Below are 72,089 nucleotides of genomic sequence, written 5' to 3'. Positions count from 1 at the left end.
GACCTCGTCCCTCGTGGGTGTGACGTTTCTTTTTGTCAAATCAAGTTTAATTGGATTTCCTGTGAGTTTACACCCAATTGACTAATAATATAGGAGTCGCCATTCATTTTTTAACGACAATGAGAAAAACTAACAAAACCCGGTTATCGTGACATAAAGGGAGTGCAATTATGTTTGACCACGACGGCCATAGCTTCCCTTGTGATCCCTGGTGTGGGGATCTCTCAACATACACCCGCAAGGTAGAGATTGAGGGTTCGGGGGACTGTAAGTACCGAGAGGAGTACTCGCTCTTCGATAACTCCAGAGGCAGGATATCCTTACTAGCTCAACATAAATAATTGAAGGGACATGCGTTAACTATTAAACTAATCTGAGTCGATTTTAACAATATGCAACATATAATACTAGATCGATCGCGATTATCTGATTTAGATTGTTTTAAGGGACCTAGCATGATAATCCAATTTCCCAAAATATTATCTTTATTATTCGTGATAGAACAATTAGATTTAATTAGTTCAACAGTTTATAAAAGAAGCGAGGAAAGCAATTAAATCATGCGAAGGGACACATTACGATGCACCCTTGAGAGGTGCGTCACGGTTCTCAGAAAACTAACCACTTTGTCTTTGCTATTTCTCCTTTTATTTAACGAACCTCAAGTTACTGGACAGAATACGTTCTGTTCGATTTTTGGATCGATTGCGACAGAACGCGTGATCAATTTCGCAGCGTGAGGCTTAGGCTTAGGGGTTGGAGTCAATACTCAGAATATGAATTGTGTGTGTTCCACGTCGAATTTGGGGCTATATTTATAGAAAAGAGTTCGTGGAAAGATAGAATTTTAGAGCTCTAATCCACGAAGAATTAGGAAAGAACACGTCCCAGGTAATTTCAGCGCCCAGAGCCAGGCGTTGAAAATAGGGTCTGGGCCGCTTTCTTTGTTAGATTTGGACTCTTAGAATCCGGAGTGTTTGAGACTTATTCGAGTCTTTTAGCGCGTATTAACTTTATGACGGAATGCGTATAAACTTTTTCGAGTCAGTCTAGGCTCGTTTTAACTTATTCGAGTCAGTCTAGGCTCGTTAGGATTTTAATTAATACGTAACTCTTATTTTCGAATCATATTAGGAATAGGATTCCTCTTGTAATTTCTATCTCATTTAGGATTTATGTTGGAGTGCAACACCTAATTCTGACAGGTTTCTATCTTTTATGACTTGCCACTTTTAACAACTACCCATTACGGCAGTTACTATTTTTAGCAGGTTTCCATAAATAGCAGGTTTCTATAAATAGCAGGTTTCGGGTGAAATGAAAAGGGTGATTGAGATTCGTTATTTTATAGGAGATGCGTTGCCAAGTGGAGATTTATGTTCTCATCATCGAACCTTCCCTTTCGGGAATGGGGACAAAAGTAGGTGTCTACAATCCCGGGAGTTTTTCTATCCGTTATAGCATTCAAAAGCTCAAATTTGATAATTCTCTTTGTGATTTGGGGGCGAGTGTGAGCATCTTGCCATATAAGACCTATGAGAAGCTCAAGCTAGGTGGTTTCTCTCCTACCGCTATGTCATTGCAACTAGTCGATCGATCGGTTATGTTGCCATTGGGTAGGGTTGAGGATGCTCCCCTCGTTGTTGGCAAGCTTACTTTCCTTGTTGATTTTGTCGTCTTGGACATCGATGAGGATGCCCATACCCTAATTATCTTGGGGAGGCCATTCTTAGCTACGGCGGGTGCTCTCATCGATGTTCAAGGTGGCCTTATCACTTTGAAGGCGGGAGACGCCAAGGCTAGTTTCAAGCTTGCAATTGATGAACATTGTTGCTCTAAGATGAAAAGTTGTATGAAAGTTGACAATCTTGCTTGTGTTGAGCACAATCATTCTTGTGCTATTGCTTCTAACAATCCTAGTGTTCTTAAGTGTGATTTTGAGATTGATAGGAAGGTGAAGAAGGATATGCACGAGAGCTCCTTTGTGCTAGGCGATCCCTATGATGACGTCATCACCATTCCCGACACATTCGGGATGGATCTTGATGATGTAAGGTCACTCACTCCGGCATGTAATGGTAAGAGGTGTATGAGCAAGAAGTCTAGGCAAGGCGACCCTACGCCTAGGAAGACTTGGTTTGGTCCCCACTCAATAAGTGGTGGTCTGGGTAAGTTGTTTGTGCCCAAGGAGGCCAAGAAAGGTTTGCTGACTAGTGATGACCCAAGGTTGGTTGTGTTCGACCCCCCTTGACTTTTGGGGGGTCCGTCAAGCTAATGACGTTAAACGAGCGCTACCGGGAGGCAACCCATATATTCATTTCCTATCTTTTCCCCCCATGAGCTTTGGGGGGATTCGTCAAGCTAATGACGTTAAACAAGCGCTACCCGGGAGACAACCCGGTTGTCTAACTCCTAGTTTTAGTTTTTATTTGATTTTATGCATTATTTTCCATTAATTAACTTCGATTTAAAGGGGAAGCTTGTGAATAATTTGCAAAATCATGTTTTGTGCGATCGAACAGGTTTCCTCGTTCGATCGTACAAAACTGGTTTATGAGGCAGAATGGCCAGTTTTGGGAAAACGATCGCACATAATTTAAAAATTCGATCGCACAGCTCTGTGCGATCGAACGACTTTTTCTGTTCGGTCGCACAGACAGGCGGGGCTGCCTCTGAACTCTTTTATTCGAAAAATCGCGACTCCCCCTCCCATTTTTCTTCATTTGCTCGACACTCCTCTCATACTCTCCTCTCCATTGCTCTCTTCTCTCACTTACTACTACTACTCCTCATCAATCTCCCTTACTTCCCTTCACAAATTTCACTACCCATTCATCAAACACACTCAATCTCATTCATCCCAACCCCCAAAATCCCCAAAATTTCAGACTTTTGCAAAATCCCCAATTTCTAGGGTTTTTGTGAATTTGGTCATAATTGTGTTTGTGGGGAATTAGAACTCTAGAGGCTACTTGGGATCGATCCTAGACCACTTCCTTTGCTTGTGGTGATGATTTCTTTCCCTTAATTCTTATATTTCATTCCAATTTTCCATGTTCATATTGTTTGAATTTTCTGAAATTTTTGAATTTTGGGTGTTTGTTGATGCATGTTTGTATTGTGATTAATCTTTAATTGTCTAGATGAGCTATGCATGTTTGATTCCTTGTTCCATTTAAGCTCTAGACTTTTTGAGATTATTTTGTGAGATTTTGGGCTACCTTGATTATACTTGTTTGTGGAAGTGTTGGTTGATTGATTGTGGTTGTTAGTGTAGAGTAATGTGGTTAGTTCATACTTGTTGAGAAGTTGGTGTAATTTTTGGAGCTTGTTGAAAAATGGATGGAGATAGTTTACCCTTAGCTCTTGTAGTTGTTTGTTTGTCCTAGATTGTGAACTAACTTCGTTTACTCTTCTTTGTGTGTCTTGGTTTGTTTCTCTTTGTTTTGTGGATTTTTGCTTAGCTTCAACTCATCTCAATGGCACCAAAACGCTAAGAGAAGAACCCCACCGCGACCGCGACCGCGACCACCTCTACACCAAAGAGGAAGGCACCAACCCCCCTGGGCGTGGAAACCTACGGAATTGAGTTCGCCGAGCAACGATCTTGGAATTTCTTTGAGCTCCTTTCCAAGAGGACCATTAAGCCCACCAAGTTCTTCCATCGGGAGAGCGTTCGTCGCTTGGGGGTCGAGGCCGAGGTTGACAAGTTGATCAAGGGCCTCGGGTGGGAAGAGTTCGCAAAGATGAGTGCCCCAACCTACTAAAGGAAATAATGCCCTTGGTCCAAGTATGCATTTAATGTTCAGTCTAATAAATGCGGTTCAGTATTAATTAACAAGTTAATAATTCAGTGAGATCAAGTGAGCGGAATGCCTAGCTAGAGGCTAAAGGAAATAATGCCCTTGGTCCAAGTATGCATTCAATGTTAAGTCTAATAAATGTGGTTCAGTATTAATTAACAAGTTAATAATTCAGTGAGATCAAGTGAGCTGAATGCCTAGCTAGAGGCCGCTTCAGTTCAAGTGGAATTAATGATATTAATCCACAGCTTACTCTTGACTGAACCCGTAGGGTCACACAAATAGTACGTAAACGGATCAAGTATTTAATGGCATTAAATACTCCATCTATGGATATTCGGAATCGACGGATCTTGGTTTCAGTGGGAGCTGAGATCGTCACAGGCAAGAAATGAATACTCCGGAAACGATGATATTGCCGGAAACGGAAATATGGATCGTATCGGAAATATAAATATTATCCAAGTCGTAGATGTTGCTGGAAACGGAAACATGGTACGTATCGGGAAATATTATCGGAAATAGAAATATTGCCGGAATCGGAAATATTGCCTGAAACGGAAATATTGTCTGAATCGGAAATATTATCGGAATCGGAAAATAATTCCGGAAACGGAAATATTAAATATTTGTTCGAAACGGAAATAAATTCCGGAATCGGAAATGTTAAATATTGTTCGTATCGGAAATGAATTCCGGAATCGGAAAATTAATCGGAAGCGAGTCGTACGAATTAGCATCGGACGAGCTTGCTAGACGAAGGCCCAGCACGAAGCCAGGCCCACGTCCAGCAAGGGAAACGCGCGCCACAACACGCCAGCCCAAGGCTGCGCCAGGCCCACCGCAAGGCAGGCCCAGCGCGCGCCCAAGGCTGCGGCAGTCGTGGGCTGCGAAGCTCGGGCTGTGCGCGCGCGCGTATGGCGCCCCTCGTGGGCTGCTGTGCGTGCGTGGGTGTTTGTGTTCACATACGAAACCTAAAACGTACAGGATTCGTTTAATGATTAAATTCCTAATTCTATTTGATAAATTAATTGAATAAGAGTTTCATTAGGATTCTAATTTAATTAATTCGTATCCTAATAGGATTCTAATTCTCTTTCCATACCCCTATAAATATGTGGCCTGGGTTCACAATTTATAACAAGTTTTTCAAGTATTCAAAGTGAGTTTTTGAGAGAAAATTCAGTCACATTCCTTGCCTAAAAGTGCCGAAAATTATTAGTACCTTAAGGGCGATTCTAGTTGGTCAATCTTAAGGCGGATCCGGACGTGCTGTGGACTATCTACGGAGGGACGACACTTGGAGTCCTAAAGACTTGTTCTTGTTCGGTTCGGGCGCAGCTAGGGAAGGCACGCAACAAAGAGTATGCATCTAAACTATGCAATATGATTATGTGTAAATAATATGTATTCCTGGCTAAATGGTTTTTCCGCATGATTTATGAATTGTCATATGTATCATAATCTAACAGAGGCCGCTTCAGTTCAAGTGGAATTAATGATATTAATCCACAACTTACTCTTGACTTAATCCGTAGGGTCACACAAATAGTACGTAAATGGATCAAGTACTTAATGGAATTAAATACTCCATCTATTGATATTCGGAATCGACGGATCTTGGTTTCAGTGGGAGCTGAGATCGTCAAAGGCAAGAAATGAATACTCCGGAAACGATGATATTGCCGGAAACGGAAATATGGATCGTATCGGAAATATAAATATTATCCAAGTCGTAGATGTTGCCGGAAACGGAAACATGGTACGTATCGGAAAATACTATCGGAAATGGAAATATTACGGGAATCGGAAATATTGCCGGAAACGGAAATATTGTCAGAATCGGAAATATTATCGGAATCGGAAAATAATTCTGGAAACGGAAATATTAAATATGTGTTCGAAACGGAAATTAATTCCGGAATCGGACATGTTAAATATTGTTCGTATCGAAAATGAATTCCGGAATCGGGAATTTAATTGGAGGCGTATTGTACGAATTAGCATCGAACGAGACTTGCTAGACGAAGGCCCAACACAAAGCCAGGCCCTCGCCCAACAAGCCACACGCTTCAACACACACGCCAAAGCCTCGCCAGGCCCAGCGCAAGGCCAGGCCCAGCAAGGCATGGCGTGCGCAGGAACAAGTGGGCTGCGACGGACATGGGCAGCGAGCAAGAGCAGCTCGCGTGGGCCGCAAGGCTTACGCGGGCTGTGCTCGTGCTCGTCCTCGTGTGCGGTTGTGTGCAATACGAATCCTAAAGCTATTAGAATTCGTTGTATGATTAAATCCTAATCCTAGTAGATAGAATTTATTTAATAGAGTCCTTAGAGGATTCTAATTAAACTAAATTGGTATTCTAATAGGATTCTAAGTCCTTTTCCATAATCCTATAAATATGTGCCTAGGGTCACAAATTTATATACAAGTTTCAAGTATTCAAAACTAGGATTTTTAAGCAGAAAAATCAGCCATATTACTTGCCCTATTAGCCGAAAATTTATAGAATCTTAAGGGCGATTCTATTTGGTCAATCTTAAGGCGGATCCGGACGTGTTGTGGACTATCTACCGATGGATGACACTTGGAGTCCTAAAGACTTGTTCTTGTTCAATTCGCGCGCATCTAGGGAGGGCACGCTACAAAGTGTATGCATCTAAATTATGCTATATGATTATGTGCAATTAATATGTATCCTGGCATCTAGGTTTTTCCGCATGATTTATGTTTTTCATATGTATCATAACCTAACACCTACAATAGGTTGACATTGGAGTTCCTCTCCTCGGCTCGGAAGAACTTTGTAGAAGATGAGGATGGTGATACAAGTTGAATCACAATCAAACCAATGCCCAAGGTCCGAATGTGCTAACAACTATGATGAAAATAGTTGGTGGAGGGAGCTCACCGGAGACGAAAAGGATTTCTCCTCCGCCTCGGCCAAATCTTCTTCATTCCATCATCCGGTCATCCGCATCATGAGCCCCCTCCTCATCTATGCCCTTTTCTTCAAGGGTGCTACCGGCGCCTTGTCGGGCACGGAACTTGGTGGTTTGTGGTTGGCCACACAAGAGAATCAAGGGGTACTTGATTTTGGGCAATTGCTCATTTCTCGGATCATCGAGGTTCGGGATAGCCACTTGAATAAATCCGACATCCTCCTTGGAGGCATGCTCACTCTTCTTGTTCAGCTTCTACCGAACAACCCTCATGCCAAGGAGATGGCGGCTTTACCTCCCGTGGCTGGTGGTGAGTTCTTAAACATCCTGGCGATGTACCATGCCACTTGGCTCCACTACACCACCAATAAGGCACAATGGATTTGGCTTGTGAGGAAGGCCGATTGGTACTTTCTTCCGCACCCGCTCATCACTTCGTGGTCCCCTAATGTCCGTTTCTTGCTTCCGCGACATCAGAAGTTTGTCAAGGCCGCCGCAGCCACCGCCACTACCGAGCCTACCGGTACCTCTACTTATGCTCCTCCTCGGTCTCCTAGTCCTCCTCCCCCAAATGCGGGTAATATACCTCTCTCCTCTCCTTTTGATATGACGGGTTTGCAATCCACCCTTGCGACTATCTTGCAAGGGCAAGAGGACCAAGCTCGTGTCTTGGCTTCTCTTGCTCCTCAAGGGAGCCGCACGGGGGATTCATTTCCCGATTTTGACTCGTCTTGCTACGGTAGGCGGGTGTACGACTACCATGTTGACAAAGGGGACTTTGCCCCCTATGTCAACTACCCTTACCACCCTCCCCAACAAGGGCCCATCCCTAGTTGAAATGAAGAGCGTACACCCACTTACCCGTATTCGATGGGCCCCTCCCATCCCGGTGTCACTCCCCCCTCCTTTCCTCCCTATGACTATACTATGATGGGAGGGAGTGACTACCGTGGTGATCCAATGTATCCCACTCCCCCACCGGTTGATCGGCCCGATGGTTGGCCCGAGGATTTCACCGGGTGGCCTAAGGATTATGTTGGAGGTTGGGATGGGCCCCGAGGAGAGCCTCCTCAAGGAAACTACCCCCTTATGCCCGAGTATGCTTGGCCCCCATATACCGACGCTTCGGGTCCCGATGTGGACCCCACCTACAATTTCATCCCTTTTACGGACGAAGAGGCGCAAGCTCATCGTCTTAAAATGGATGAATAATTTAGGATTTATGATCTTGAGCATCGTGGGGAGGGCTCAAGCACCTCTTAGGGTTCCCTCCACTTCTCCCCCATCTTATTGTGATGGTATGATTTTATTTCGCTTGGGGGGAGATGTGTGACGTGGGGTTTGCTATGAGGAGTTTTTGATGTTTGTTGGTGTGATCTTCTTGCCACTTCATGTGGGTGTATATATGATGATGAGTTTTTACTTGTTTTGAGTTTGTTTTGGCCATTTGGCCTTGTCTACTAACATTATTCTTGATTGTTTTTTAGTGTTCTTTGTGGTTTGGTTTCTTTGATGTGGGTTCCCACTTTCCACCTATGCCTTGTTCGTCGATATTTTGGCGAGTTTGTTCGGTTTTTACTGGTTCTTTGCGGGACTTTCTCCCACGATATTTCCGGTAATATCCTTCTATCTCACATGCATTCTTTGGGACGGGCATCTTGCATATGGGGCATTTGGTTGGATGGGTAGTTGTGCCCCTCCTTGTTTAGTTTTAGGCCTTGGGGATATGGCCTAATTCTAGCTTGGGGGGATTTTTGTTGTGTAGTTGCCTATTTCTGATGCTCATGTCTTGGAAACCATACCATTATGTGCACTTGTATATGTTAGTTTCTTTGTTTTTAGTTTGATTTTAGTTTGATTTTAGTTTCTTTTCTTTCCGTTTGTTTTGTTTGTTTCTTTTTGTTTTCCTTTTTGGTGTGTTTTCTTATTTTCTTTCTTTTTCTTCTTTCTCCTTTCCTTTTGTCAAGCCATGTTTTTCTAGGTTTTCTTAGGCAATATTCTTGATTTGGGCAAATAAAATTGGAACTTGTAGACTAGAATGCTTTTATTCCCAATTGGTAGATGTTTACACGGTTTTTAATGTCTTGGGTCGAATTTAGGATTTGGTGTTAAGGAAGTTGGTTAGAACTTTCGGTAGCATGCGTCTTGAACCCTTGGCTTGTGGTAAGATGTGTTCGATCTCTCTAGTGACTTGAAACCGGAGAGAGTGGTATTTGCTCCCATGTGAGGTTCATGTTCAAATTAGCCCAAACACATATACATATATATTGAGTGGCATGGATCCTTGGCATTGACTTTCTTACTTCCCGAATTTGACTACTTCCTTCCCGAGACCGCGACCGAACTACTTTTGGGGACGATAGAGGCATTTCTTTCGGTGACTATTTTTCTTTTTAGTTTAGGACTTTATTTTCTATTTTTCTCATATGTTTTTGTTTGCATTTGCCCCCTTTGCTAGCCATTTGAGCCTTTCCCCTTCATTTCTTATGAGCACATTACAAGCCTAATAGCCTTTGTTTTATTTTCACCCTTAGAAGTGATAGTGAAGCTTTGTGTGATGATGCTTGATTGTTTTGAATGATTATGCATATTTGAGGAATGATGTTTATTGGTATGAATGGCAAAGTTTGGGAAATGTGTTGTATATAGTAAATAAATGATGTAAAAGAAAAAAAATGAGAAATAAAAGTTTTGAAAAAGCCAAAATTAGAGAAAAACAAGGCATGAGAAAAGTTTCAATTGAAACACAAAAAAAAAAGAGAAAATCAAATCAAGAAAAGTGCAAAAAGAGTTGTAGTTTAGAATTGTTGTTGAATAATCTTGGGGGTACCCCAAATAAGTGGTACGAGTTTTTTTTTGGTTCAATATGCTTGAGGTTAGTCTTATCATTGCGCTTCACTTTAGGTATGAGCACCAAATTACCAAATTTGTTCCGCACCTTACCCCTAGCCTACGTTACACCCTAAAAAGTCCTCTTGACCCTTTAGAGTTGAGTCATTGTCGGTGGAGGGAGGATTTGGTCAAGTTTATGGAATGGGATTGTCATGCTAAGATGTCGGGTAGCCTATCTTATTTTCTCTGGCGCCTTCACAGTGTCTCGAGACGCTACTCTCAAGGGTGGAAAAGATCTAGAGATTTGAGATGGTATGCTCGGTTGAAGGGGAATTGATTAGTGTTCACCCTTAGTTCGCTTTTCTTGGCACTTGAATCTTTCACTCGATTTAGGACATTAGTTAGCGTGTACTCATTTATTTGATTGGTAATATTAGTGTTCTTTTATACTCGTTCCATAATAAAGGCCCTATCTTGGATTTTGTAGTTTAATTTTGCTTTCTTCTCTTTTCTTTTCTTCTTTTTTTCTTTCTTTCTTTTCTTGGTTTGTTTTTAATTTCTTTTAGGTCTTACCTTGATTAGATTTGCTGGATTTTTGTTTTTGTCAGTTTTTAGGATTCTAATAGTTGCTCATTCTTCCCTAATTGAGTTTAGCTTGCTAGACACTAGCAAACGCTTAGCTTGGGGGAGTTTGATGATTAAATCCTAAAGCGATGTCTCGCGTGCAAAGCGATGGCTCGCTTGCAGCGAGCGATGCCTCGCGAGGGAGAGCTGTTGCGATGCAATGCGGACGAGCTGGCTGCGCGCAAGCGTGGCTTGGCTTGCTGCGTTTGCGCGTGGCTGCTGCTACTCGTGGCTTGTGCAACGGTCAGTCGAGGGGCGATGCGGCCTCGTGGCTCGAAGGGGCTTGGGCGCAAGCCTAAGTGCCTCGTCTTGCGACGATTGACACGTTTTGCTTTTAATATGGATTTTCAGTTTGGAAATAATTTTAATTAACTTTAAAATTAATAATTTAAATTGTTTTCTCGGAATTTAATTTTGATTATTATAATTATTATAAATTTTAATTTATACTAATTATTTTACTAAAATTAAACCTTGAATTAATATAAATTCTTTTAATTCAACTGAAAATAAATTAATGGATTCGATTATAATTTTATATGAGCTTTAAATTTTAATTAAACTTGTATGTTTCCGGTTAGACTAGAAATACATTTTTATGTTTAAAATTAGTAAAGCATATAAAGTTATTGGTTTAAGTGGGAGCCTTTAGTCATAAACTCTTGATTAGGTCTACAAATCCTTTCAGGTTAAACAACTTGATTAGAATTAATAAGGACTGAATAATTGGTAAATTATTGGTGCCCTTGATTAATTTCTGCAAATATTTATGTGATGCATAACAATGTGTTTTACTAACCAGCTATGTGGGCCATTCATGATAATGAATGGGTGAATGGTATATATTGTATATGTACTGTTTTGCAGGTTATGAAGTGACTAGTATGGCCCAAATAGGATAGAAAATATGGTCTACGTACCATTAATTTGAATATAATTGGTCTAATGCACCAAAGTTTGTTTTTCAATTCAAATATGGTATGCGTACCATCAAATAGTTGTAATTAGTTTAATTATAGCTTATCCTATTTGAAGAAAATGGCGCCTCCCATGGTGAAATTCAAGACGGAGTTTCCAATCGTTTTTCAAGACGGACTTTGAAGTTGAGGCTTCAAGATGAAGTCGGGCCATACTAGATCACATTTATATCTTATGCATGTTTAAGTTATTTATTGCTTTTAAATATGTCTTAATTATGCATGAGATTATGGCTTGATTATGTTGCATGATTAAGGATTTTAGTTCACTTAAAATCTAACCAACATAGTAAGAGCCTTAAGTTCCAAACTTAAAAAAATTGAGTTAAAAGGAGCCATGCCAAAATAACACTTACTTGGATAACCTTTACATCAATCTTAGTAATACTTTTCCGCCATAGCGAGGTGTTACTTATTGATTCTAAAGGGGTAAGGTACACAAATAATTGTGAGTACATGTTAGTTTTGGTGAAACTCAACGATATAAGTAAGGAGTCCTTTTATGTCGTGGCAAATTTTCCAAGCTGAAATTGAAAAGGAGAAGATGGGTAATCCTAACCTAACTAATTGGTTTTTAATCCCATATAATCAAGAGTAAGTGTGTTATATAAGTTTCATATATAATATTAATTATTGTTGTTATTAAATATTTACTATATCATTTATAAATTATACAGAAATCATTGGAATTTATACGTGATGGACCTACATAGAGGTTATGTATATATTTTCGATTCTGCTAGAGATCCACGTCGAACAGATTATGCATGGGGAATCTTGAGTTTGTAAGTTCTTTTGCTTACAAATTACATTAGTCTTTAAGAAACCTAAGCCAAAATCATATTCATGAGTACCCGTGTTTCGTTAATTTTCTAGGGCATACCAAGTGTACAAGTGCAATGGTGGGAATTGTCCGAATAAAACGAGTTTTAAGTCGTGTAAACCCATTCATATAGAGGTATAACATGTTTCTTAATTAGCTTTTTGCTTTGTTTTTATTAACTATTGGCCTTGCAAGATAAAGTATTATGTTTCTTAATCAGTGTGCTCAACAAATCGGCGGAACTGAGTGTGGCTATTACGTTATGAAGTTCATGTTAGAGATAGTCACGTTACAACTTGACTATGAAGGCCGGCTAGATGAGGTAAGTAACTAATTGATTCGTATTCTAGACTATTAATACATTGTCATTAGTTGCTTGAATGTTAAAATGCGACATTTCATTTGCATTTAATCGATCTAATGCTCCATCAAATTTTTGTTTTTGTAAGGTCTATACTCCGAGGACTGCGACTTATGCTAGTGAGGAAATTGAGGTGATTCGTGAGCAATGGGCGAAGTTTTTTACCACCAAGTATTTATTATTGACCTAAGGGCGCTTGATCGAGTTGGTTTAGATGTTATAGAACAATCTTTTATGTTAAAATGTATGCGTACGTTGAAATTGGAACGTAAATATATTTAAATGTATCGGTATGTGCACTTTTGGTTTTGGGATATGTACAAAACTCCAGTTGTTGTTTTTATATTTGTTATACAGGTTGCGTTATTCTATTATTGTTTTGACAGGTTTCTATATTTGGTGCAAGTCACTCTAGGTATCCCTAAACAAAATTAGAATTTTCCCGCCAAAAGTGCTTTGTTGCAGCGTACATATATATTGTACGCTGCACCAAGGGAAAAAAATTTCGCAAAATTCCAGACTTGTTACAGCGTACAAATAAATGTACGCTACAAAAAGTTGAGTCTTTTCCAACGTACATATGTATGTACGCTGCAACAAGTCCAAATTTTTGCCAATTTTTTGACACTTGTTGTAGCGTACATACATATGTACGCTGCAAAAAACCACTTTTTGCAGCGAACATTGTACGCTCCAACAAGTTCAGACTTGTTGCAGGCCCCCCTTTTGCAGCATACGATGTACGCTGCAACAGGGGTCTAAAAGCCCGTTGCAATAAGGGTTTTTTCTACTAGTGGACGTACCTATCAACCAAGAGTAGTTTCTAGACTATTAGCAAAAGGCTTTTGCTTACCTAAAATATTTTAGAATTGAGTCAGAATACATAATGTTCTTAATTCTTCAATGGTTTTAGGGTCTTGGAATCATTTTATTCACACCTGCCGGAACAATAAATTCGAATAAAATGCCAATAACTTGTTTACATTGCATGATTGCTTTAATTTTCAAGGTATTACTGATGATAAATGTTTAGACTTTGCATGCTTCAATGTATGTTTTAATTATTGTTTATAATTAAATATCTTGCACTGGAGTAAATCCTTTTAGAAAGGTAACAGTAAATTTCCTCGATTGGTAGTGAATCGAAGAATGATTCACGGAAATGAGAGAAAATGAGCAATTTAAAATGTACGTTTCTTTTAGCGACTTTTATGGTTGTTTTCGAGTATCAAAATAGAATGGAAAACCGATTGGTGCTTGTGAATTCAAATTGCAATTTAGTTTTGAGATCATAAAGAATTGCGTTTAAACACTCAGCTTTACCAATGGTTAACAACCCAATATCTTTGACCATTTAATTCTCGAATGAGTCTAGTCCCTAGACATTCGAATGGATCGATGCTTAGAGAACTTTAGAAGCTTAAGGTAAGATCATCTAGTTGAAGAAAAATATTCAACATAAAATGGTAAGAACTTTGTTGAAGTGACATTGGACATGTCTAAACAAAGTATAAAAGTCAACACTAGAGAATTCAATTCTTAAGGCTATAAGAAAGGGTACAAGAAATAGGAAAACAAGGAACAAATGAAAGGAGTTTACGATTCCGTTTCTACCTATAAGTTTATGTTTAAAGATAAGTGACCTAGCAATCAAACTTCCTTGGTGTCATATACCGCTTGAGGTTCTTACTTCGGTAATAACTCAAACAATGGAAGCTAGGCTACACTAATGACCTACAAGTGGGAAATGAAGCATGGCAATGCTACATTAGTTGTAGGGTCATCTGGTTTGTTTTAAGTCCTTTCAAAGGCTGGAACTTAATGGCTATTTTGTTCCATAATCAGCATACCTAAATTTCTGTTTTCAAACACAGAAAGACTCACATTCAAGAAAAAAAAACAATGTTTGTTTGTTTATTTGAATGAAATGGTCAATTACGGGTTGAATCAATATGCTTGATTAAAAAAAACAACTCTTTAACAATAAAAACTTTACTCGGTTCAAATCAATCTCTTGATTTGAGTTCCACTAATCTTTGGCATTGTTGCTTAGACCATATCAACAAGGTAACATTCACAAGCTCTATTTCTATGGACTTTTGAAAGTTGATTGATTTCTAGATCATTCAAGACAAGCTACTCTTACTTATTGAAAGTAACAAAAGATATGAACTATTGTTAGAACGCCTAGACAATAGAGTTCAAAGCTAAAGAGAGATTTTATGACTTTATTATTTCACCTGGATTTGAGTTAATATGGATTTATTTACTCAAAATGATATGAATTTGAATCTGTTTGGCTAATTCAAAGATTCAGAAGTATAAAATCACCACTTGGCAAGAAATCATAATGATCTAGATTAGATCAAGTTGATGATTACTTTAAGACCAAATATGATCATCTATGATTGTGTGTAGTAATTTTCACGATATATCTAGCTCCATAAGATATGGCATATCAAAGTTGGAATGATCGAAGTCAATAGTACTTGATTCGATTAATGATGATTCATAAAGACTTTTCCTATAATTTCTAAACAAAATGCTCAACTACCACTAAACTAAACCAAATTCATCAAAGCTATTGAAAAGTAATTTCAGAATATCTTTTCGATAATATATATCTAGAGAGTTGCCAAACTCAGTGGGAGCTTAGTGTTTGTTATTCGACAAACTAAGGCCCAAGTATAGATATATGTTTCATTGTGATTTATTCAAATGAGACACAAAGGTATTGTTTCTACCACAAATTCTTAGAACATAATGTTTGTTTGCTCGAAATAATGTGCTTTTGGAGATTCGTTTCCAAAATGACAAGTGGGAGAAAATAGACATCGAAAGTCTTCGAGGCGAACAACAAACAAAAACGGACATTCCGGAGGCTTTTTGAAGTGCTTCAGAAAATCCGAACTTATTCTTTAAGGACTTTAGAAGTGGCTTTAAAGAATAGACATCTCTTAGAAGACTTTACAAGTGCTTCAAGGAGAACAGAATATTCAAAGGACTTTCAAGTGGCTATTGATATTCTATTGTTTGATGTTCTATACCCAAGTAGGCATAGAGTTCAAGTCACTCAAACTATGAGATTCTTCTATTAGATAGTGAAGAAACATCGAGTTCATGTCACTGAAGCTATGCGATTCTTCTATTAGATAGTGAAGAAACCTACAACTTGCAGTCAAACTATTATCATGTAGATTAATGAGTTTGTGACTTGTAAGAAAGCTATGACGAAACCTAGATTCCCTAAAATGGTAGAGGCCATATATAGACTTAATGTTTAATTGGTTAAAGGCCATAAAAACATACTCAATGTTCTGATGACAAAATTGAAATTTTGTTGATTTGCAAGAATGATTTATATCTATTGGTTGCAAATTGGCTTTAAGGATAAAAACCATCAAACATCGAATTGTGTTCACAACACTAAGCTAGATTAGTTGCTAAAGGTTACAAGCAAATTCATGGCAGTGATTTTGTTGAAACCTCATGCATAATCGTAATGCTCACGTCTATAATTCAAGCAATGATTGCATATTGGTACATATGGCAATTGGATGACAAAACATCTTCCTCAGTCAAATATTGGAAGAAACTATGTACATGGCATGTCATAGGATTTTTGGGTCCAAATAAATGCTTGAAAAGGAAAGCTAGCTTATGAAATCTAAGTACAGATTTAAGCAAGAAATTGGGAATTGGAACTGTATTTTAGTGAAGCTAATAAGCATTTTAGTTTCATAAAATGTATATGATTCTTATAGATGTATAAGAAGTTTAGTGGGAGTACGTAAAACTTAATTGGTCCTATTTGTATCACACACATATCTCTCTATTGTGAAATAACATTCAAATGCTAATGACTTAGATTTGAAATTATTCATCAATGATGGACCATGGCGAAACTTAGTACATACTGGGTATTAAGATCTATTTACAAAGATCTTATATTATTGTTTTGGATTAAGTAATGGAATTTACTAAATCAAACACAAAAGACTCCATTGGAGACATTCGACCCATATGAATAAATCTAAGTAAAGGATGTTTGAACTATGTATAAGCATTTACTAAGTTAAACATCAAAGGATCTAAGTGAGATTCTTAACCTATATTATATGTCAATGAATTTAGCTGGATTTAGTATCTATTGAAACTAGATAAGCTAAAGTTACATGAATATAATTCAATTGGGAATTATTCTGCAAAAGAATTTATCATGTATGATATAATATAAGGATCGCCAAAAACGTATCGTATACTTTAGGCATGACGAACATATACCAGTCTCTAATTGATCTAAGTGAAGATCAACTAGATTGAGATCAAAAAAAAAAAACTTATGGTACTTGAAAAGGTACATAAGAAAAGTTCTTGATTCAAGGAAATAAAGATATGCTAAATATTGATGCTACACGCATAAACACTGGCAAAGGATCAAGCAAGATTCCCTTGGAGTTAACCATTGGCAAGAACGAGCTATATGCATTGTGTTTTGAAATGGTAACATGGATCGGAGACCATGAGTTGTTGCGTGGGAAATTAAATATTAATTTCTGTGTTCTAAGATACAGCTGGAAAGTCTTCCCCATATCTGTGAACTGCTTGGATAAGTAAATCCAAATAAAGCATCACTAGAAACCTAAACAGATGAAGTAAAAGTACTTATTGCCTAAGAAGCAATAAAACAGGATTGTTTATGTTAAAGAGTTCTTCACTAAACTTGGGTAGATCACATGTCTGCTGACTTGATGGTTCTTCATTGGAAATTGCGTAGAACCACTCTTGTAGCTAGAAAGAATAGATTGCAAAATAAATATACTCAAAAGATCTTATCATCTTATCTCGAAGAACATTCGATGAAAAGGATATTAAGATTGGAAAAGCATGATAACTAAACCTATGCAACAAGTGAGAAGCAACACTCACATTGTAGCACTGGAAATAAAGCATAGCTTTGAATTCCATTAATTGTTTTAAAGATGGGTTTGAGGCCCATGGTTGTAAAACATTGGGGTTGAACATTTATCATATATGAAATGTATTTTCATATTCCATTTAATCTTGGTTTAGTATTAAATGATGAGTCCCTTCAATTTGACTATATATTCAAGATAGACTGTCAGGACCAGTCCTGTGACTAAGAAATGTCTATCAAGTGAACTTGAATGTCAAAGGTTGAAAATGGTCCCTAATCGGAGTTTTCTATAAAATTGGACGCATAGAAAACGTTAGACGATTAGAATGCAAGATGACTAGTAGTTATGTTTCTTGAACTATGTGGACATGGCAATTTCGTAATCATTTGCATAGATACTTACTTTGGGAAGACTAGTATCGGACAGACCTATGAAACTTTACTGTAAGAGATGAAAATCTGTCATAAGTAAATTTCATTAAAATTATTAGACACTAATCCTCAATACCTTAGTGATTTGAGATTACTTGTTTGAGAACTGGTTACTTTGACGTTGTCAACCGTCGCACCGTAAAAGGAGGCCATAAAGGCAACGCTCAGGTAATCACCTATCAAACGAAGTCTAATCTCAAGATCGCAAGATTGGGATTGTCCTCCCATAAATCGGGATGAGATACTAAAAGTTGTACAAGGCCACTCGGAGAGCTAGAAACTGTAAAATGCATGGCCGTGCTCAGGTGAATCATAGGCTATGATTATCTGTTTATTTGATCAGTTGAACTCTGAAACCGAGAAACACCTCCGGACATAATAAGGATGACAACTCTTACCTTATGTTCAAGAGCAAGCATCGAGCGATAAAGGAATTAGGAATTGCACACTTGTCCCTAAGGACAGGTGGGAGACTAAAGGAAATAATTCCCTTGGTCCAAGTATGCATTTAATGTTAAGTCTAATAAATGCGGTTCAGTATTAATTAACAAGTTAATAATTCAGTGTGATCAAGTGAGCTGAATGCCTAGCTAGGGGCCGCTTCAGTTCAAGTGGAACTAATGATATTAATCCACAGCTTACTCTTGACTGAACCCGTAGGGTCACACAAATAGTACGTAAACGGATCAAGTATTTAATGGCATTAAATACTCCATCTATTGATATTCAGAATCGACGGATCTTGGTGTCAGTGGGAGCTGAGATCGTCAAAGGCAAGAAATGAATCCTCCGGAAACGATGATATTGCCGGAAACGGAAATATGGATCGTATCGGAAATATAAATATTATCCAAGTCGTAGATGTTGCCGGAAACGGAAACATGGTACGTATCGGAAAATATTATCGGAAATGGAAATATTACCGGAATCGGAAATATTGCCGGAAACGGAAATATTGTCAGAATCGGAAATATTATCGGAATCGGAAAATAATTCCGGAAACGGAAATATTAAATATTTGTTCGAAACGGAAATTAATTCCGAAATCGGAAATATTAAATATTGTTCGTATTGGAAATGAATTCCGGAATCGGGAATTTAATCGGAAGCATATCGTACAAATTAGCATCGGACGAGACTTGCTTCAACACACACGCCAAATCCTCGCCTGGCCCAGCGCAAGGCTAGGCCCAGCAAGGCATGGCGCGCGCAGGAACAAGTGGGCTGCGACGGACATGGGCTGCGAGGACGAACAGCTCGCGTGGGCCGCGAGGCTTGCGCGGGCTGTGCTCGTGCTCGTGCTCGTGTGCGGTTGTGTGCAATACGAATCCTAAAGCTATTAGAATTCGTTCTATGATTAAATCCTAATCCTAGTAGATAGAGTTTATTTAATAGAGTCCTAACAGGATTTTAATTAAACGAAATTGGCATTCTAATAGGATTCTAAGTCCTTTTCCATAATCCTATAAATATGTGCCTAGGGTCACAAATTTATATACAAGTTTTAAGTATTCAAAACAAGGATTTTTAAGCAGAAAAATCAGCCATATTACTTGCCCTATTAGCCGAAAATTTATAGAACCTTATGGGCGATTCTAGTTGGTCAATCTTAAGGCGGATCCGGACGTGCTGTGGACTATCTACAGAGGGATGACACTTGGAGTCGTAAAGACTTGTTCTTGTTCGGTTCGGGCGCAGCTAGGGAGGGCACGCTACAAAGTGTATGCATCTAAATTATGCTATATGAGTATGTGCAATTAATATGTATCCTGGCATCTAGGTTTTTCCGCATGATTTATGTTTTTCATATGTATCATAACCTAACACCTACAATAGGTTGACATTGGAGTTCCTCTCCTTGGCTCGGAAGAACTTTGTAGAAGATGAGGATGGTGGTAGTGTGGTGGAATTGAGCTTCCAAGTCTTCGGTCGCCAATACAAGTTGAATCATAATCAAATCAATGCCCTCTTCTCCATCGACTCGGAGCACGGTGTCGTCATGAACCCAAGGTCCGAATGTGCTAACAACTATGATCATAATAGTTGGTAAAGTGAGCTCACCGGAGACGACGGGGATTTCTTCTCCGCCTCGGCCAAATCTTCTTCATTCCATCATCCGGCCATCCGCATCACGAGCCGCCTCCTCATCTATACCCTTTTCTCTAAGGGTGCTACCGGTGCCTTGTCGGGCACGGAACTTGGTGGTTTAGGGTTGGCCACACAAGAGAATTAAGGGGTACTGGATTTCGGGCAATTTCTCATTTCCCGGATCATCGAGGTTCGGGATAGCCACTTGAATAAATCGGACATCCTCCTTGGCGGCATGCTCACTCTTCTTGTTCAGCTTCTATCGAACAACCCTCATGCCAAGGAGCTGGCGGCTTTACCTCCCGTGGCCGGTGGTGAGTTCTTATACATCCGGGCGATGTACCATGCCACTTGGCTCCACTACACCACCAATGAGGCACAATGGATTTGGCTTGTGAGGAAGGTCGATTGGTGCTTTCTTCCGCACCCTCTCATCATTTCGTGGTCCCCTAATGTCCGTTTCTTGCTTCCGGTACCGCCACTACCGAGCCTACCGGTACCTCTACTCAACTCCTCCTCGGTCTCCTAGTCCTCCTCCCCCGAATGCGGGTAATATACCTCTCTCCTCTCCTTTTGATATGACGGGTTTGCAATCCACCCTTGCGACTATCTTGCAAGGGCAAGAGGACCAAGCTCGTGTCTTGGTTTCTCTTGCTCCTCAAGGGAGCCGCACGGGGGATTCATTTCCCGATTTTGACTCGTCCTACTACGGTAGGCGGGTATACGACTATCATGTTGACAAAGGGGACTTTGCCCCCTATGTCAACTACTCTTACCACCCTCCCCAACAAGGGCCCATCCCTAGTTGGAATGAAGAGCGTACACCCACTTACCCGTATTGGACGGACCCCTACCAACCCGGTGTCACTCCCCCCTCCTTTCTTCCCTATGACTATACTATGATGGGAGGGAGTGACTACCGTGGTGATCCAATGTATCCCACTCCCCCCTCCTTTCTTCCCTATGACTATACTTCATGTGGGTGTATATATGATGATGAGTTTTTTCTTGTTTTGAGTTTGTTTTGGCCATTTGGCCTTGTCTACTAACATTTTTTTTGATTGTTTTTTAGTGTTCTTTGTGGTTTGGTTTCGTTGATGTGGGTTCCCACTTTCCACCTGTAGACTCCTACTTTTGTCTCCATTCCCGAAAGGGAAGGTTCGATGATGAGAAAATAAATCTCCACTTGGAAACGCATCTCCTATAAAATAACGAATCTCGATCACCCTTTTCATTTCAGCCAAACCTGCTATTTATAGAAACCTACTAAAAATGGTAATTGCTGTAAGAAGTAGTTGTTAAAAATGGCAAGACATAAAAGATAGAGATCTGTTAGAATTAGGTGTTGCACTCCAACATAAGTCCTAAAAGAGATAGAATTGGAAAAGGGAATTCTATTCCTGTTATAATTCGAAAATAAGAGTTACGTATTAATTAAATTCCTAACGAACCTAGAGTTCGTAACGGGCCCAGACACATTCCCTCATAAGTTGATACGCACTAAGAAACTTTGATAAGTCTCAAAAGCTCCGTGATTAAGAGTCCAAATCTGACAAAAGGCTCGGCTCAGACCCTATTTTCAACGCCTAGGTCTGGGCGCCGAAATCATCGGCGCCCAGCCCTGGGCGCTGAAAATACGTGGGGTCGTGTCGTCTCCGAATTCTCTTTGGGTTCGGATTCTAAAGATCTATCTTTCCACAAACTCTTTCCCTATAAATACAGCCTCAAAACCTACGTGAACACAACACACAATTCATAATCTGAGTATTGACTCCAACCCTAAGGCTAAGCCTCACGCTGCGAAATTGATTCCGCGTTCTGTCGCAATTGACCCGAAAGTCGAACAGAACGTATCCTGTCCCCTCTAGCTGATGAATTAAGCCTAAATACTGGAACAATGCTCAGAAACCCGAGATTCGTTGAATAAAAGGAGAAATAGCAAAGCCAAATGGTTAGTTTTCTGAGAACCGTGACGCACCTCTCAAGGGTGCGTTGTAATGTGTCCCTTCGCATGATTTAATCGCTTTCATCACCCTTTTATAAAATTGTGAAACTATTAATATGATTAATCTATCACGCCTAATAAGATAATACCGTGGAACAATTGAATTATCATGCTAGGTACCTTAAATCAATCTAAATAAGATAATCACGATCGATTTAGTATTATGTTGCATATTGCTAAAATCAATTCAGAGTACTTTAATAGTTTAAACGCATGTCCCTTCAATTATTTATGCTGAGCTAGTAAGGATAACCTGCCTCTGGAGTTATCGATGAGAACTCCTCTCGGTAGTTACAGTCCCCCGAACTCTCAATCTCTGCCCTGTGGGTGTACGTTGAGCGATCCCCACACCAGGGATAACAAGGGAACCTATGGCCGTCGCGGTCGAACATAATTGCACTCCCTTTATGTCACGATAACCGGGTTTTGTCAGTTTTTCTCATTGTCGTTAAAAACTGAATGGCGACTCCTATATTACTAGTCGATTGGGTGTAAACTCACAGGAAATCTAATTACACTTGATGTAACGACGTCACACCCACGAGGGACGAGGTCATGCATTAGCCTCGTGCTTTTTCGACCCCCTCACAGTGGCGACTCCACTGGGGAACGTTAATGAAATACTCGTGCTCGTAGGTAATCAAAATAGCTGAAGGGTGAAACGATCCTACTCCGCGTTTATTTCCTAATCAAGTTGCGACGACCTGAAAATCAGCATATTAATGTGAACGGACAGAACCACATAACGAATCTCTGCTCCCTTGGCATGTTTCATCTCGGGAGTTGGGACTAAGGATACCCATCGCCAACCGGGGGGGGCATACGCTTCGAATGTTGTCCACTCGGCACTTTTCGCTAGTAGTACACCCGTGCCAAACCCAATCGCTCGCCCACTAAGGTCCCTCTCATTGGTGCATGCCCCCTTGGCTTACATCGTGATTGGCCTCTTGGGACGAAATTCGTCTGTTGAATGCACTACCTCGACCGGGGCATGTGTTGGATCTACGATAGAAGCGGTACCAAGTCGGCGTAAATATTACCCATAGAAGCCTATCATAAACTACGTGACATATTATTTTTTGCTTCATGTTGTAATGCTAGTTATGTGTAGCAAATTATTTGATTGTGTTGTGATTGTGTGTGGCAAATAACGCTAGAAAACCAACGACCCTAAAAATTGCCCAAACATTCATAAACACCAATGGCCAAAGAGTTATACCTAAATACGTGTCCCGCGGTCCCGGGCGATCGCCACAAAAATAAGCGATGCCCAGGACGTCCTGTAACGGATCCCACAACGCTGCATAACGCGCAAATGACGTTATTAGGCAAGCACGCAAAATTATGTCGTATATACAAAAAAAAATAGACGAACTGAATACGAGTACCAGTCAGGGACGCATTTTCAGCGCCCCTGGCTGGGCGCCAATTATTTCAATGCCCCTGCTGGGCGCTGAAGTTGCTGCTTGGCCTTTTGGCCAGGACCGCAACCTCGGTGCCCGCGCACAAAATATAAGTAGCAATAAAAAATTCGTAACAAATTTTCTACGAGGACGTATGAAAAAGGCACTCAATTCTAAGAACGACTTATAAAATAAATAACTCCTTGCGTCGTCATTAGGCCTCCTATGACGACAATGTTCGGCACCAAAACCGAGCATGCAAATTAAATGACCTTGAATGTCACATGGGCAAAGTATTCAAAAAATGATGTTCAAATAAAGTTTTCAAGGAAAAATAATTTTCGAATAAAAAATAATGTCTAGACTAGGCTATGCCAAGGTACAATCTAAATCCTAAGTCTTACTTGTCTTATACATAGAATCGATCCTAATGCTTGATGTCGTTCTGCAAGTTAAAAGGTTAAAACATATTGAGTCTCCCTTCCTAACATTTAAAAGAAATCAATAAGCACCCATATGTAATTGTCATCCCTTGCTAAGAATCTACGGCCTCAATACTCTCTCTCACCAATAAAAAGAATATATTATAGTATTTGCAAAATGGAAACAGTCAAATTCTGAAAATCATTCCTCCATAGTCGCACAACCCCCAAAGTGAACCTAAGGTGTTAATACCATTGGCAAAAAAATTAATGGCCTCATGGCTTATGATCACATTGGGTCACGACTATCATAGTCCTCTCGAGCCACTCGCTCCTTGAAATACCCCTAAGTACGGACTAAAAGATTTTCCATGAATGCAACATGACCAACCATGAAAATACCCAGATTGGCATGCCATAAGGCTACCGTAGGGGTAAAGCAATACACACTAAGAGGGAAGCCGCACTAATGATTCAAGTCTTGCAAAAATGAAAAATCGATCTCCCCAACTAACTACCTTGCCAACATTAAGCAAAATGGCGCATGACAAATGAACACCCAAGTGTCAACCAACGAAAGTTATGGTCCAATTAGCCTAAGTCTGAGAGTCGCTTGGTCAGTATTATGGGCTTACGCCACGTCATTATTTTGAGTCTAGGCCACCTCCTTGTATTCATACACGGGTTATAATCAGAAAAGTTAATGAAGGTTCGAGTCTAAATCATAATTTCCAATTAAATACCGGAAACTGGAATCTGAAAAGAAGCAAAAATCATTTTCGATGTAATTCTTTCGTTAAATTTCAATAAAGTAAAAACAACATTTTGAATCGACTCTATTTGCACATTTTAAGAAACGACTAAATACGCTTGCAAAGTAAGACAATTTAAAGGTCCACCCTAGGCCTAACAAAATTAAAGCTCCACTACAGGCCTACCAAACGAGGCTCACTCAGTCTGGCCTCGTGACTCAAAGACCACAACCATCTACCCTTTTAGCCCAAGTAAAAAGGGGGAGAAATCCCAAGCAAAAAAAGAAAAAAGAGAAAGAGAAAAGGGAGAGCGAAAAGAGCGAGCCATGAAATACTTAAAGAGAAAGAGAAAAGGGAGAGCGAAAAGAGCGAGCAATGAAATATTTAGCCCGTTGTAGACACCTACTTTTGTCCCCATTCCCGAAAGGGAAGATTCGTTGATGAGAACGTAAATCTCCACTTGACAACGCATCTCCTATAAAATAACGAATCTCAATTCCCCTTTTCATTTCACCCGAAACCTGCTATTTATAGAAACCTGCTATTTATGGAAACCTGGTAAAAATAGTAACTTCCGTAATGGGTAGTTGCTAAAAGTGGAAAGTCATAAAAGATAGAAACCTGTCAGAATTAGGTGTTGCACTCCAACATAAATCCTAAATGAGATAGAAATTGCGAGAGAATCCTATTCCTAATACGATTCGAAAATAAGAGTTACGTATTAATTAAAATCCTAACGAGCCTAGAGTTCGTAACGGGCCCAGACGCATTCCGTCATAAAATTAATACGCACTAAAAGACTCGATTAAGTCTCATACACTCCGGATTCTAAGAGTCTGAATCTGACAAAGAAACGGCCCAAACATCAATTTCAACGCCCAGCCCTGGGCGCTGAAATTGCCTGGATCCTATTTTCAACGCCCAGAGCTGGGCGCCGAAATCTTTGACGCCCAGACCTGGGCGCTGAAAATACCTGGGACGTGTTCTTTCCTAATTTCTCGTGGATTAGAGTTCTACAATTCTATCTTTCCACGAACTCTTTTCTATAAATAGGGCCCTAAGTTCGACGTGAAAAAAGACACAACACACAATTATTATTCTGAGTATTGACTCTAAACCCCTAAGCCTAAGCCTCACGCTGCAAAACTGATCACGCGTTCTGTCGCAATCGATCCAAAAATCGAACATAACGTATCCTGTCCTATAATTTGAGATTCGTTAAATAAAAGGAGAAATAGCAAAGTCAAAGTGGTTAGTTTTCTGAGAACCGTGACGCACCTCTCAAGGGTGCGTCGTAATGTGTCCCTCTTCCATGGTTTAATTGCTTTCCTCTCCCTTTTATGAACTGTTAAACTAATTAAATCTGATTGTTCTATCACGCCTAATAAAGATAATATGTTGGGAAATTGGATTACCATGCTAGGTCCCTTAAAACAATCTAAATCAGATAATCACGTTCGATCTAGTATTATATGTTACATATTTTTCAAATCAACTCAGATTAGTTTAATAGTTCACACATGTCCCTTCAATTATTTATGCTGAGCTAGTAAGGATATCCTGCCTTTGGAGTTATCGAAGAGCGAGTGCTCCTCTCGGTAGTTACACTCCCCCGAACCCTCAATCTCTACCTTGCGGGTGTATGTTGAGAGATCCCCACACCAGGGATCACAAGGGAACCTACGGCCGTCGTGGTCAAACATAATTGCACTCCCTTTATGTCACGATAACCGGGTTTTGTCTGTTTTTCTCATTGTCGTTAAAAACTGAATGGCGACTCCTATATTACTAGTCAATTGGGTGTAAACTCACAGGAAATCCAATTACACTTGATTTGACAAAAAGAAACGTCACACCCACGAGGGACAAGGTCACGCATTAGGCTCGTGCTTTTTCGACCCCCTCACAGTGGCGACTCCACTGGGGATAGTGAAGGAAATACTCGTGCTTGTAGGTAATCAAAATAGCCGAAGGGTGAAACGATCCTACCCGGCGTTTATTTCCCCATCAAGTTGGGACGACCTGAAAATCAGCATATTAATGTGAACGGGCAGAACCGCGTAACGAATCTTGGCTCCCTTAGGGAGTTAGGACTAAGGATACCCATCGCGAACCAGGGGGTGCATACGCTTCGAATGTTGTCCACTCGGCACTTTCGCTAGTAGTATACCCGTCCCAAACCCAATCGTTCGCCCATTAGGTCCCTCTCATTGGTGCATGCCCCCTTGGCTTGCATCGTGATTGGCCTCTTGGGCGAAATTCGTCTGTTGAAGGCACTACCTCGACCGGGGTATGTGTTGGATCTGCGATAGAAGCGGTACCAAGCCAGGCGCAAATGCTACCCATAGAAGCCTATCATAAAACTACATGACATATTATTATTGCCTCATGATGTAATGTTAGTTATGTGTAGCGAAATATATGATTGTGTGACAAACCATCCTAGAAAACCAACGACCTTAAAAAATTGCCCAAACATTCATTAACCAATTGGCCAAAGAGTTCTACCGAAATACGTGTTCCGCAAACCCGAACGATCGCCACAAAAATAAGCGACATTCGGGATGGCCTGTAACGAATCCCACAAACCCTGCACAACGCGTAAAGGACGTTATTAGGTAAGCACGCAAAATCAAAGTCGCATAAACAAAAAGTAGACGTAAACAGAAAGCGAGAACCAGGCAGGGACGCATTTTCAACGCCCCTGGCTGGGCGCCATAATTTCTTACGCCCTACGCTGGGCGCTGGAGTTGCTGCCTGGCCTTTTGGTCAGGCGCAGCAGCTTCGGTGCCCGCGCATAAAAAAAACGTAGAAAAAAAAAACTTTTCGTGAAAATTGCTGCGAGGGGGTATGAAAAGGCACTCGACTCTAAAGGCGACTTAAAAAAAAATATTAAATAAATAACTCCTTGTGTCGTCATTAGGCCTCCTATGACGACAATGTTTGGCACCAAAACCGAGCACGCTAATTAAATGACCTTGAATGTCACATGGGCAAAGTATTCAAAAAATAATTGTCAAATAGAGTTTTCAAGGAAAATAATGTTCGAATAAAAAAATAAATAAATTCGACTCTAGACTAGGCTATGCCAAAGTACAATCTAAATCCTAAGTCTTAGTTGTCTTATCCATAGAATCGGTCCTAATACTTGGTGTCGTTCTGCAAGTTAAAAGGTTAAACCATATTGAGTCTCCCTTTCTAACATTTAAATCAATAAGCACCCATATGTAATTGTCATCCCTTGCTAAGAATCTACGGCCTTAATGCTCTCTCTCACCAATAAAAAGACTATATTATAGTATTTGCAAAATGGAAACAGTCACATTCTGAAAATCATTTCCCCATAGTCGCACAACCCCCAAAGTGAACCTAAGGTGTCAATACCGTTAGCAAAAAATTTAATGGCCTCAAGGCTTATGATCACATTGGGTCACGACTATCATAGTCCTCTCGAGCCACTCGCTCCTCGAAATACTCCTAAGTACGGACTAAAAGATTTTCCATGAATGCAACATGACAAACCATGAAAATACCCAAATCGGCATGCCATAAGGCTACCATTGGGGTAAAGCAATACACACTAAGAGAGAAGCCGCACTAATGATTCTAGTCTTGCAAAAATAAAAATTCGATCTCCCCAATTAACTACCTTGCCAACATTAAGCAAAATTCGATCTCCCCAATTAACTACCTTGACAAATGAACACCCAAGGGTTAAAATCTAAAGTGTCAACCAACGAAAGTTATGGTCCAATTAGCCTAAGTCTGAGAGTTGCTTGGTCAAGTATTATAGGCTTACGCCACGTCATTATTTTGAGTCTAGGCCACCTCCTTGTATTCATACACGGGTTATAATCAGAAAGATTAATGAAAGTTCGAGTCTAAATCACAACTTCCAATTAAATCCCATAAACTGGAGTCTGAAAAGAAACAAAAAATTATTTTCGATGTAATTCTTTCGTTAAATTTCAATAGGGTGAAAACAAGATTTCGAATCTATGTTATTTGCACATTTTAGAAAACGACTAAATACGCTTGCAAAGTAAGAAAATTTTAAGGTTCACCATAGGCCTACTAAAGCTAAAAGTCCACCCTAGGCCTACTAAAGTTAAAGGTCCACTATAGGCCTACCAAACGAGGCTCACTCAGTCTCGCCTTGTGACTCAAACACCACAACCATCTACCTTTTAGCCCAAATAAATTTTTTTGAAGGATTTATGTTGGGGAGAAATCCCAAGCAAAACAATAGAAAGAGCAAAGGGAGAGCGAAAAGAGCGAGCCATGAAATACTTAGCCCGTACCTCCCAAAGTGCGAAATTTATCCAAGTAAACGATGGAAAAGAATCGGGTCAACCAATCCAAATCATAAAATTCTACGATGTCTACCCTTTCCCATCCTTAGGTTCTTAGACGCCTTCGCTCTGGGACCCCTGTTCAGCTCATTTAACTTATCCATGTTCTCATTGCCATAACCCAAGAAACCATTACCTCGACTCTTGTTCTTGAACTTGTTATCAACTGCAAACCACATACGGTCATTGACACGTGCGTCATGCCCATCATTTCCAAAGCCCAAACTTGCTCTTACACCACCATTAGCATAATGACCATATAACTTGTTTGGATACATCCTGTTGATATACCCTTGAGCCGTCCCCATGCTATTCATTGGCCTTGGTTGATGTAATCCTCATGCTCGACTAATACCTATACAACTTATCCTATCTCATTCAACCCATCTTTCAAGCCATCTTGAGTCACAAATAAAAAAAGAGACAAATGAAAAGTACATTCTACGCTCAACGTAAAAATAAAAAAAATAAAAAATGTGAATAGTAAAAAAGAAACTTTGCAAAGCGCCTCTAAAGTTAGTCTAAAAAGAAAAAGAAGCATTTAGCGCACCAAAAAAGATCCGCCCAGAATTCATTTTCAGCGCCCAGAGCTGGGCGCCCAAATCTTTAGCGCCCCAGCCTGGGCGCCGACTCTCTCTGCTTGCTAAAAAGTTTGTCCAGAAGTGCTCGTCATTTTATCCACACATACACGGGACAATAACGAACACTTGGAGGGGTACAGCACGTATTCAAATATACGTAAAAAAAAAACATGAAAAGATTTTTGTGCAAATACATGTACTAAAAAAATAATAAAACAAATTTTTTGGCTTACAGCAAAGCAGCAGATTAAAATAATAATGAACTTCACTTATCTCATCCTATTTCAAACATTGCGATTCCACCTCAGAACGTACTTGTTTAAAATCAGCATTCTAAAAAACCATTTTCTAGGCTAAGAACTACGCAAGACCTGATTCCAAATTAAATCTATTTAAGGCGGATACGTAGGCAATCCATGATTCGGTCCAACCAATTTGCAAAAATATTAAAGCCTATAGAAAAACAAGAATAAAAAATAGAGTCCCTTATTGAAATTTAATTACTTGCAACCCAAGTCGAAAGAAAAATTTGAGTCAAAGGAAGAATCCAAGTCATCAAGATGCCAAAATGAGCACACATCGGAAAAAAATAAGGGCACGTAACCTTGCCAGAAATAGCACTCACACTCCTAGGCACTTAGCCAATACTCAAAAGATCGTTTGCCTCAATTGAATGGGGGCTAGCGCAAGCATCCATGACCTCTAAAGTGCTCGACTTGCCCTCCCTAAAGCAAAGTAACTCACTTAAAGACCTTCTTTCACCACTAGAATCAGTCATAATCGCCAACAAGTAGAAAAGGCAGTAAGCTTGCAATAAAGAGGATTGTCCTACGGCATCACCCCATCGTTCCTTCGAACTCAGGGCACCCGTTCATGGTAATTCACATGCTTACAAATCCCTTCGAAAAAAAATCAGATATTGTCAATAGGACTTGGCACTTAACCAAGGCTCACCCTACTCAGACATATGACACGGGCATCTAAAATCGAAATCTGAAAGCATCATTAATGGGAAGACATAATTGCAACTGGGGGCTAAAAAATTGAAATAAAAGAGCTAGGGAAAGAACTAAGTATACCTTGACCTTTTGTGCAGACATACACCAAGTAAATCTAAGTCAACTCGAAAGCGGTTTATATTCCCGCAATTCTGGAAAAGATGGCCTTAAAAAACCCAAAGCATGTGCCACACGGGCACAAGTAATATGTTGACGCCTGCACCCTGGCCTCTAGCAAATCCTTAGACAGCATTCCAAAAATCGTAACAGTATTTTGATTCACTCATGTAATCCTGTACGAACCCTTCTATAAGTCAACTTACTTATGACACCTCGGATTGGACACTGTAGGACTCGGATTTCAAATAATTTTCAAAGACTTCTTCGAACATAATCAAGTGTCGTTGGTTTAAGCTAAGTACATGTTTATCTCAGTGTTGCAAGTGACTCAAAAAGATTTCTAAATATGGTTATGGGTAAAGAAAGGCATCTAGATTTTGGTCAAGGCACACTTCAACATGTGACTACCTTGACCCTGGCAATGTCGCACAATACGACATTTACAAGAGAAGTAGCAGATCACTACTCGAACGTACCTCGCACTAAACGAGTCTGGTTTAAACTATTCATGATCCATGTCACCATGAATGCATAAAAACGTATGCCAAGCATTATAGCACCAAGCAAATCCCGTAGCTACAATTGGGGGCTTGAGAAAAACACTCTAAAAATGCTCGAAATGACGATTTCTTCGCAAATTCTCGACGCTAATGCTATACATATGTCATAGGGGCACAATCCTAAGCTTTAATCGTGTAAAACGAACCTCAGAATGGCTACAACCCCTCCCAAATTCTAAGCACTACTTAGAGTATATAAAGTCACCCCACTAACAAGGGTAACTGAAAATCGCGAGTCACCAAAACTCCGATCAAACTACTGCACATAACGCTCGCCCTACAAGCACCTATTACACAGTCTAAGTCATTCCAAAGCAAAAGCGAAAGAAAAATCAAGGATATATAATAAAATAAAAAGAAAGAAACATCTATGAATCCTCGCATCGAACGAAGTAATAAACCGTGCACGCCCACACAGAAGGTACTACACTTGTTCGAGCACCTGAACGAGGCGTGATGAAGTACTCCAATGCAAAAAATAATAATGATATCCCGAACACCCAGAGGAATGTTTTAAGACACGCTGTTAGGCCACACAAGCCTACGTTGCACCATAAGTTCAACCATCCCACAATACAAGTCTAAAAAAATTAAGGCACATTGCACTAATGCGGGCGCGACCAAGAGTAAGAGACAAAGACTACTTATCGCCCAAATGCATGCCACACGACTTCTACATTAAGGATTAAAGGTAGCAAAATATTACCTACCACGGAAGGGATAGCTCGCACCTACACGAGCGGAACCCCAAGGCATCTCTCTCGAAAGAACCTACGAAATCGTACGCCAAAAGGAACCATCCCAACATGCATACTTGGGGGCTCCAAGCTACGAAACAACCATAGCAAAATAAAAAAAAATCTCGAAGCAAATGTTTGAAGAATCGAAAGGGCACGACGTTTGAGCCCACTTCATGAATGGGCCTGAACCCTATCAAGCTTCTAAGCAAACTATTCAAAATCAGTCGTTGCTCAAAAAAAATTTTAAAAAAATGATTCAAGCAAACTAATTAATGGACCGCACACAACGACCATTCTATGAACGCTCGTTCGCACATACATATCATCTTTTCTAAGTATCGAACATTTACGAACGCGTTCAAAAGAAAAAAAAGAGAACGAACGAACAAGAGGCCAAAAGTCATCAAGAAACCTCGTAAGAAATTATTTTCAGCGCCCAACGCTGGGCGCCGAAATCTTTAACGCCCAGGCTTGGGCGCCAAAAATGATCCCAGACCCAAAGAAACAGCTCTGACATCTATAGGGCCCTGCCATATTCATTCGACTTGAAAATTGCCGATTTCTTTACTGAAAGTCGCATCTCATGGCTTTGTTAAGAGTAGCAAACCACTACAAAGATCGCTCGCACTTACGAGCACAATCCCAAACACGATCAAGGACATTACAGAATGCGTATCCCCAAGGAACCTCTTTGACAAGAAATGACCGTCAAGCACAAGTGCTTGGGGGCTCGAAGGAAAATATATATTATGCAAAGTTAAAACAATATTCCCAGACTACGCTGTATGAAGTCCCATGTTTGGATGTCTTCAAAAATAAAACCAGATTACGACCTCAAGACAAAGGTCGCCGTTGATACTTATACATAGTCCCCTAATCAAGGACCCAAGTAGTGGCAAAATTGAGCCGTAAAGAATAGCTCAAAACCATGAAAGATGATGACCACGAGACAATGGTCCGTCTAAGCACGTTGTCAACCCACATTCAGGTTGCAACTAAATCCGAGCATCACTCGAAAGAATTCGCTCCTGCGAGAATGAATAAGAAAAGAAATTCTCAAAAGAAATCACGATGAACAAAAGAAATAGGAACTTGCCCATCTTCAGCAGGCAAGATCGCGTCACGAACCACGCGAGTACCAAATTGAAAAAACGAATTCAGGGACGTGCACCCTCAGCGGACAGGGCTCACCCACCTTCAGCGGGCGGGGTCTGCGCCACTAGCCGCGCAGGTCCTGAGTTTTCGAAAAATAAAGTCTTCAAATTCAAAATAGGCTCGCCATCTTCAGCAGGCGGGGTCTACGTCAAAAACCACGTAGGTCCTTATTTTCAAAAAGCACAAACAAATTTCAAAACAGATTCGTCCACTTCTATCGGACGGGGTGTCCACCCTTAGCGGACAGGTTCGCCATCTTCAGCCGGCGGGGTCTACGTCACAAACCGCGTAGGTCCTTATTTCAAAAACAGATTCGTCCACTTCTATGGGACGGGGTGTCCACCCTTAGCGGACAGGCTCGCCATCTTTAGCCGGCGGGGGTCTGCGTCACTAACCGCGCAGGTCCTTAGTCGCTGCAGCGATAACTTTTTTCGGTTTTCCCTTTTTGCAAAAATTAAAGGATTGGTTTTCCGTTTCAAAAAAGAAGATGTGCTGGATTTTCCTTCATTTTACTTCCCATAAAAACAAGGGGTTTTCTCGTTTAGCTAACCCTGAAAATGAGAATCTTTAAAAACATTTTTACCTCGTGATTGGGCTTGGCCAGGCCCAATTACAATTTATAGCTTTAATTTCGAAAACATCTATAGCTACTCACAATGACAAAGTGAGGGAGTTTCTACGCCTCTTTATATACTTCCAATGACAAAGTGAGGAGGTTTCTATACTATCCGTTGACAAATCCCAAAGACACGTGAGGGATATGTCGACACTTCAAGTGATGACCCTTAAGTCAAATGTTATCACTCGGGGGCTCGTGAGACCCTCGCAAAAAAACAGGTCACCATGACTTGTGTGACGCACTCCGTTTAATACTTTGACCATCGTCTTACTCCAAGACTCAGTCAAAGTGGGGGCTAACTGTAGACACCTACTTTTGTCCCCATTCCCGAAAGGGAAGGTTCGATGATGAGAACGTAAATCTCCACTTTACAACGCATCTCCTATAAAATAACGAATCTCAATTCCCCTTTTCATTTAACCTGAAACCTGCTATTTATAGAAACCTACTATTTATGGAAACCTGCTAAAAATAGTAACTGCCGTAATGGGTAGTTGTTAAAAGTGGCAAGTCATAAAAGATAGAAACCTGTCAGAATTAGGTGTTGCACTCCAACATAAATCCTAAATGAGATAGAAATTGCGAGAGAATCCTATTCCTAATACGATTCGAAAATAAGAGTTACGTATTAATTAAAATCCTAACGAGCCTAGAGTTTGTAACGGGCCCAGACGCATTCCGTCATAAAATTAATACGCACTAAAAGACTCGATTAAGTCTCATACACTCTGGATTCTAAGAGTCCGAATCTTACAAAGAAACGGCCCAAACATCAATTTCAACGCCCAGCCCTGGGCGCTGAAATTGCCTGGATCCTATTTTCAACGCCCAGAGCTGGGCGCCGAAATCTTTGACGCCCAAACCTGGGCGCTGAAAATACCTGGGACGTGTTCTTCCCTAATTCCTCGTGGATTAGAGTTCTACAATTCTATCTTTCCACGAACTCTTTTCTATAAATAGGGCCCTAAGTTCGACGTGAAAAAAGACACAACACACAATTATTATTCTGAGTATTGACTCTAAACCACTAAGCCGAAGCCTCACGCTGCAAAACTGATCACTCGTTCTGTCGCAATCGATCCAAAAATCGAACAGAACGTATCATGTCCTATAATTTGAGATTCGTTAAATAAAAGGAGAAATAGCAAAGTCAAAGTGGTTAGTTTTCTGAGAACCGTGACGCACCTCTCAAGGGTGCGTCGTAATGTGTCCCTCTTCCATGGTTTAATTGCTTTCCTCGCCCTTTTATGAACTGTTAAACTAATTAAATCTGATTGTTCTATCACGCCTAATAAAGATAATATGTTGAGAAATTGGATTATCATGCTAGGTCCCTTAAAACAATCAAAATCAGATAATCACGCTCGATCTAGTATTATATGTTGCATATTGTTAAAATCAACTCAGATTAGTTTAATAGTTAACACATGTCCCTTCAATTATTTATGCTGAGCTAGTAAGGATATCTTCCCTCTGGAGTTATCGAAGAGCGAGTACTCCTCTCGGTAGTTACAGTCCCCCGAACCCTCAATCTGTACCTCGCGGGTGTATGTTGAGAGATCCCCACACCAGGGATCACAAGAGAACCTACGGCCGTCGTGGTCAAACATAATTGCACTCCCTTTATGTCACGATAACCGGGTTTTGTCAGTTTTTCTCATTGTCGTTAAAAACTGAATGGCGATTCCTATATTACTAGTCAATTGGGTGTAAACTCACAGGAAATCCAATTACACTTGATTTGACAAAAAGAAACGTCACACCCACGAGGGACAAGGTCACGCGTTAGCCTCGTGCTTTTTCGACCCCCTCACACCCGTACCTCCCAAAGTGCGGAATTTACCCAAGTAAACGAAGGAAAAGAATTGAGTCAACCAATCCAAATCATATCACAAAAAAATATACATAAAGTTCTACGACCTTCTACCCTTTCCAATCCTCATGCTTGACTAATACCTATACAAATTATCCTATCTCATTCAACCCATCTTTCAAGCCGTCTTGAGTCACGAATAAAAAAAAGACAAATGAAATGTACATTCTACGCTTAACGTAAAAAAATAATAATAAAAAAGAAACTTTGCAAAGCGCCTTTAAAGTTTGTCTAAAAAGAAAAAGAAGCATTTAGCGCACAAAAAAGATTCGCAAATATTTGGCACAAAACGAAAAGAAGCAACGCGCCAAGAAATCTCCCCAGAAATCACTTTCAACGCCCAGGGCTGGGCGCCGAAATCTTAAACACCCCAGCCTGGGCGCTGATTCTCTCTGGTTGCCAAATTTTGTCCAGAAGTGCTCGTCATTCTATCCGCACATACACGGAAAAATAAAGAACACTTGGGGGGGTACAACACATATTCAGACATACGTACCACCAAAAAATTTATGTACTCAAAAAAAATATATAAAACAAATTTTTGGCTTACGGCAAAGCAGCAGATTAAAAAAATAATAAACTGCATTATTTCACCCTATTTCAAACATTACGATTCCACTCGAACGTACTTGTTTAAAATCGGCATTCTAAGAAACCATTTTCTGCCTAAGAACTACGCAAGACCTGATTCCAAATTAAATCTATTTAAGGCGGATACGTAGGCAATCCATGATTCGGTCTAACCAATTTGCAAAAATGTTAAAGCCTATAGAATAACAAGAATAAAAAATAGAGTCCCTTATTGAAATTTAATTACTTGCAATCCAAATCGAAAGAAAATTTAAGTCAAAGGAAGAATCCAAGTCATCAAGATGCCAAAATGAGCACACATCGAAAGAAAATAAGGGCACGTACCCTTGCCAGAAGGAGCACTCACACTCCTAGGCACTTAGCCAATACTCAAAAGATCGCTTTGCCTCAATTGAATGGGGGCTAGCGCGAGCGTCCATGACCTCTAAAGTACTCAACTTGACCCTCCCTAAAGCAAAGTAACTCACTTAAAGACCTTCTTTCACCACTAGACACAGTCATAATCGCCAACAAGTAGTAAAGGCAGTAAGCTTGCAGTAAGAGAATTGCTCTACGGCATCGCCCCATCGTTCCTTCGAACTCAGGGCACCCGTTCATGGTAATTCAAATGCTTGCGAATCCCCTTTGAAAAAATCAGACATTGTCAATAGGACTTGGCACTTAACCGAGGCTCACCCTACTCAGACATATGACACGGGCATCTAAAATTGAAATCGGAAAGCATCATTAATGAGAAGACATAATAGCAACTGGGGGCTAAAAATTGAAAGAGCTAGGGAAAGAACTAAGTATACCTTGACCTTTTGTACAGACATACAACAAGTAAATCTAAGTCAATTTGAAAGAGGTTTATATTGCTGCAATTATGGAAATGATGGCCCTAAAAACCTAAAAGCATGTGCCACACAGGCACAAGTAATATCTTGACGCCTGCACCCTGGCTTCCAGCAAATCCTTAGACAGCATTCCAAAAATCGTAACAGTATTTTGATTCACTCATGTAATCCTGTACGAACCCTTCTATAAGTCAACTTACTTAGGACACCTCAGATTGTACACAGTAGGACTCGAATTTCAAATAATTTTCAAAGACTTCTTCGAACATAATAAAGTGTCGTTGGTTTAAGCTAAGTATGCGTTTATGTCTATGTTGCAAGTGACTCAAAAAGATTTCTAAATATGATTATGGGTAAAGAAAGACACCTAGATTTTGGTCAAGGCATACTTGAACATGTGACTACCTTGACCATGGTAATGTCGCACAATACGACATTTACAAGAGAAGTAGCAAATCACTACTCGAACGTACCTCGCACTAAACGAGTCTGGTTCAAACTATTCATGATCCATGTCACCATGAATGCATAAAAACATATGCCAAGCATTATAGTACCAAGCCAATCCCGTAGCTACAATTGGGGGCTTGAGAAAAAAAGTCTAAAAATGCTCGAAATGACGATTTTATCACAAATTCTCGACGCTAATGCTATACACACGTCATAGGGGCACAATCCTAAGGTTTGATCATGTAAAACGAACTATAGAATGGCTACAACCCCTCCCGAATTCTAAACGCTACTTAGAATATATAAAGTCACCCCACTAACAAGGGTAACTGAAAATCGCGAGTCACCAAAACTCCGATCAAACTACTGCACATAACGCTCGCCCTACGAGCGCCCGTTACACAGTCTACGTCGTTCCAAAACAAAAGCGAAAGAAAAATCAAGGATAAAAACAAAAAAGGAACATCTATGAATCCCCGCATCGAACGAAGTAATAAGCCGTGCACACCCACGCAGAAGGTGCTACACTTGTTCGAACACCTGAACGAGGTGTGATGAAATACTCCAATGAAAATAATAATAATAATAATAATAATAATGTTGATACATCCCAACACCTGGAGAAATGTTCTACGACACGCTGTTAGGCCACACAAGCCTACGTCACACCATAAGTTCAACCATCCCATGGTACAAGTCTAAAAAAAAAGAGTAAGGCATATTGCACTAATGCGGGTACGACCAAGAGCATGTGTAAAAGAGCCAAAGATTACTTATCGCCCAAATTCAAAATGAAAGCCACACGACTTCTACATTAAGGATTAAAGGTAGCAAAATATTACCTACCATGGAAGGGATAGCTCGCACCGACACGAGCGGAACCCCAAGGCATCTTTCTCGAAAGAACCTACAAAAATCATACGCCAAAAGGAAGCATCCTAACATGCATACTTGGGGGCTCCAAGCTACGAAACGACCATAGCAAAATAAAAAAAAAGTCTCAAAGCAAATGTTTGAACGATCAAAAGGGCACGATGCTTGATCCCACTTCATGAATGGGCCTGAACCCTATCAAGCTTCCAAGCAAATTATTCAACATCAGTCATTGCTCAAAAAAAAAATTGATTCAAGCGAACTGATTAATGGACCGCACGCAACGGCCATTCTATGAACGCTCATTCGCACATACATTCTAAGTATCGAACATTCACGAACACGTTCAAAAGAAAAAATATACGTTCAAAAATAACAACAAGCGCGATCAAAGTCTTACGCCTCAAAGTATGTTCCTCGGGCCATATAGACTCGCCCGACTATTGCAATAGTTGTACGCCTTAAGAGCAACAAATCCTTTAAATAATCGACCCAAAGCGACAAACATCGTAGTCCACCAATCGGCTACGGCTTCTCGATAAATCATCACGAGAAAGTCCTGCCTGGGACGCACTTCAACGCCGAGGATCAGGCCGCCAGATATTCCGACGCCCAGCCCTGGCGCTGAAAATCAGCTCAACTCATTGTGATCCCCAAAATTCTACGTTCCAAAAATAAAGAAAAGAAAAACAAAAAGAGAAGAGAATACGTAAAATTTCCAACAAGAGGCCAATTGTGTCATCAAAAGACCAGCCCAAACAACATTTTCAACGCCCAACCTAGGCCGTGAATTATTTCAACGCCCAGGCCTGGGCGCCGAAAATGAACCCAGGCTCAAAAAAGGCCCTAACTTCTATAGGGCCCTGCCGTATCCATTCGACTCGAAAATTGCCGATTTCTTTACTGAAAGTCGCACCTCACGGCTTTGTTAAGAGTAGCACACCACTTCAAAGATCGCTCGCACTTACGAGCACGATCCCAAATACGATCAAGGACATTACAAAATGCGTATCCCCAAGGAACCTCTTTGACAAGAAATGACCGTCAAGCACGAGTGCTTGGGGGCTCGAAAGAAAATATATATTTCAAAAGAGAGTATGCAAAGTTAAAACAATATTCCCAAACTACGCTGTACGAAGTCCCGTGTTTGGATAATCTCAAAAGATAAAACCAGATTACGACCTCAAGATAAAGCTCGCTGTTGATACTTATACATAGTCCCCTAATCAAGGACCCAGGTAGTGGCAAAATTGAGCCGTAAAGACTAGCTCAAAACCATGAAAGATGATGACCACGTTGTCAACCCACGTTCAGTTTGTAACTAAATCCGAGCATCCCTCGAAAGAAAATAAAATTCTTCAAAACAAAACAAAAACAGGCTCGCCATCTTCAACCGGCGGGGTCTGCGTCCCTAAACCGCGCGGGTCCTCAGTTTTTGAAAAATGAAAAGAAAATAAATTCTTCAAAAAAAAAAAAACAGGCTCGCCATCTTCAGTCGGCGGGGTCTACGTCACAAACCGCGTAGGTCCTTATTTTCAAAAACATCAAAACAGATTCGTCCACTTCTATCGGACGGGGCGTCCACCCTCAGCGGACAGGCTCGCCCACCTTCAGCGGGCGGGGTTTGCGTCACTAACCGCGCAGGTCCTTAGTCGCTGCAGCAATAACTTTTCCAGGTTTATCTTTTTCCAAAAATCAAAAGATGGTTTATCTTTTTCCAAAAATCAAAAGATGGTTTCCCTTTTCCAAAAATCAATGGATGGTTTATCTATTTCCAAAAATCAAAGGATGGTTTATCTTTTTCCAAAAATCAAAAGATGGTTTCCCCTTTTCCAAAAATCAAAGGATAGTTTCCCTTTTTCCAAAAATCAAAGGATATGTTTTCCGTTTTTCCAAAAAAGAGAGATGTGCTGGATTTTCCTTCGTTTTACGTCCTATAAAAACAAGGGGGTTTTCTCGTTTAGCTAACCCTGAAATTGAGAATCTTTAAAAACATTTTTACCTCATGATTGGGCTTGGCCAGGCCTGGTTACACTTTATAGCTTTGATTTCGAAAACATCTGTAGATACTTCCAATGACAAAGTGAGGGAGTTTCTATACATCTTTAGATACTTCCAATGACAAAGTGAGGGAGTCTCTATACTATTGGTTAACAGATTCCAACGACACGTGACGAATGTGTTAACACTTTAAGTGATGACCCTTAGGTCAAATGTTATCACTCGGGGGCTCGTGAGACCCTCGCAAACAGGTCACATACACCATGGCTTATATGACGCACTCCGTCTAATACTTTGACCATCGTCTTACTCCAAGACTCAGTCAAAGTGGGGGCTAACTGTAGACACCTACTTTTGTCCCCATTCACGAAAGGGAAGGTTCGATGATGAGAACATAAATCTCCACTTGGCAACTCATCTCCTATAAAATAACGAATCTCGGTCACCCTTTTCATTTCAGCCAAACCTGCTATTTATAGAAACCTGCTAAAAATGGTAACTGTCGTAAGAAGTAGTTGTTAAAAGTGGAAATACATAAAAGATAGAAATCTGTCAGAATTAGGTGTTGCACTCCAACATAAGTCCTAAAAGAGATAGAATTGGCAAAAGGAATTCTATTCCTGTTATAATTCGAAAATAAGAGTTACGTATTAATTAAATTCCTAACGAACCTAGAGTTCGTAACGGGCCCAGACGCATTCCGTCATAAGTTGATACGCACTAAGAAACTCGGATACGTCTAAAAAGCTCCGTGATTAAGAGTCCAAATCTGACAAAAGGCTCGGATCAGACCCTATTTTCAACGCCTGGGTCTAGGCGCCGAAATCATCGGCGCCCAACCCTGGGCACTGAAAATACCTGGGGCCGTGTCGTCTCCGAATTCTCTTTGGGTTCGGATTCTAAAGATATATCTTTCCACAAACTCTTTCCCTATAAATACAGCCTCAAAACCGACGTGAACACAACACACATTTCATAATCTGAGTATTGACTCCAACCCTAAGCCTAAGCCTCACGCTGCGAAATTGATCCCGCGTTCTGTCGCAATCGACCCAAAAGTCGAACAGAACGTATCCTGTCCCCTGTAGCTGATGAATAGCCTAAATACTGGAACACTGCTCAAAAACCCGAGATTCGTTGAATAAAAGGAGAAATAGCAAAGCCAAGTGGTTAGTTTTCTGAGAACCGTGACGCACCTCTCAAGGGTGCGTTGTAATGTGTCCCTTCGCATAATTTAATCGCTTTCATCACCCTTTTATAAAATTGTTAAACTATTAATTTGATTGATCTATCACGCCTAATAAGATAATACCTTGGAACAATTGAATTATCATGCTAGGTACCTTAAATCAATCTAAATAAGATAATCACGATCGATTTAGTATTATGTGTTGCATATTGCTAAAATCAATTCAAAGTAGTTTAATAGTTTAAACGCATGTCCCTTCAATTATTTATGCTGAGCTAGTAAGGATAACCTGCCTCTGGAGTTATCGATGAGCACTCCTCTCGGTAGTTACAGTCCCCCGAACTCTCAATCTCTGCCCTGCGGGTGTACGTTGAGCGATCCCCACACAAGGGATCACAAGGGAACCTATGGTCGTCGTGGTCGAACATAATTTCACTACCTTTATGTCACGATAACCGGGTTTTGTCAGTTTTTCTCATTGTCTTAAAAACTGAATGGCGACTCCTATATTACTAGTCGATTGGGTGTAAACTCACAGGAAATCTAACTACACTTGATCTGACGACGTCACACCCACGAGGGAGAAGGTCATGCATTAGCCTCGTGCTTTTCGACCCCCTCACACCACCTATGCCTTGTTCGTCGATATTTTGGTGAGTTTGTTCGGTTTTTACTGGTTCTTTGCGGGACTTGCTCCCACGACATTTCCGGTAATATCCTTCTATCTCACATGCGTTATTTGGGACGGGCATCTTGCATATGGGGCATTTGGTTGGATGGGTAGTTGTGCCCCTCCTTGTTTAGTTTTAGGCCTTGGGGACATTACCTTATTCTAGCTTGGGGGGAGTTTTGTTGTGTAGTTGCCTATTTGTGATGCTCATGTCTTGGAAACCATACCATTATGTGCACTTGTATATGTTAGTTTCTTTGTTTTTAGTTTGATTTTAGTTTCTTTTCTTTTCGTTTGTTTTGGTTGTTTCTTTTTGTTTTCCTTTTTGGTGTGTTTTCTTATGTTCTTTCTTTTTCTTCTTTCTCCTTTCCTTTTTTCAAGGCAAGTTTTTCTAGGTTTTCTTAGGCGATATTCTTGATTTGGGCAAATAAAATTGGAACTTGTAGACTAGAATGCTTTTATTCCCAATTGGTAAATGCTTACACGATTTTTAATGTCTTGGGTCAAATTTAGGATTTGGTGTTAAGGAAGTTTGTTAGAACTTTGGGTAGCATGCGTCTTGAACCCTTGGCTTGTGGTAATTAAGATGGTGTCGATCTCTCTAGTGACTTGAAACCAGAGAGAGTGGTATTTGCTCCCATGTGAGGTTCATATTCAAATTAGCCCAAACACATATACATATATATTGAGTTGCATGGATCCTTGGCATTGACTTTCTTACTTCCCGAATTTGACTACTTCCTTCCCGAGACCGCGACCGAACTACTTTAGGGACGATAGAGGCATTTCTTTCGGTGACTATTTTTCTTTTTAGTTTATGACTTTATTTTCTATTTTTCTCATATGTTTTTGTTTGAATTTGCCCCCTTTTCTAGCCATTTGAGCCTTTCCCCTTCATTTCTTATGAGCACATTACAAGCCTAATAGCCTTTGTTTTATTTTCACCCTTAGAAGTGATAGTGAAGCTTTGTGTTATGATGCTTGATAGTTTTAAATGATTATGCATATTTGAGGAATGATGTTTATTGGTATAAATGGCAAAGTTTGGGAAATGTGTTGTATATAGTGAATAAATGATGCAAAAGCAAAAAAATGAGAAATAAAAGTTTTGAAAAAGCCAAAAATAGAGAAAAACAAGGCATGAGAAAAGTTTCAATTGAAACACACAAAAAAAGAGAAAATCAAATCAAGAAAAGTGCAAAAAGAGTTGTAGTTTAGAATTGTTGTTGAATAAGCTTGGGGGTACCCCAAATAAGTGGTACGAGTTTGTTTTTGGTTCAATATGCTTGAGTTGAGTCTTATCATTGCGCTTCACTTTAGGTATGAGCACCAAATCACCAAATTTGTTCTGCACCTTACCCCTAGCCTACTTTACACCCTAAAAAGTCCTCTTGACCCTTTAGAGTTGAGTCATTGTCGGTGGAGGGAGGATTTGGTCAAGTTTATGGAATGGGATTGTTATGCTAAGATGTCGGGTAGCCTATTTTATTTTCTCCGGCACCTTCGCGGTGTCTCGAGACGCTACTTTCAAGGGTGGAAAAGATCTAGAGATTTGACGTGGTATGCTCTGTTGAAGGGGAATTGATTAGTGTTCACCCTTAGTTCACTTTGCTTGGCACTTGAATCTTTCACTCGATTTAGGACATTAGTTAGCTTGTACTAATTTATTTGATTGGTAATATTAGTGTTCTTTTATACTGGTTCCATAATAAATGCCCTATCTTGGATTTTGTAGTTTAATTTTGCTTTCTTCTCTTCTCTTTTCTTTTCTTCTTCTTTTCTTTCTTTCTTTTCTTGGTTTGTTTTCCATTTCTTTTAGGTCTTGCCTTGATTAGATTTGCTGGATTTTTTTTTTTGTCAGTTTTTAGGATTCTAATAGTTCCTCATTCTTCCCTAATTGCGTTTAGTTTGCTAGAGACTAGCAAACGCTTAGCTTGGGGAAGTTTGATGAGCGACATTTATATCGCTCTTAGCTTCGGATTTTATGTTAGTTTTTATGATTTTTTATTGTTTTTATAGCTTTTTGTGTGAATTTTATAAGTTTCGCTCCATCTTGTGCTTTATAGGTGATTATGATGAAAAGTGATGGAAAACAAGAGAGTCAAGCCAAAACAGGGCTTGTGCGATCGAGTGATCATTTGTGTGCCCGGACAGAGGAGTGTAAATGGGCATCAAGGAATATCCAGTTTTGTGCGATCGAACATGCTCTGTTGTTGGGTCGCACAGAATGGATTTTGGGGGCAGAATGTCTCAAATTTGGAAAGCGACCGCACGGTCTTTATGTTCGACAGCACAGGGATTGTGCGACCGAACGTTCCTTTTTTTTCGGTCGCACAAAGTGGATTTTTGGAGGCAGAATGTCTCAAATTTGGGATGCGACCGCACAGGTTTTCTACTCGACCGCACAAGAGTTGTGCGCCCACACAGGCCCTTCTGTTCGAGCCAAAGAAATCCCATTCGACCGAACAGGGTTCCTCGTTTGGTCGCACATGACGAAGGAAGTGTTCTTCGCTGCCTTCGCTCGCACAGGTCTTAGTGTTTGCTCGAATGGGTCTTTTACGTTCGGTCGCACAGAGGGTCTGTGTGCCCGAATGGCTGCGCGGGCTGCTCTTTTTCGAATTTCGGCTTCTATTTGGGAAAACTTATAAATAGATTTTTCATTTTATTTTATTTGTGTAGAATTTTAGTTGAAATTTTTAGATTCTCAAAGTTAGTTTTTCAGCATTTCTAGAGAGAGAAACTCTCCTCCATTGAAGCATCAAAGTTGTAATTCTCTAAACTCTTCTTCTAATTTTGTGCAATTCAATTCAATTTCTTAATTCTCGCTTTTGTTGTGATTGTTGATTGTTCTTTAATTCCTTCAATTCTTGAATTCTTCTTGATTTTACTTAAGTTACTTTGATCCTTAATTTACTTGTTGATTGTTCAATTGATTGTTCTAGTCTTTGATTCTCTCTTTCTAATCTTTCAATTTCATGCTTGCTAGTCTAGATTTAATGGATTTCTTGATTTCTAGTATGATTAGTGAGTAGAATTAGGTTATGGAAAGGGGAGAATGTAGGGGCTTAATTAGGGGAACTTGATAATTTGAATGATGAATGATTGATGTGATTAAATTGATTTAGTGCTAGGATTTTCCATGATCAATTGAGTAGTAGTTGCAAATGCTAGTTGATTGAATTAGATTGGAAGGTATGATTTATGTTTGGCAAGACATTGTGAGCTTAATTCATGCAAGTGAATGATTGTTTCTATTATATTCAAGCTTATCTAGCTTAGGACTAGGAGAAAGCTCTTCTATAGGCTAGGTTGCTTCGCGTGCTCCATCCGAGAGGTGGCGAGCACGTCATTTGGTTTCATTCCCCTGTGTGCTATGTCATTTCATCATTCATGATTATTAGATGGTAGTTAATTTCCCCCGATTTCCCTAGACTATCCCCAACTCCCTAACGTTCCCTTTCCTTGATTCAATCTAGTTTAATTGTTAGTTTAGCTTCTTAGTGATAATTCAAATCAAACTTCTTGTTCGAACTAGCTTGACATTTAAACTCGAGAACCATTGTTTCTTTGGGACGATCCCTATACTTGCCACTATACACTAGAGGAAAAAACTTGATAAGTTGCTCTTAAAAGTGGCATATAAGTTGCCCTTCGTAAGTGCCACCAATGGGGGGGGTCACTTTTGTAAAATTATCAAAAGTTGCCCTTAACAAGGGCAACTTATAATCGTATAAGGTGCCCTTGTTGTAAACAAGGGCACCTTATGTGAAACTTATAAGGTGCCCTTGTTGCAAACAAGGGCACCTTATGTGAAACTTATAAGTTGCCCTTGTTGCAAACAAGGGCACCTTATAAGCTGCACATAAGTTGCTCTTGTTGCAAACAAGGGCAACTTTTGAGTTTTTTTTTTAAAAAAAAAAAAAAATTCTGCAATATAATTCCTAATATTCTGCAATATAATTTCTGATTTTGTAATATAATTTCTGTTTCATCAAACATCAGCTTGACATTCTCAAAAATGATATATATTTCAAATTTCCAATAATATTACCGAATTAATTCAAATGTAATTAATTAAATCAATAAATAACAAAATGATGTAACAGTCACGAATAACTACAAGCCTTCTCTATTTATTACACTGAGGGTAGTTCACAATCGTTGAAGTAAGAAGCCCACTTTTCTCGAACTTCATCCAACTCCTTTTTAGTAAAGGGCCCCTCCCTTGGAGTTTTGAAAACCTTTAAAAGAACACCGTACATGCAAACCAATACAATAATTTAATTTTCATATGCGAAAACAAAAATTATATTGGTCGCGAAAACAATTATATTGGCCAAAAATGACATTTTTTAACCCAACTACCAACAAACGAACCTCTTTCCACATTCTAACCCTTTTTCATGATTTATAAGATTAGTCAGATGATTATAAGACTCATTTCAAGTTCGTTATGCACGCCTATTGGTCATTTGGATCGATATAGGTCATTTATGGCCAAAAATGGCATTTTCGATCCCAACTACGAACAAACGAACGTATATCCACATTCTAAACCTTTTTCATGATTTAGATAATTAGTTATATGATTATAAGTTTCATTTCAAGTTCGTTATGCACGCCTATGGTTCATTTGGGTCGATATAAGTCATTCATGGTCAAAATTGGCATTTTCGATCCTAACTACCAACAAACAAACCTATATCCATATTCTAAATGTTTTTCATGATTCATATGATTAGTTATATGTTTATTAAACTCATTTCAAGTTCGTTATGCACGCCTAAGGGTCATTTGGGTCGATATAGGTCATTTATGCCCAAAAATGGCATTTTCGATCCCAACTACAAACAAACGAACCTATTTCCATATTCTAAACATTTTTCATGATTCATATGATTATTTATATGATTATAAGACTCATTTCAAGTTCGTTATGCACGTCTATGGTTCATTTGGGTCGATATAGGTCATTTATGGTCAAAAATGGCATTTTCGATCCCAATTACCAACAAACAAACCTATATCCATATTCTAAATGTTTTTCATGATTCTTATGATTAATTATATTATTATAAGACTCTTTTCAACTTCGTTATGCACGCCTAAGGGTCATTTGGGTCGATATAGGTAATTTATGGCCAAAAATGGCATTTTCGATCCCAACTACCAACAAACGAACTTATATTCAAATTATAAACTTTTTTAATGATTAATATGATTAGTTAAATGTTTATGAAACTCATTTCAAGTTCGTTATGCACGCCTAAGGGTCATTTGGGTCGATATAGGTCATTTATGGCAAAAAATGGCATTTTCGATCCCAACTACCAACAAACGAACCTATTTCCATATTCTAAACGTTTTTCATGATTCATATGATTAGTTATATGATTATAAGACTCATTTCAAGATCGTTATGCACGTCTATGGTTCATTTGGGTCGATATAGGTCATTTATGGTCAAAAATGGCATTTTCGATCCCAACTACCAACAAACGAACTTATATTCAAATTATAAACCTTTTTAATGATTAATATGATTAGTTATATGTTTATGAAACTCATTTCAAGTTCTTTATGCACGCCTAAGGGTCATTTGGGTCGATATAGGTCATTTATGGCCAAAAATGGCATTTTCAATCCCAACTACCAACAAACGAACCTATTTCCATATTCTAAACGTTTTTCATGATTTATATGATTAGTTATATGATTATAAGACTCATTTCAAGTTGGTTATGCACGCCTAAGGGTCATTTGGGTCGATATAGGTAATTTATGGCCAAAAATGGCATTTTCGATCCCAACTACCAACAAACGAATTTATATTCAAATTATAAACCTTTTTAAAGATTAATATGATTAGTTAAATATTTATGAAACTCATTTCAAGTTTTTTATGCACGCCTAAGAATCATTTGGGTCGATATAGGTCATTTATGGTCAAAAATGGCATTTTCGATCCCAACTACCAACAAACGAACCTATTTCCATATTCTAAACGTTTTTCATGATTCATATGATTAGTTATATGATTATAAGACTCATTTCAAGTTCGTTATGCACGCTTATGGTTCATTTGGGTCGATATGGGTCATTTATGGTCAAAAATGGCATTTTCGATCCCAACTACCAACAAACGAACTTATATTCAAATTATAAACTTTTTAATGATTAATATGATTATTTATATGTTTATGAAACTCATTTCAAGTTCGTTATGCACGCCTAAGGGTCATTTGGGTCGATATAGGTCATTTATGGCCAAAAATGGCATTTTCGATCACAACTACCAACAAACGAACCTATTTCCATATTCTAAACGTTTTTCATGATTCATATGATTAGTTATATGATTATAAGACTCATTTCAAGTTCGTTATGCACGCCTAAGGCTCATCTGGGACGATACAGGTCATATTTGGTAAAAAATGACATTTTCGACGGTTCATGCCAATTATAGGCGAATAGTTTTTTTAACTAATTTCTAGCCTAATAATACATAATAAATAAGCTATTTTATGTACCTTTTCCAGATCTTGAACTTCCTTGCAACTTTTTAATATGTCATGCATGAATTTTATCACGTAATAGCCACACTCGACCCCACCCTCTTGTTGGGCGCACTAGATTAAAGACAACATAAATTAGGTAATAGGAAATGCAATTGTTTTGGCCGTACAATAAGTAGTGAACAAGTTATTATTTACTTTAACAGATTTCCATTGAGGAAGTGCGCTTTTTTTGACATTCATTTTCATCAACACTCTGCAATTCCACAATTCATTGGAAGTTAATTAACATTAAATGCTTGAATGTAAAATATGATTGCAAGTTTTATTTGATATGTACAAAAAAAACTAAATACGGAATGTGCTTATTCAATAGTGACTTGACCAACACGGGTCATAATGGATCTCGACGACAAGAATCAAATTGATAAATTGTGTGGCTTGAAACACATATCATAATAAATCACTTATGAAGATAGTACCTGTGCGCTAATTTCAACATTTATATTACGGACAGGGTGATTTCCTCCATGATGATCAGATTTCATTTTATAAGTTTTACCACCCAATGCTTGACCCATCAGTTGGTACAGCTGAGGGATCTCCAATATCGGGCCTGTCTAATTAATTCCTTCAATATGTCAACAACATATGGTACAACTGATGGATCTCCCGGACCATTGCTGAAGAAAACGCAACCTGGTTGAAATTTTAGTACCTCTTGTGCTTGCCATGTTGATGGAACAACAATAATCTTACATCTATATGATGCCAGACCCCTCAAAATGTTATGCTTGATATCAAAATCCAAGCTACCACCTTCAATTTTATATAACATCCAAAAAGAAACAATGAATTAGTGTTAACAGTTAAACATATGGTCATAATAAATATAGCAATAGCAGCAAAGCACAGACCTTAAAAGTTTCCCCAGTTTTGCCGTTTGTATTAAACTCCCATTCATCATCAGTTTTGTTGATCCATTTATAAGGAGCTTGGCAAGAAACAACGCTTATCAAATCAACCCCTGCAAAATTGTAATCCCGACATTAAACCAAAATTTACAGTTTGCCTCTTTCAACCTCAGCAGGAAGAAAATATTACCAACAATGTCCTAGAACAAGCCATTTCTAAGAGTCGTTGGTTGTCTGATTTTGTTTCTTATGTGCTCAGCACACCAATAAGACTCCCATCTCCCTTCAATCTACTAGTGATAGCACGGGTGTCAACATCATCTATAATATAATATAAAAAGATAGACTGAAAGTTAAAAGGGAAGAAAATTCAGCCTAACTACAGATGCATGGTCTTCACGAGTCAAAGATTTTTAAATAAATTTTTCAGCTAAAGACGAAGATAAATAAATAGACAGGAGCCACAACACGCATAAGACAAAGAAAAGGGTAGAGAGCCATGTTCAAACTAGCATCGGTTAGTTGTACAACACCTTTCTCTTCTATGCCATTGGAACAGGGCAGGGATTCTGCAAACCGATTCTCCTCTCTGCAAGAAAACAATAACAAAATAAGGAATCAAAGTACATGAGATGATATTGGTTCATAAATAGGACTATGTATTACTAGTTTCAAACACACTTTATTTGCATGATAGTATAGATCAGTACGTCACCGAATATTTACAAAAGGAAAGTGTTGTTCCTAAGTTTTGGTTGATGACACACACATATTGCAAACTTCCTGATTATGGTTGCCAAATGACTTTGAACAGGTATATGCCCAAGTTTCTATTCGGATGGGAACTTGAATAAGCTGGTGAAGTTCCTGATGTACACTTGGAACAGTCACTGGAGTTCCAGAGCTGGAAGTTGTATCTGTTCCAGTTTGAAGTCACAAGAGGAGCAACACAGTTACATATCAAGAGTTCCAAATATCCACAAGAACTATTACAGACTCATAGCCAAGAGTTCCTGTGTTAGCAAGAGAGGAACTCATCAATGTTCCTTAGCTGGAACGTCTGAAGCTTCTGAGTTGCAAGTTCCAGACAAAGGGAAGACATAAAGTCTAGGTAGTCCACTGTACTTAGAATTTTATGTAAATATTAATTATGCTAATGGTATATAGAGTACTCAAGGAACTTATGATTTAATTAGGCCATTTATTGGAAGCGATTTTTATGGAAAACATTTTCATAAATAAAAACAAGTTTTACATATTTAATATAAAATAGATTTACGTTTTATTTTATTTAAACAAAACTTATTTTCCTAAAAATTCTCCTAAGTTTTTGTAGATAAATAAAATCTGTTTTAAAGAAATATTTTAGGGTTTGATTGAGTCAAACCACTAACTGCTTTATGGCTGAACGTGGGAAGTGGTCTTCCCCTTGTTCCTCAAGTCAAGGGACGTGGAGACCAAAGTGCTGGCAGTTAGCAGTTGAGGTTTTGAAGGGAACTAACCCTAAGGATAAACACTATAAAAGGGAAATCGTTTTTGGTTTAAAGTACACAAACATTCTGAGAGTTCTTGCTTTCCTAAAAACGTTTTGTCTAAGATTTTCTAAAACAGTTTGTGTCCTAGTTAATTCAAAGTTCCTAAGTTCCTTATATCCACACAAAAGCATTATTAATATCTAGAGTTATCCAAACACGAATTATATTTTGTATTAGTAAGGATAGAGTTATCCTGTTTAGACTTAGAGTTTAAGTCTGAGAGAGAGAAGTTAAGGAGTTGTAATCGAAGTAGATTACTGTGAGGAACACGAGTTTGAGAGGAACTTGTGTTGGAGAGATTATTGTAATCGAGACATTACCATAATAAAAGAATTCTCTTCTTGATTAGTATCAAGAAGTTTTCACAATTGTTGTTATTGTCTTCTCTATTCTCAGTTCCTTGATTGTTTCTTAAGTTCCGCAAGAAACTTTATCAAAGTTCTAAATACAATTCACCCCCCCCCCCTCTTGTGCGTGTTCCTACTGGAATAACAGTTGGTATTAGAGCCAGTACTCACTAAAACACAGGAAACCCTGTTTGAGTCAAGTTCCTGAAAGTATGAACTCACAAGAGAAACTGGAAGAAGGTTACTCGACACAAAGGCCACCTATGTTCAATGGCAAGTTCTACTCATACTGGAAGAATAGAATGGAGATATTCATCAAAGCTGAAAATTACCAAGTTTGGCGTGTAATTGAAGTTGGAGACTTCGAGGTAACAAAGACCAATGCTGAAAACGAGGTAGTTCCTAAACCAATGTCTGAATTTTCTAAAGAAGACTTTGATAAATATGAGATGAATGCCATGGCTGTCAAAATCTTGCATTGCGGGCTTGGACCTCATGAACACAACAGAGTCATGGGGTGCAAGAACGCAAAACAGATTTGGGAACTACTTCAAGTAACCCACGAAGGAACTAATGAAGTTAAGCGTTCCAAAATTGACCTTTTGATGTCTAAATATGAAAGATTTGAGATGCTTCCAAAAGAAACTATTCAAGAAATGTTCACTAGATTTACTAACATAACCAATGAATTAGTTTCTCTTGGTAGAATCATTCCCACAGATGAACAGGTAAGAAAAATACTAAGAAGCATGCCACAAGATGATCGCTGGAGAACAAAGGTCACTGCACTGTTTGAGACCAAGGACTTCACCAAGTTCAACATTGAACAACTTGCTGGTTCCTTGATGACACACGAACTGCATCTTGGAGCTGCTGTTCCCGAGAGCTCAAGAAGTCGAGGACTTGCTCTAAAGGCTGAGGAACTCGATGAATCTGAACCAGATGAAGAAGAGGCTGCCATGCTGGTCAGAAGAATGAGAAAGCTCTATAGGAACTTCAAACCAGGAAACCAGAAAGGAAGGAACTTTGCCAAGAAAATCACTAGTTCCAAAACTGAGCAAGGTTGCTTCAAATGTGGAGAAACTGATCATCAAATTCGTGAATTCCCTCTGTGGGAGAACGACAAGACCAGAGGAAAAGGGAAGGAACAGGTCAAAGATCGCTTTAACAAGTCTACCTTCAACAGACCAAACTTCAAGAAGGCCATGATAGCTGCATGGGGCGAAGCAACAGACTCAGAAGACGATGAGGAACAACCAAATGAAGAAACTGCAAATCTCTGCCTTATGGCTAGAACAGAAGGAACTGATCAAGTTCCATCAGAAGAAGTAAGTTCCTCCACTCTTCAGTGTCTCTCAAAGTCAAAACTAATTGAACTGTTGCTAGAAACTCTAGATGATTACAAAAAGCTAAGTATATTAAAAGCACAAAGTGATAGAGCCTTGGAACTCAGTAAAGACCACATAAATTATCTGAACAATATTAGAACTGATGTCCAAGGCAGGTTCTTTGAATTACTAGATAGAAATACCTCTATAAATGAGTCATTCGAGAAAATTAGAAATGAAAACATCCTTCTACAAGTTCAACTCAGTCAATATAAGATGTTTAATTTAAGTTTAGATCCTACAAAATCCTTGGAAATCAACATGGGAATTTTTAACATCGACTTAGAAAATTTAAACAAAGATCTGATCACCACAAAGGAACAAAAAGAGAAACTGGAAAGGGAACTATCAATGGCCAGGGCACAGAGACAACCACCTAAAGTTCCTCCCAAATGGATTGAGAATGCTCAATCTAAGAGAACAGAAGGATTGGGCTTTAACCATAAAACTAGTCATAAGAAGAAGTATGTGGATCTTCCTAGTGTAAAAGTCTGCTTCTCATGTGGAAGTGGAAGTCACATAAGTACTGAGTGTTCCAAGATGAAGGAACAGGATCAAAGAAACATAAATTATGTAAAGCAAAAATGGGTTAAGAAGTCTGAAGTTATAGTTGAAAAGGAACTCGAGGAAACCCGAGTTCCTGTAACTAACCTTTGATCTCTTTACAGACTCTAGTGAAGGGGAACAGCTCGTGGTATCTCGACAGCGGGTGTTCCAAACACATGACAGGAGACAAATCTAAATTCCTCTCACTAGAAGCCTACAATGGAGGAACTGTGACCTTTGGAGACAACATGAAAGGAGAAATTATTGGAATTGGAAAAGTTGGAAGGTCAAGTTCCTACGCCATTGAAAATGTATTTTTAGTCGAGGGTTTGATGCACAGTCTACTAAGCATCTCTCAATTCTGTGACAAAGGAAACTCTGTAAGTTTTACTTCTGAAAACTGTCAAATCATAAACAATAACACTGGGAAGGTTATTTTGGAAGGAACTCGTAAAGGGAACACATATTCTGTGGATCTCAATACAGTTCCCAGGAACAATCTAACCTGCCTCAGTGCCCTTGAAGAAAATTCCCTACTATGGCACAGGAGGTTTGGACATGCTAGTTTCTCGCTGCTTGACAAACTAAGATCAAAGGAACTGGTTCGAGGACTCCCCTCAATCAAGTTCCTAACTGATAAAGTGTGTGATGCATGTGCAAAAGGCAAGCATGTCCGAAGTTCCTTTAAATCTAAGAAATTGGTAAGCACCACAAAACCATTGGAACTCATCCATATGGACTTATGTGGACCAATGAGAATTCAAAGCAGAAGTGGGAAAAAATATGTATTAGTTATTGCTGATGATTACTCTCGCTTTACTTGGGTCATATTTCTAACAAGCAAGGATGAAACGTTTGATGAGTTTGTTACATTTTCAAAGAAAATCCAGAAAACCACAGGTCACCAACTGATCCATATAAGATCAGATCATGGAACAGAATTTGAAAACTACAAATTCGATGAATACTGCAAGGAACAAGGTATGGACCACAATTTCTCAGCTCCCAGAACTCCACAACAAAATGGAGTTGTTGAGAGGAAAAATAGAACCCTAGAGGACATGGCAAGAACCATGCTAATAGCCAGTTCCCTGCCTAGGAACTTCTGGGCTGAAGCAGTCAATACTGCTTGTTACATTATAAATAGAGTTATGATTCGAGCAATCCTAAACAAAACCCCCTATGAGCTACTAAAAGGTATAAAACCCAACATCTCTTACTTTAGAGCCTTCGGGAGCAAATGTTTTGTCCACAACAATGGAAAAAGGAACTTGGGGAAATTTGATGAAAGAAGCGACGAGGCAGTGTTCCTAGGATATGCCTTAAATAGCAAGGCTTATAGAGTTTATAACAAAAGATCTATGTGTGTTGAGGAAAGTGTACATATAATATTTGATGAATCTAACAAAACTGACATAGTACAGGAACAAGAATTTTTCGAGATTGGTTTATCTCGTGCTGCAGAAAATGATGAGGAGTTCCAACTAAGCAAACACACAGCAAGAGGAACTGCTCAACAAAATCAAGAAGTTCCCGTACTAGAGGAACAAGCAGAAAACCAAGAAGATCCAGAAACAACACCAGAGGAACCCCACAATGACCAACAGGGAACTCAGGTCATAGAAGGAACTGACGAAAATGCCACAACACCAGTAGCTCAATTTCAACCTAAACCTTGGAAGCATCTAAAGTCCCACCCAATGGAACTCATTGTGAGTGACATCAGAAAAGGAACTCAGACAAGGTCACAACTAAGGAACTTTTGCGCATTCCACGCGTTCCTCTCCATATTTGAGCCAAGAAATCACACTGAGGCTCTGGAAGATGCTGACTGGATCATTGCCATGCAAGAAGAATTAAATGAATTCAAAAGAAACAAGGTATGGCACTTGGAACCCAAACCAAAGCACCAGAAGGTGATAGGGCTGAAATGGGTGTTCCGGAACAAGAAAGATGAACATGCAACAATCATAAGGAACAAAGCAAGGTTAGTGGTCAAAGGTTATAATCAACAGGAAGGCATTGACTTTGAAGAAACATTTGCACCTGTTGCTAGATTAGAAGCCATTAGAATCTTAATTGCTTTTGCTGCTTTCATGGGTTTTAAACTTTATCAAATGGATGTTAAATGTGCTTTCTTAAACGGTTTCTTAGAGGAAGATGTTTATGTGGAACAGCCCCCTGGATTTGAAAATCCCGAATTTCCAAATCACATTTACAAATTAGATAAGGCTCTCTATGGACTAAAACAAGCCCCTAGATCTTGGTACGAGAGATTATCAAAGTTCCTCCTTCAAAATGATTTTAAAAGAGGTAGAATAGACAAAACCTTATTCTTAAAATCCAGAGGAACTGACTTGTTAGTAGTTCAAATTTATGTTGATGATATATTATTTGGAGCAACTAATGAAAATTTGTGCAAAGATTTTGCAAGCTTGATGAGCAGTGAATTTGAAATGAGTATGATGGGGGAACTCAACTTCTTCCTTGGTTTACAAATCAAGCAAACCGAGGAGGGAATCATGATACACCAACAAAAGTATGTGAAGGAACTCCTAAAGAAATATGAGCTAGAATCAGCCAAAGTAAATCACACTCCCATGGGAACTGCTACCAGATTAGACACTGATCCAAATGGGAAAAGTGTGAATCAAACAAAATACAGAGGTATGATTGGATCTCTATTATATTTAACAGCCAGTAGACCTGACATTTCTTTTAGTGTAGGACTATGTGCAAGATTTCAATCAAATCCAAAGGAGTCCCATCTAACTGCGGTGAAAAGAATACTAAGATATCTCAAAGGAACTGATGACCTATGCCTATACTATCCAAGAAGTGGATCCTTCGAGCTAAGAGGATATGCAGATGCTGATTATGCAGGTGACTTAGTGAATAGAAAAAGCACATCAGGTATGGTACAGTTCCTAGGTCCATGCATGGTTTCTTGGGGTTCCAAGAAACAGAATACCGTTGCTCTATCCACAGCTGAAGCTGAGTATGTAGCTGCTGCAGCTTGTTGCTCACAAATTCTATGGATAAAACAACAGCTAAGAGATTTTGGTATTATCTATGATTGTGTTCCTATCTATTGTGATAACACTAGTGCTATTTGTATTTCAAAAGATCCGGTTCATCATTCCCGAGTCAAACACATCCACATCAGACACCATTTCCTTAAAGATAATGTTGAGAAAGGTTTGATCAAATTAGATTTTTGCCAAACTGATCACCAAATTGCTGATATTTTAACTAAGCCTTTGAACAGAGAGAAACATGAGAAAATGAGAATGGAACTCGGAATGATCAAGCTAAGGTAATTGCCAAATTGGAGTTCCTCTAAGGCAAAAGCAAAAATCATGGTACATATAGACTATTACAAACACAAAATCTTGTGTGCAAACATAGTTGAAGCTTACCATCGTGGCAAATTCACTCACACTTCAAATGAGCAAGGTAAGCAGTTCCTTTCAAACTAGTTAAGTCAGAGATACGAAATTAAGCAAGTCAAAGTCAAACACAATTTTTTTTCTACATTTTCCTTTTATTTTTATCTATTTATTTTTTAAATTAAAAACCGAATACCCATATTCAAAGAATGTTTGGAACGGTTCCATTGGCAATAAATAGGAGAAACTCTTCACTTTCCACAATCAATCCATGCAACCCCCTTTCTCTCTCTCACACGCCTTCTCCACTGACATCACCTCTCCTTCCACCTATAAAAACCTCCACCATGGTTCTCACAAGCAACAACACTGATCTCACATCCCTCAAACGAAAGAGAAACCCTTCATCACCTGTTCCCATGGATACCTCACCCATTCAATCGCCAATTCCTCTTCGATCCCACAATCCAATGCTCGCAATCACTCAGGGGGAACAAACCAACACTGACATCGAAATGAAATCCCCAATCTCAAACCCTAGATCCTCCACAAGAAAATCCAAAAAACGACGAGTGGAAGCTTCTGGTGAAAACATCGAGGAAACAGAGGAGAATGCTCAAACTCAGGGGGAAGCAAAAGGGTCCAAGAAACTCACTGCAAAGGAAAACAATCTGGTCGAGGGGTTCGCAATCAACTCAACATGGTGTGAAGCCACGAAATTTAAAGAGTTGATGGAAATCCTTGAACAACAAAAGTGGGTAAGTCTGTTGAGTACCTATGCCAAATCCCCCTTAATTCCTGAAGCTATGAAAGAATTCTGCAAGAACTTTGCATGTGTTGATAATGTATGTTCAAGTAAAGTGAATGGAACTCGCATCGAATTTGATGCCTCTTATCTGGAACAGCTGTTTGGTACACCCAATAGGGGTTTTGATATGTGGCTCAAAGGTCAAATCACAGTAACCATAGATAATGTAGATGAGAAAGATATAGTTGGTTCCATTGGAGGAGATTCTAAAGTATCCACCTCCACCTCACACAACTGCTTTTCACCTCTTCAAAAATTACTGTTTAATATTGTGTGGAGAGGTGTAGTTCCTCGAACTCAGAAAAGGAACATAGCAAGTCTGTTTGATGCATGTCTCATGTATTGTCTTGAAAGGAAAATTCCCATAAACTTTCCTGCAATCATGATCAAACACTTATCCACCTGTATCCCCAAATTCAAAATTCCATACTCCTCCCTTCTTACAGAAATCTTCAAAAGTTTCTCAGTTGACCTTAGCCCATACTTTGTGATTCCCTTAAAATCCACCCAAATCCTTCAACTTGAAATGCTCCATCTATTAAATCTTAAAGTGGTTCAGGGTAAAGTCATTAGGGCTGGAAAGGAAGAGAAACAAGATGAGGAAGATCAGGAAGGAACTGCAGTTAAAGAAGAAGTGGAGGAGTAGGAGGAACTCGAACAATTAGAGGTCCCTTTACCTCGAGGGAACAGGAAGAGTGTAGGAAAAAGAAAGAGCATGAGGGTAACAATGAAGGAGAACAAGAAAAGAGGGCCTGTCTTCATGGAAATAAATGAGGAAGGGGATGTCAAGGAGATGCCCATAGAGGAGGATGCTGTTCCACTGAATCAAGAGGAACTGCCTGAAACTGTAAGGCCAAGAAAAAGGACACCCAGATCCTCCAAAAAGTCCAAAGCTCGTCGTGTTCCATCTGAACAGGAACATGTTCAAGATCATGGGGGTGCCTGGAACACAAAGGATGATCAGATATTGGAGCTAAAGGCAACAGTTGCTCGTCTGGTGGAACTACAGGAGGGAACAGATCACAGGATTAGCTCAATGCAGGCCCACATAGGTGCATTGGTTACAAGTGTCAAGACTCTCCAAAACAATCTTCACCACTACTCAGAACAAGCCAATGCAACTCGTGCCACAATCCTCACCAAGATCAACAATCTGGAATCTTTTGAGGAGACTGTGATAGAAGAAACTGCTGGTTCTGGTTCCCCATCCCAAGCCTAAATCACCCTATCCCATGTTTCTTTTATCTTTTGCCATGGAACAATCTTTTTAATTTGCTTTCGGTTTGTATAAATTTTCAAACTTGGGTATCTGTTCCATCTTATTTTGACTTGCTTGGTTACACATATCTGTGCTTTCTAGTTTTGATCATTACTGCTTGCTTTCAATTTACTGTATGAGTTGGTTTAATACTTTGAGGCTAGCTTAACTTGCCAAACGTTGATCGTGGGGCACTGTGTTTGGAATGGCTATATTTCGTGCTATGCTTTTTGTTGATGTCAACAGGGGGAAGTCAAGGGTGCAAACTTCCAAGGCACACTCAATCCAGTTCCTGCATCAATCTCTCTGAATCTCTCTGTAAGCCAAGGGTGCTCCTCTTTCTTCTCTTTAATCTTTCTCTTTTGTTTTTCAATTTTTATGTTCTGTTTCACAATAGTCTGTATAAGTTCTTGTTTGTTTGTACTTACTCTCTTTGTAAAAAGTTTGCAAGTGTTGTCATCACCAAAAAGGGGGAATATTGTTGTTCCTAAGTTTTGGTTGATGACACACACATATTGCAAACTTCCTGATTATGGTTGCCAAATGACTTTGAACAGGCATATGCCCAAGTTTCTATTCGGATGGGAACTTGAATAAGCTGGTGAAGTTCCTGATGTACACTTGGAACAGTCACTGGAGTTCCAGAGCTGGAAGTTGTATCTGTTCCAGTTTGAAGTCACAAGAGGAGCAACACAGTTACATATCAAGAGTTCCAAATATCCACAAGAACTATTACAGACTCATAGCCAAGAGTTCCTGTGTTAGCAAGAGAGGAACTCATCAATGTTCCTTAGCTGGAACGTCTGAAGCTTCTGAGTTGCAAGTTCCAGACAAAGGGAAGACATAAAGTCTAGGTAGTCCACTGTACTTAGAATTTTATGTAAATATTAATTATGCTAATGGTATATAGAGTACTCAAGGAACTTATGATTTAATTAGGCCATTTATTGGAAGCGATTTTTATGGAAAACATTTTCATAAATAAAAACAAGTTTTACATATTTAATATAAAATAGATTTACGTTTTATTTTATTTAAACAAAACTTATTTTCCTAAAAATTCTCCTAAGTTTTTGTAGATAAATAAAATCTGTTTTAAAGAAATATTTTAGGGTTTGATTGAGTCAAACCACTAACTGCTTTATGGCTGAACGTGGGAAGTGGTCTTCCCCTTGTTCCTCAAGTCAAGGGACGTGGAGACCAAAGTGCTGGCAGTTAGCAGTTGAGGTTTTGAAGGGAACTAACCCTAAGGATAAACACTATAAAAGGGAAATCGTTTTTGGTTTAAAGTACACAAACATTCTGAGAGTTCTTGCTTTCCTAAAAACGTTTTGTCTAAGATTTTCTAAAACAGTTTGTGTCCTAGTTAATTCAAAGTTCCTAAGTTCCTTATATCCACACAAAAGCATTATTAATATCTAGAGTTATCCAAACACGAATTATATTTTGTATTAGTAAGGATAGAGTTATCCTGTTTAGACTTAGAGTTTAAGTCTGAGAGAGAGAAGTTAAGGAGTTGTAATCGAAGTAGATTACTGTGAGGAACACGAGTTTGAGAGGAACTTGTGTTGGAGAGATTATTGTAATCGAGGCATTACCATAATAAAAGAATTCTCTTCTTGATTAGTATCAAGAAGTTTTCACAATTGTTGTTATTGTCTTCTCTATTCTCAGTTCCTTGATTGTTTCTTAAGTTCCGCAAGAAACTTTATCAAAGTTCTAAATACAATTCACCCCCCCCCTCTTGTGCGTGTTTCTACTGGAATAACAGAAAGCAATCATTTATGCTACTCCAAGGAATTATGGCACAAAACTATTATATTAGGATTATGATGCCATGTCTGACAATCAAGGATATCTTGATCTCAAAATCCTTGCACTGTTGCACATAGGAAAAGAAAAGATGATTAAACAAAACAAAAAACAAATTCATATCTTTTAAGCTTTGTAGTATTAAACATTACATACGAAGTAGTAAAAAAATTGAGCCCTAGAATATTGAGTATCCATTAAAGGAAAAAAAAGATGATCATAGTGGTCAGCAGCCGTTTTTCTAGAAGTACTGAAGATAGAACCAAAACTAGCACAGAGAACAGCAAAATGTTCTGGACCTCTTGCAAAAGACTGACTACATTACAGAGTTTTGAAAGATGGATGTGTAAAGAAACTCAGCTGCTGTCTCTGACAGCTGGGAGATTAAAGGTGACTTGATATTTTTCTTTTAGATAAAAGCTCTCAATAAATTAATCTAATAAGAAACTGAAGGAAAAGATTATTGTAAGCAAAGGTTTTAGAACTCGTGTGAGAAAATTTTGAAGGTGTATTATTTTCCACACATTGAATAAGGCAAGAAATGGACTGTAGATGATTTGCTGATCTTCTTGTACCAAAGAATCCAATTCACATCTTCCCGATGATCTTAATACTCTTCAGTCCTCACACATTCCATAAGAATCTACCATCAGCATCAACCCATTGTTACTATATGACAGTGCATAAACCAATGTAGACACATACAAAATTTTCTTCACTTAAAGATTATTTCTCACCTGTGACTATTTTGATAGCTCAACTTGGAGTGACTAGCAAGTGGAACTTACCGGGTTTTTTCCAACGCATATTAACCTCTTCTGCAACTACAGAGTACAAGTTGCATTTTTTCAAATTCTATTTCAGTTACATGACTAATAAGATCATAAGAGCTCTGTAAACCTATTATGAGTTACATGTTTCAAACTTCTTTCACCTTTATTCTAAATATTCATTTATCTTCACCCACTGTTCGATTCAAAAAGACGAGTATATGACTACGAAAACGGCAATATCATTTTCTCTACATGCATCATCATCACCGATTCACCATTCACAATAGAATTGCACATTGTAGCAAAAAGGAGAGGATTAAATCAACAACAACAAAAACTCCCACCATTCCACATTTATACCTCTTACCTACTGAATAACCTTGTCAAACAACATCATAATCAAAAAATTCCAAATACAAAAACAATTCCTCTTAAGTTCTACAAAGAAGACAATTTTACAAGAAGGGCAAAGAAAAGTTAACCTGATCGTGACACACAAACGGCCAGAAAGCCCCAACGAAAACCACCACCACCGCCAGCCCCATCAGCAAAAGCCGTCCAAAACCCTTGAACAAACCTCCTCTACAATAATGCCGCAACAAATATACGAAGTAAACAGGCGCGGCAACAACGAACAAGTGCTTAAAGCACAACAAAACCGCAAAATAGAACCCAGCCATCAGAGACCATAACAGTGATTCTTTGAAAGTAAATAACAGAATCAGCCTTGTAATTGAGACCTTAAAGGTTAACAATGGCGGGGTCGATCTAGGCAGTGATAAAAGAGAGAAAGAGCTTGAAATAGGCAAAGAAAGGAGGGTAATCGAGTGTCCATTGACCGGTGGTGTCGGAATACCAGTGAGAAAGAGGGAGAGAGTCAGTCTCCGTACGTCGCCGGTGGATAGAGTTCGGGGGAGAATTGTGAGTGTGGGCGAGCAGCAAAGCAGCGAGAAGAAAGGGGGAGAACTATCTGGTTTCAGTACAAAAGAAAACTAAAAGATGCGCTTAGATTGAAGATTTGCTTTTTATTTTTTTTTAATTTACTTTTTGCCAATCAAAAGATGCTCTTGTAAGATAAGGGCAACTTTTGATTAGCCACTTTTAATGATTTTTCTACTAGTGATAGTTCATATAGTTGGTTAGTCTAGCGGTTCTATAAATTTTGTTTGGTGAGGTGTTGATCTATCAACGACGGAAAAACACCTTATCAACAACGTGTTCATGAGAACGCAATATATCCTAAGCTATATTGTAACGTGAATTACATTTTTATTTCTTTCCTCGGCCTAAAAATTGTTCACATAATCTATTTATTGAATCATGCCTAATAAGATAATTTCTAGAAAAATTTGATTATTGTTAAGCGCCTTTAATTGATGATTCATATTTGTATAGGGTATTTGAGGCACATTTAGGTCACATTTTCATAATTTATCGTTACCGTTGTCGTACTCTATTACGCCCGGTTTGTGTTTTCTTTAATGTTCAAGGTCATTTTACGGTCATTTGGATGGTTTCAGGGTGTTATGAGTTGATTTGGATGATGAACGGATGAGATGTTGACTCGAGGATCATAACATGTCTCTAGGGATAATTTTGAGTCAACAACGAAGCTAAACGCTATTTTTCTAAGCATCAAAACAGACAAGCGTTCACTCTTTTGATGATATCTCAAGTTCTACATGTCGGAATGAGACGATTTTGTTTGGGCTAGAAAGTAGGCTTCAGGAGCTTTCCAACGACAAGTCACACGCCCCTATAGGCATTATAGACGAAGAGTTATGACATAAATGAGGTGGCTCGACTATCCGATTCGCCCACAGCCCACAACGATGGCCCGACTCTTCTCCTTGGGCGCGAAAACCAGCGACCGACCAGCGGGCCCGTTGATTTGTCCGCCCAACTGACTTCCGCGCGGAATCGTGTGCGTTCATTTCGTGATCGTTCAGTTAAATCGTAACTTTTGTAATTATTATTATTTCTTTTTTTTTGTTTAGAATTTAGGAAGCATTTAAATACCTCAAGGGAATTAATTTATTTCTCTTATGTTTTAATTCCCTTAGAATTCTATTTCACGTCATGTTCTATTCTTCTCTATTCCATTGTTGAACCCTAGCTTTTCAATATTTCAATTCATCAATTTAGAGGTAATTCAAGAATTGTTTTTGCTTTAATTCATTATATTGTTTTCGTTCCTTAGTTTAATTTGTCCTTTGATTATGAAATTCATGTTTGTTATTTCTACCAGGTTTGTTAATTCAATTATGAGCGAGTAGTCGTTTTCTAGCGCTAAGTAAGGGAAACCATGTTTATACCATGATTATTATGCATTAAACTTTGTAAATTTATAGGTTATGCTTGAGTAATTTCAATTGATTTTCTTTTAATTGTTGATTCACGCAATTGGCCAATATCGTGGGTTAATTATCTAGCTAATAGGAATTAGAATTGAAAGATCATATTCTTAGAGGCTTGGTGCAATTGGCAATTCTGATTATGTTAGCGACCACACTGCATATGTTGGATTGAAAGTGTTTAGACCCGACCATAGGATTAACATATACTTTGGGATTTATGTTACGTCAATTCTTAATTGCTCGTTCTGATTACTCGGCCTAGATTATTCATTTTCGTATTGATTTGCGTTCTCGGATTGGTATAAGCACGGTGAACCTAACAGAAGCCCTAGACCTTTAATTCATTATTAAATTCGACATTTATATTATTGCTTAGTTTCATTAGTTTATAAACCAAAATTCTAGCTACATTTCGTTTATTCAAATAGTTTATATAATTGGGCAAAAATTAATTGAACTTGTCTACCACTGGGATCGACCCGTATTTGTTAAGTATCTGCTAACAACAGACGCCTTGTACTTGCGGTATCAATTTTTTGGCACCGTTGCCGGGGAGACGACTAGATTCTATTAGTTTTAGTTTGATTATTTGAACTGTTTCCGTTGTCTCATTTGAACTTTTAGTTCCAATTGAGGCAAATCTCACCGCGTTTTCCTCGTTTGTTGTTTATGCCCAGGTCTGCTAGAACGAGTACCTTGGTTCCTCCCGATCCCGATCTTGGAAAGACCCTTCGACAACTGAAAAAGCAACAGAAGAAGAAGAAGCAGTCAGGGTCCCAAGACTCATAGACTCCACCGAGTCACACGATGTCGAAATCCCTGAAATAATATGGGGTGCCTTCCTCGAATAGTGTTCCGACTGGGCTCACAATGCCAACTATTGAGGCGATCAACTTTGAGATCAAGCCCGCTCTAATCTCCATGGTATATAAAATCAATACAGTGGTCATTCATCTAAGGAACCCACTAACCATCTTTAAAGGTTGAACCAATTGTGTGGTACTATCAAGCATCAAGGGGTAACTCAAGACCAATTGAAGGTTATGTTGTTTGGATTTAGCCTTCGTGATAAGGCTCAAACATGGTTGAATGATGTCAAGGAGACAGAGTGGAGTGCTATTTCACAGGTCTTTCTAGAAGAATTATTTCCACTCACCAAGACTGCTGAAATAAGGCACAAGTTGACTACATTCACGCAAGAACCTGGAGAGTCACTTAGAGAAGCCTGGGATAGGTTTAAGGCATTGCAGCGGTTTTGTCCGCATCACAACATTGAAAAATGGTTCTTCATTCAAAATTTCAACCATGGTTTGCAAGATGATATGAAGAACACAGTTGATTTTGTTGCTGGGGGTGTTTTTCTTGACAAAGAAGTGGATGCAGGTTATGATTTTCTTGCCAATTTAGGTGCCAATCATTACAGCACCACCAAAACCACATCGAAGAAGGGCAAGATGGATGTCTATGGCTATGCTCTATTTTCCTCATAAGTGGCAGCCTTGAACCCGAAGATCGATTCTTTGAAGGCTCCTCAGTCTGGTACTCCCCCAATGAGTATCAATGCTATGTCTAGTCTAGCTCCGGTGACAACTTCTTACTGCGATGTATGTGGCATCCAAGGTCACTTTGGTCATGAGTGCTCTTATAGTTCGCATGATACTACGCAAATGGAGCAAGTGAATGCTTTTCAACAGAGACAACCCAATGACCCATATTCCAAATCATATAATCCGGGTTGGAGGAATCATCCAAATTTCTCATATCGGAGCAACAATGATCAGAATCCTCAACCCCAGCAACAATGGTCAAGACCATAATTCCATCCACCTCAACCACATGTTGTTAGGCCTCCGTTTCAACAACGAACCTCACATAATGCTCCCCCGGGGTTTACTAGGCCCCCGCATCAAGGATATCAACAACCCCCTCAGACCAGTGCTACTCCAGAGCATAACATGCATGGGTGATCTGTATAAGCTCATTGTAAATACGCAGAAGACCGCAGAGATAACTCAAAAGAACCATGATGAGAGCATCAAAGAGTTGAAGAATCAGAATAGAATGTTGGAGAATTAAGTTGTTCAACTTGCTGAAACTCTATCTTAGAGGCAACGGGGTACACTACCAAGGAAACCTACTCCGCCCCAGAATAGAGAAAGTGCCAATTCTATCACTCTTAGAAGTGGCACTAAATATGATGGACCCCCGATGCCCACTGATGATGCAACTCTTGCTAAGGACAACACAGATGGACTAGAGAAAGAAATTGATGTAGAGCCTTACGTCCCGGAAGTTGATAATGCTGATGATGTTATCGCAAATAAGGGGAAGGAGAAGATTTTTTATTCTCTACCTATTGTGCCTAAGTTGCCTTTCCCTCACCGGATGCAGAAAACTAAGGTCGATCAACAACTTGGTAAGTTCTTGGTAATGGTTAAGAATCTTGAGGTAACGGTCCCTTTTACTGATTTAATACCTCAAGTTCCTGTTTATGCAAAATTTTCGAAAGAGATGATCACTAAGAAAAGGGATTATATATGGTGGTGTGGAGAGAGTCGCTCTAACTGAAGAGTGCAATGCCATATTGCAAAATAAATCTCCACCCAAACTTAAGGATCCGGGTAATTTTTCCATCCCCTGTCATGTAGGTGCATTGTTCATTGATAAGGCATTATGTGATTTAGGTGCAAGTGTGTCTGTCATGCCCCTTTATGTCTGTAATAGGTTAAATATGGGAAAGCTAAAATGCACACAAATCACTTTGCAAATGGCAGATCACTCTATAAAATATCCTTTGGGTATTTTGGAGGATGTTCCTGTCCGGGTGGGGAAATTCTACATTCCTTTTGATTTTGTGGTGCTAGATATGGAGGAAGATAGTCAAATCCCCATAATTTTGGGTAGGCCATTTTTATGTACTGCAGGTGCTGTTATTGATGTCAAGTCTGGGTCTCTTACTTTGAGTGTTGGTGATGATACTTCTACTTTTAATCTAACCAATGAAATGAAGTCTCCTATGCTTGAGAATACTTGTTGCAGGATTGATGTTGTAGAAGAGATTTCTCTAGACAACATCCCTAGAATGTTGTATGGTGATCCATTGTTGGCGAATCTCACCTTGGAGGCCCAAAAAGGAGAAGGAGATAGTGAGATTGAGTCCTTGATATCGGATTTAGATGGAATTGAAGCTGAGAAGGTCGATGGTTTTGAGGTATTAGAAACTGTTTGCTCTACTTTCGAGCCACGGATAACGAAGGTAGAACAAAGACCATTATCATATCATCTTAAATATACATTTCTTGATGATAATGAGGATTTTCCTGTGATCGTTAATGCTGCACTCGATGATAGCCAGCTTTCTAACCTTCTTACCGTGCTCCGTATGCACAAAAAGGAAATCGAGTATAGAATTGACGATCTCAAGGGCATTAGTCATGACTTTTGTATACATAGAATTAATTTGGAAGCAGATCATCGTCCTCGCATCCAGCCACAACGTCGTTTGAATCTTAATATACAAGATGTGGTGAGAAAAGAGGTAGTGAAACTACTTGATGCGGGCATCATCTATGCCATTTCAAATTCTAAGTGGGTGAGGCCGGTGCAAGTCGTTCCCAAGAAGGGGGGACAACGGTTGTTAAGAGTGATACGGATGAGCTTATACCCACTCGTGTTGTCATAGGTTAGCGTATGTGTATAGATTACCGCATGTAAAATACGACCACCTTGAAAGATCACTTTCCCTTACCCTTTATTGATCAAATGCTATAAAGATTAGGAAAACACAACTTTTTATGTTATTTGGATGGATACTCAGGTTTCTTTTAGATTCCCATTCACCCAGACGACCAGGAGAAGACGACGTTCACTTGTCCTTATGGAACTTTTGCATAGCGCAGAATTCCGTTTGGTTTGTGCAACGCCCCAGCTACGTTTCAAAGGTGTATGATGGCCATATTTTCTGACTTCATCGAGGATATCTCGGAGGTATTTATGGATGATTTTAGTGTTTATGGTTCTGACTTTGATGTATGTTTGCATAATCTTTCTAAAGTGCTTAAACATTGTTCTGGAGTGAATTTGGTATTAAACTGGGAAAAGTGCCACTTTATGGTCAATGAAGGAGTGGTACTTGGCCATCTGATTTCTGAGCGTGGCATCCAAGTTGACCGAGAAAAAATTGAGGTGATTGAGAAAATTCCCCCTCCTGTGAATGTCAAGGGAGTGAGGAGTTTTCTCGGTCATGCGGGTTTCTATCGCCGTTTCATAAAAGATTTGTCTACAATTGCGAAACCCCTCACTCAATTATTGCTCAAGGATGCCACATTTGAGTTCACTGATTCTTGTTTGGAGTCTTTTGATAGGATTAAGAAAGCATTGATAACTGCTCCAATCATTTAGCCTCTGGATTGGGATTTGCCGTTCGAAATTATGTGCGATGCTAGTGATTATGCTGTTGGGGCAGTACTTTGCCAGAGAAAGAACAAGGTGTTGCATGCTATCTGTTATGCAAGCAAAACCGTGGATGGATCTCAGATGAATTATGCCACTACTGAGAAGGAGCTCCTTGCAGTTGTTTATGCTCTTGAAAAATTTCGGACGTACCTTGTTGGTTCAAAATTCATTATACACACTGATCATGCCGCCCTGAAGTATTTGTTGGCCAAGAAAGAGGACAAACCGAGACTTATTCGATGGATTCTTCTTCTCCAGGAGTTTGATTTGGAGATTGGGGATAAGAAGGGTGAGAACGTTGTTGCAGATCACCTCTCTCGGTTGAAGTTTCAATCTAGCACAGACGGGCCTATTGTGAGGGGGTCGAAAAAGCACGAGGCTAATGCATGACCTCGTCCCTCGTGGGTGTGACGATTCTTTTTATTCAATCAAGTGTAATTGGATTTCCTGTGAGTATACACCCAATTGACTAGTAATATAGGAGTCGCCATTCCGTTTTTAACAACAATGAGAAAAAATGACAAAACCCGGTTATCGTGTCATAAAGGGAGTGCAATTATGTTTGACCACGACGGCCGTAGGTTCCCTTGTGATCCCTGGTGTGGGGATCTCTCAACATACACCCGCAAGGTAGAGATTGAGGGTTCGGGGGACTGTAACTACCGAGAGGAGTACTTCGCTCGTCGATAACTCCAGAGGCAGGATATCCTTACTAGCTCAGCATAAATAATTGAAGGGACGTGCGTTAACTATTAAACTAATCTGAGTTGATTTTAGCAATATGCAACATATAATATTAGATCGATCGCGATTATCTGATTTAGATAGCATTAAGGGACCTAGCATGATAATCCAATTTCCCAAAAATATTATATTTGTTAGGCGTGATAGAACAATAAGATTTAGTTAGTTTAACAGTTCATAAAAAGGGCGAGGAAAGCAATTAAATCATCGAGAAGGGGCACATTACGACGCACCCTTGAGAGGTGCGTCACGGTTCTCAGAAAACTAACCACTTTGACTTTGCTATTTCTCCTTTTTATTTAACGAATCTCAAATTATGGGACAGGATACGTTATGTTCGATTTCTGGTTCGATTGCGACAGAACGCGTGAACAATTTCGCAGCGTGAGGCTTAGGCTAAGGGTTGGAGTCAATACTCAGAATATGAATTGTGTGTTGTGTTCACGTCGAATTTGGGGCTGTATTTATAGGGGAGAGTTCGTGGAAAGATAGAATTGCAGAGTTCTAATCCACAAAGAATTAGGAAAAAACACGTACCCAGGTATTTTCAGCGCCCAGGCCTGGGCGCAGAAGATTTCGGCGCCCAGAGCCAAGCATTGAAAATAGGGTCTGGGCTTGTTTTCTTAGCCAGATTCGGATTCCTGAAATCCGTAGAGTTTGAGACTTAATCGAGTCTTTTAGTGCGTATCAATTTAATGACGGAATGCGTCTGGGCCCGTTACGAACTCTAGGCTCGTTAGGATTTTAATTAATACGTAACTCCTATTTCCGAATCATATTAGGAATAGGATTCTCGCAGTTTTCTATCTCATTTAGGATTTATGTTGGAGTGCAACACCTAATTCTGATAGGTTTCTATCTTTTTATGACTTGCCACTTTTAGAAGCTACCTTTTACGGCAGTTACTATTTTTAGCGGGTTTCTATAAATAGCAGGTTTCGGGTGAAATGAAAAGGAGAATTGAGATTCATTTATTTTATAGGAGATGCGTTGTCAAGTGGAGATTTACGCTTTCATCATCGAACTTTTCCTTTTCGGGAATGGGGACAAAAATAGGTGTCTACAGTTAGCCCCCACTTTGACTGAGTCTTGGAGTAAGACGATGGTCAAAGTACTAGACGGAGTGCGTCACACAAGCCATGGTGTATGTGACCTGTTTTGCGAGGGTCTCACGAGCCCCGAGTGATAACATTTGACTTAAGGGTCATCACTTGAAATGTCGACATATCCCTCAAGTGTCATTGGGATTTGTCAACAGATAGTATAGAAACTTCCTCACTTTGTCATTGGAAGGATCTAAAGGTGCGTAGAAACCCCCTCACTTTGTCATTGGGAGTAGCTACAGATGTTTTCGAAATCAAAGCTATAAAGTGTAATTGGGCCTGGCCAAGCCCAATCACGAGGTAAAAATGTTTTTAAAGATTCTCATTTTCAGGGCTAGTTAAACGAGAAAACCCCCTTGTTTTTATGAGACGTAAAACGAAGGAAAATCCAGCACATCGCTCTTTTTTGGGAAAAAACGGAAAACCACTCCTTTTAATTTTAGAAAAGGGAAAACCAGAAAAAGTTATCGCTGCAGCGACTAAGGACCTGCGCGGTTAGTGGCGCAGACCCCGCCGGCTAAAGATGGCGAGCCTGTCCGCTACGGGTGGACACCCCGTCCGATAGAAGTGGACGAATCTGTTTTTGAAATTTGAAAATAAGGACCTACGCGGTTTGTGACGTAGACCCCGCCGGCTAAAGATGGCGAACCTGTCCGCTAAGGGTGGACACCCCGTCCGATAGAAGTGGACGAATCTGTTTTTGAAATTTGAAAATAAGGACCTATGCGGTTTGTGACGTAGACCCCGCCGGCTAAAGATGGCGAGCCTGTTTTTTGAAGATTCTATTTTTCGAAAACTGAGGACCTGCGCGGCTAGTGACGCAGACCCCGCCCGCCGAGGGTGGGCGAGCCCATTTTGAATTTCTTATTTTGCCTATGTAGATGGGCTTTTTGTGATTACAACCTGTTGGTGGGCCGCAATATTTCCTGATTAGGTGTGTCCTATAAGTGGGTCCACACTGTGTATATTTTTAACGATATTGCAAAATACCGTTCTTGGGAAAGAAATATCAAGATAACAGATATTTTACACAAAATAGGGGATTGCGCATGCCCGACAGCGAATATTCGCTGTCTGGGAAGCATTTTCAGCGCCCAGCTATAGGCGCGAGAATTTCTAACGCCCAGAGCTGGGCGTTGAAAATGCGAAGGGGAGACGGGTCTTTAAATTCGCGGACCGTCTCCTTCCTTTCCCATTTCCACCATTTTCGCTCAAGCTCCTCATCTCTTTCAACTGATTTCTTGCTCGTTTCTTCACTTTTCTTTACGAATTCTACTCCAAATCACTTCCTAATCTTGCCAATGTAAGTAATTTTCAGTAATTTTGAGCCCTTTTGTCAATTTCAGTGTTTTTGTCAAGTATTTTTATGCATGAAATTGATTTGGGGGTTTCTGATTTTGTGCCCCTTTCCTTCAATTAGATAGTTGGAAATGTTCCACATAACATGTTAATTAGTTTGTGCATGTTAATTTTCGCAAGTATGTTGATTTTTGTTGAATTTGGGCATTTTCATGCTAGCCCCCAAGTATACCTACGACTCTAGTGTTTTCTTACAATGTAGGTGTTCTTGGTATATTGCCTGCGTTCCTCATAATTCATGAATGACAAATTATGGAAGAATTTTCATTTTGTTGGAGTTAATTAAAAAATTTTCACTTAGGGAATTTTTTTTTGCTCGATATGAACTTAGTATCATGTCTTAGGGAACAAAAATTGTATGACTCCATTTTATGAGTGGAATGCACTCCTTTAGTGATTGGTGTGAGTGCCAGTTTTGTTAAAGGTATAATGCCTTATTGTATTATTGATCAGCATGCCTGACGAGTCGTCACCTCCTCCTGGTGGCCACGAGGAGCGTGGCATGACGCGTCAGTCTACTGGCGCGGGTCCCTTATGGGTGGGCCCTGAGCTCTACGACAGTCGTGATCTGCACTATGACCTAGAGCACCATGTGACTTCCCGCCTTCACGCGAGGAGAGAGACTATGGTTCGCGGCTATGGCGCAGCGACGAGTGAGACCGTTTTTAGTTTCCTGAGCTCGGACGCCCAGGCCTTGGTGAGGGCGAGCTCACTGTTTCCGGTGGTCGAGACCTTTTGGGAGATACTGCGGCTTAACATCTCCCTGTCCTTTCTGCAGTCGTTCATGAGGTGGTGGTG

The 72,089-nt window shown here is 39.4% G+C and overlaps 1 protein-coding gene across 11 annotated transcripts; it reads right to left on the bottom strand.

The window, feature by feature from the left end:
• Nucleotides 1–46,095: 46,095 nt before the first annotated feature.
• LOC110783653 (probable dolichyl pyrophosphate Glc1Man9GlcNAc2 alpha-1,3-glucosyltransferase) lies at nucleotides 46,096–62,343 on the bottom strand. Of its 11 annotated transcripts, none has more exons than XR_002532125.2 (8): nucleotides 61,756–62,296; nucleotides 61,238–61,324; nucleotides 49,951–50,006; nucleotides 49,608–49,738; nucleotides 49,421–49,530; nucleotides 48,702–49,322; nucleotides 48,519–48,617; nucleotides 46,096–46,229 (listed from the first exon to the last, which is right to left on the bottom strand). XR_002532125.2 is itself a non-coding variant. In XM_056829033.1 (5 exons), exons 1-4 carry the CDS (start codon nucleotides 61,951–61,953, stop codon nucleotides 49,524–49,526), a joined length of 297 nt encoding a protein of 98 aa, XP_056685011.1. In that variant the 5' UTR covers nucleotides 61,954–62,343; the 3' UTR covers nucleotides 48,789–49,322; nucleotides 49,421–49,523. The 11 variants fall into 11 exon arrangements, 1 of the variants encoding a protein (XP_056685011.1); XR_008921432.1 differs by having other exon boundaries at nucleotides 49,608–49,707; nucleotides 61,289–61,324; XR_008921433.1 differs by having other exon boundaries at nucleotides 46,100–46,229; nucleotides 49,608–49,710; nucleotides 61,756–62,297.
• Between the last annotated feature and the right edge of the window lie 9,746 nt (nucleotides 62,344–72,089).

Source organism: Spinacia oleracea, chromosome 5 (genome assembly GCF_020520425.1).
Source record: "Spinacia oleracea cultivar Varoflay chromosome 5, BTI_SOV_V1, whole genome shotgun sequence".
Lineage (NCBI taxonomy): Eukaryota > Viridiplantae > Streptophyta > Magnoliopsida > Caryophyllales > Amaranthaceae > Spinacia > Spinacia oleracea.
The sequence above is the reverse complement of the archived record's forward strand: the minus strand, read 5'-3'. Positions and strand labels throughout refer to the sequence as shown.

What these genes read in the sequence shown, in the direction of transcription:
- LOC110783653 (XM_056829033.1), bottom strand. Translation starts at nt 61,953, where the DNA reads ATGGCTGGGTTCTATTTTGCGGTTTTGTTGTGCTTTAAGCACTTGTTC. An exon ending in CGTTTGTGTGTCACGATCAG is followed by an intron (nt 61,325 to 61,755) that starts GTTAACTTTTCT and finishes TGTACTCTGTAG; the next exon opens with TTGCAGAAGAGGTTAATATG. An exon ending in TATGCGTTGGAAAAAACCCG is followed by an intron (nt 50,007 to 61,288) that starts GTAAGTTCCACT and finishes GTTTTCTTGCAG; the next exon opens with AGAGGAGAATCGGTTTGCAG.